This window comes from Geotrypetes seraphini, chromosome 12, assembly GCF_902459505.1.
Source record: "Geotrypetes seraphini chromosome 12, aGeoSer1.1, whole genome shotgun sequence".
In the NCBI taxonomy this organism is placed as follows: domain Eukaryota; kingdom Metazoa; phylum Chordata; class Amphibia; order Gymnophiona; family Dermophiidae; genus Geotrypetes; species Geotrypetes seraphini.
The window spans coordinates 99,665,782-99,737,870 of NC_047095.1; the positions used below are offsets into that span (position 1 = coordinate 99,665,782).

The window sequence follows — 72,089 nt, forward strand, 5'->3', positions numbered from 1 at the left end:
ACCTCCTCAGCTAAGACCTCTTTCTATTCAGATTTGATTGGCACATTTTGGGAGCAGGAGTCTCAAATGTTCTCCCTGCAACTGCAAAGGAAATAGCATTTTGACAGCTTGATACAGATGAATTCATTTGGAGGAGGAGTGATGATGTGTAGGGTGAGGTGTAGGGTATAAAGTAAGATTAAGAATATCTCTGACCCGTGGGTAGTGATATATCTGGAACATGCTGTAGAATCCATGTGAGTATTCATCTGTAAAGCTTTCAATTATGGCTGTCACTGTGCGAGATTATTTGCACTTGAAATTTACTACCATGTACTGCCCAGCCAAAATATTCAAGGTTGATTCAATTATATTCTTTATATACCCATAAGACTCCTCAATATGGAACCCCAGTGTGATGTTGGGCGAGAGATCTGAGCTGTTGTTAATTTCCTCCACCGCAAAAACAAAGGCCAAGAAATTATAGGCATTTTGTGGTAAATAACTGTAATTACATCAAGATCATAAATTCATAACAGGGTACCTTGAAAGATTTATAAAAATGCACATATTCATGCCTATTTTTTAATAGAATATGATGTTAGCATAAGAAACTATGGGCTATTTTACCATGCAACAGAAAAAAGAAACCTATAGTAGTCCCATGCAAAGTTTTCTGGTGTGCTGAGGTTAGTGGTCCATCTAGACTAGAATTTTGTTTCTAACAGTGCCAATCCAGGTCACAAATATGTTACGTAATGCTATGTTAATCAGGTTTTCAAGTTCACATTTACCTAACCAGTCCAGGGTCAGGAAGTTAAAATGGATAATTTGACATGGACATTCAATAGAGTTGGAAATACAGTTGTACAGTTGTACAGATAGATCAGTACAGTTGTACAGTTGGAAATACAGTTATAGAGTTGTACAGATAGATCAGTACAAATTTTAATACAGTTAAGTCATAGTTTCAAATGCATAGTTGGAAATTAAGGCCTAAATTCTGTAACCAGCGCCTATTGTTAGGCACCTATCTTGGAGGCGCCCAACTAGATAGGTGCCTATCTAAATTAAATAAGCTCAATTAAGCTTTTTAATCAGCAATAAAGGGCCATTACTCAGACTGGCAATGGGTCACGAGCGGAGTTCCGCAGGGGTCGGTGCTGGGACCGCTCCTGTTCAATATGTTTATTAATGACCTTGAGGCGGGAACAAACTGTGAGGTTATTAAATTTGCGGATGACACCAAACTCTACAGCAGAGTTGAAACCACGGAAGACTGTGAAGATCTGCACTAGAAGAATGGGCCAAAAAGTGGCAAATGAGCTTTAACGTAGGGAAATGCAAGGTCATGCATGTAGGGAAAAAGAACCCGATGTTCAGCTACAAAATGGGGGGATCACTGCTAGGGGTAAGTAACCTTGAAAGAGACCTGGGAGTGATGGTAGACACAACTTTGAAGGCGTCGGCACAGTGCGCCACAGCCTCAAGAAAAGCAAACAAAATGTTGGGTATCATTAAGAAGGGTATCATGACCAGGACGAAGGAAGTCATCCTGCCACTGTATCGTGCAATGGTGCGCCCGCATCTGGAATACTGTGTCCAGTACTGGTCTCCGTACCTCAAGAAGGACATGGCGGTACTTGAGGGAGTCCAGAGAAGAGCAACTAAACTGATAAAGGGTATGGAAAACCTCTCATATACTGACAGACTGAAAAAGCTGGGACTGTTCTCCCTGGAAAACCGGAGACTTAGAGGAGACATGATAGAAACCTTCAAGATCCTGAAGGGTATAGAAAAGGTAGACAGGGATAGATTTTTCAGATTATGGGGAACCACAAGTACAAGGGGGCACTTGGAGAAATTAAAAGGGGACAGGTTTAGAACAAACGCCAGAAAGTTCTTTTTCACCCAGAGGGTGGTGGATACATGGAACGCACTTCCAAAGGATGTGATAGGCCGGAGCACGTTACAAGGCTTCAAAGAAGGTTTGGATAGGTTCCTTGAGGATAAAGGAATTGAGGGGTACAGATAGGAGTAGAGGTAGGTCATAGGGATAGTCAGGGACCACTGCTCAGGAAATGGGCCTGATGGGCCGCCGCGGGAGCAGACCGCTGGGCGAGATGGACCTCTGGTCTGCCTCAGCGGAGGCAACTTCTTATGTTCTTATGTTCTTAATAATTGAAACTTAGGCACCTATCAAGAAAGAACAATTCTGTAACAAGACGCCTCTAAAAATTTAGGTGGCCTTAAAAAAAATAGGTGCTATGCATGTTAGGCATGGGCGTGGCTTCATGTTAGGTGCCTTGTTGCAGAATTGCTGCTCTTAAGCGTGTATAAGTCCTCACATGGCTGCCTAGCTTTTAGTTGTGCCTAAAGCTGGCCTATTTATTGGGCACCTCCAAAATAGGTGCCGCTCAGTGCGATTAACTAAGCAGCAGCCAATTGTTCTTGAATCTCACTGAACAGTGCCTATATCAGCACCTAACTTTTGGGCACTTCTTATAGAATTTGCCCCCTCTTTTTTCTTCTTTTCTCTTTTCTTAATGTTAATCTGATGTAATATGTTTATATGTTAAACTTCTTTCTGTACAAGTTAATATGCTTGATATAAGTTTGAAAATGATAAATAAATATAAAAAAAAAAAAAGAATTTGCCCCTAAAAGTCAAAAGGAGCCTAAGAAGTTAAACTACTCTAGATGTACATGAAGGCCCACATTCTGTAAACTGCATCCCATAGGAGGGGCCTTAGGCACCTGGGCCAATCAGGCCTTAGGCCCCTCCTTGGTGCATCCCATTCAGGGTGCGCTGGGGTCTTCTGGGTAGGAGGAATTGGACATCCCTCCTGCCACCTTCGTTCAGGAGGGACTGGCAGTCGCAGCCATGGCTGCTGTACTTATCGCGGCAAGTAGATCCCTTGCCACAATAAGTATAGCAGCCACATATACAATAACCCGATTGTCTAACCAGCATCTGTAACATGGATGTCAGTTACAAAATTGGATTTAGTTTAGGCTTCTGAGACCAGGCGTCATATACAGAATATGGGCTGAAGTGTATGTACTGTGGTGCCTTGTCCATTAATATAGGAAGGTAAAATATCAAAACCTTTAAAAATGAGGCTTATTGAGCATTGGATTTGCCTCCAACAACTGGTCAAGAACTCTCCTGTAGCTACACTTTGCCTTGATTTTTACCATTTTTTTAAAATTTTATGATTCACAGTTTTGGAGACAACTCAGAATTGTCCAAGGGGAAGTGTCTTTCATATGCAGCAGGCTGTATCAACCAAAACACTTGGTTGGTAAGCATCAGGAGTTACAATTTACCAGCACTGGAGTCTTTGCAGACAGAGAACTGGTCACCTTAAGTCATTTACCAATGTTTGAAGTTCAAAGAGGCATATCTTTTGGACAATTTTTTAATTTTTCTGCATTTAGAAGTTGATGGTGACTGTTAACAACATAAAGCAAATAGGGAAAGAGAGTCACTTAATTAAATGCTTACATCATTAGACTGGGACCCTAGATGGTAATGTTCTTTCATGGTTCAAAAGGTTCCTTAGATCCAGACTCTATCAGATTAAGTCTAACAATCAGCTTTCCAAAGCTTGGAAAAACCATTGCGAGGTCCCTCAGGGTTCTCCACTCTCCCTCACATTGTTTAATGTGTATCTATCTTCTTTGGGGTTTCATTTAAACAAACTGGGCTCTAGACTGTTTAGTTATGCCGATGACATTATGATCATCATTTCTTGTAATACAGCTATATCTCATATTACCCAAATAATTGAGTCTATACTGAAACTGATGGAATCATGGATGCAAGAATTTAAATTCAAATTAAATCATGATAAGACCAAATTCTTTGTTGCATCTCCACCTAGAATTTTACATGAACCATCAATTACTATAGACTCAACACTCTATAAGATCAATCCAACAATTAAAATATTGGGAGTTGTTACATATCAACACTTGACCATGAAAAAGGAAGAAGATGCTGTAGTGCAAAAGGGTTAGTACACATTGTGGAAGCTGCATACCATAAAATCATATTTTGAGTTTCCAGCCTTTAAACTTTTAGTTCAGTCATAAGAACATAAGAATTGCTGCTGCTGGGTCAGACCAGTGGTCCATCGTGTCCAGCAGTCCGCTCCCAAGGTAATCCCTGGAGGGTGTTTTCCCCTATAACAGCCTCCGGAAGAGCGTTCCAATTTTCCACCACAAGAAATTCCTTACGTTTGTACGGAATCTATCCCCTTTTAACCTCAGAGAGTGCCCACTCATTCTCCCTACCTTGGAGAGGATGAACAATCTGTCTTTATCTGCTAAGTCTATTCCCTTCAGTATTTTGAATGTTTCGATCATGTCCTCTCTCAGTTGTTATTTCTAAGTCTTCTCGACTATTGTAACAGTATCTATTTGACATGTACCAAGAAAGAGATGACTAGGCTTAGAATGATTCAAAATATGGGGGGGGGGGTAAAATTAATTTATGGTCTAAAGAAATATGATCATGTGACTCCTTTCTACCTTGGGTTGCATTGGCTTCCAGTGGAGGCACGTGTTTTGTTTAAGCTGGGTTGTCTTTGTTATAAAGTTGCATATGGAATTGCTCCAAGCTATTTGACCGATAGATTTCTCATAGCATTTCATAAACATAGGAGAGAATCACATGGATTGTTCAATTTTCTGTCTGCTCAAGGTTGTAAGAGCAAGAAATCCTTGGAAAATACACTAGCATTTCAGGCTGCTTTCTATGACAGGGAATTTAGGCCACTGTTGTGTAGTGCTTGTTCTTTTTTCAAAATATTTAGCAAACTAATTTAAATAATCCTTAGGTCATGTTATTTTTAATCTTTTGTTCACCGCATTGAACTTACAGTTATGCATTTTATAAGTACGATGTTATGTTATGAATAACTGTGTGTTATATGAGGCCGTATGATCCAGTTTTGATAAGCAACTCTGATGCCTCTCTTCTTATTTATAGAAAGTCTTTTTTTAAAACAATTTGTTTTAAAGTTCATTGTACTCTAGGGAGTAATAATAATTTATCTATTCACCTGTCCCCCTTTTTGTTTTGACTTGTTGAGGCAGTGTGGGAGAGTATATGATAAACTCAAAAAGAAGCAACATTTCATGTTACTGATCCCATGGCAAGCAGTGACTTTCCTCAATGTCCATCTCAAAAGCAGACTATGAACTTTTTCTCCAGGAACTTATCCAAAACTTTTTAAAACTCAGCTATGCTAACTGTTGTTACCTCATCCTCTGTCAATGAGATCCTGGGCTTAACTATTCTTTGGAGATAAAAAAAAACCCTTTCCTCCTATTGGATTCCTCCCTGTAACTTCATCAAGTGTCTCCTAGTTTTTGTTTTCAAAGTATTCCCATGTAATTTCATTGGATGTCCCCTGTTTTTTGTACTCTTTAAAAGAGTAAAAAATTGATTCCCTCATAGTCTAACTGGTATACTGTATATTTGTCTCTCACTAATAACTCTCTTACTCTATAATTTGGTGAGTTCACAAAAGTAAATATATTTTCACAAATTGTTCTCTATATCCAAGATAACATTTTATTCAGTAATCTGTGTTTCTTAGAAATCAAAGATCATAACACTTTGAAATTATAATAATGAAATAGTTTGACACGTGAGAAGATAGGGCTTAACAAAGATCTTGGCTTTCTTTCAAACTACAAAGGAATTTAGAACTGCTTTGCTATCTCTTCATTTTGTAAACATATGCTTTAAAAGTGCATTTGCTACTTTGAGTGGGTGCCTGAGAACTGCCCTTCAGATATGGAATAATTTACCCACTCAAATAAGAGAAGAAGCAACACTAGAAAGATCATCCCCACAAGATCAGTGTTAGATCCCTGTAATACTGGTGTTATGCATGTGGTAGTAGGAAAAATTGCTCCTTATGTAGCTAATGCTGTTAATAAATCTTTAAGTTTGGTAGTTTTTCCAGACAATTGTAAGTAGTCAACAGTAAGGCCAGTTTTGAAGAAAAAAGGTTTAGATGCAGACTTGATGGCTAGTTATCAACCAATTTCTGTGGTTCCATTTTTTGGCAAGATACTTGAGAAAATTGTTTTATTACAGCTAGAGGAATATATCCAATGAATAGGGGGTATTGGACCCACAACAATATGGGTTTAGGAGGTTTCATAGTGTGGAATTATTATTGGCATCAGTTGTAGAAATTTTGAGAGAGTGTCTTGATAGACATGTTTCATATTGTGCAGTATCGCTTGATGTTTCGGGAGCATTCAATACTATAAATTTAGATCTCCTGCTGTTGAAAATGTGTAAGCTGTGGTGAGGTTATGACATGGTTATGACATGGTTTTCATCTTATTTACTGAATAGGTCATTTGTAGTATGGAGTGAACAAATGATCTCTGTAATAAAAAATGTCAAAAAGGGGGTTCCTCAGGGGTCTGCTTTGTTGGCCCTGTTCAATCTATATGTGGCTACATTAGGGAAGAAATTCTGTGTGTTAGGGGTCCAGTATAAGTTATATGCTGACAATATTCTCTTCTTTTTCCCTATTGAGAAAGGAATGATGGAGGTTGGCAAAGAAATGAATGAGTAACCATGGATCACAATTGAATGTTGGAAATTCTGAAGTGATGATAGTGAATGATGAGCAGGATGAGACTCTCCCAAATTAAATTCAGGTGCAAGTAAAAAGGGAGATGGTGATATTGGGTGTATGTCTAGACCAGATAAGGGCAACTCTGGTCCTCGAGGGCTGGAATCCAAATGGGTTTTCAGGATTTCCCTAATGAATATGCATGAGATCTATTTGCATGTACTGCTTTCAAAGCATATTCATTGGGGAAATCCTGAAAACCCATTTGGATTCCAGCCCTTGAGGAATGGAGTTGCCCATGCCTGGTCTAGACTATAGTCTCTCAATGGGGAAACAGGTCCTCAGGGTGATTCAGGGGAGATATTCACAACTGAATATCCAATTGAAGCTGATGCTCCTTCCAAATGATTTTTGATAAGTGGTACAGGCTTTGATTCTGAAACAGTTGGATTACTGTAATGTGCTCTACCTGGGATTGGTGAAGATCAAATGTAAAGCCTTATAGCAATTGATGAACTCTGCAGCGAGACTGATCTTGGGAATCCTACATGGAGAGCACATTACTCTGATGCTAAAACAGTTGCACTGGCTCCCATAGGCCCAAAGGGTGTGCTTTAAGGTGCTATCAGTGGTGCATCAGAGTTTATAAGGACTTGTTCCATTGAATTTTCAATCTCTGTGGGAGGTATAATAACCATGGAGATGTTTGGGGTCTGAAGGTACAGCGAGATTGACCTCGAGGATGGAGGTATGCTAAATCAAGAATAGCAATGATGTCAATGGCAGGAGTAAAATTATGGAATCTCCTCCCTGGCATCCTGAGGACCTGTCTAGATCAGTCACAGTTTAAGAAAATGTTAAAAACACAATTATATGTAGAGGCTTTCCTTTGAAGTTATGCTGAAGGGATATACCTAAAGAGAAATCTAATTATGGCCTGTGACTTAGATTTATTGAGAATTGATGATATGGAATTTTATTGCAAGTTTTTGCCATTTTTAGTGAGCTAAATGTAGTATATTGAAAGTATTGTTTGTTTATTTATTTAAAAATTTATATACCGCATAAAAATTATGTGGTTTACAAAATTACATGCATACATTTAAAAAATACTAAAACTTGTTTTGACAGAACAAACACAATAAAACATTAATGGTATCATTATTAAAACCTTTTTACAAGATGGAAAGACAAAAATCCCATAAAAACATTTACAGGATGGTAAAGATTTAACTTAGTGTATTGAAAGTATTGTTGTTTGTTGTCTTCTGAATTATTGTACTGAAAGTATTGTTGTGTATGTCATCCTCTGAACCATTGTGAATGTTTAAAATTGTAAACTGCTTAGTTATAGGTGGCTAAGAAATTTTAGAAATAAAAAAAATAAATTTAAAAGCTCACTGAACAGCTTTCTTTTCAGAGATGCATTTGGGATTGGGCCTATTTAAGCACACACCTCCAATTTATGAAGTCGCACAAGTCATAACAATTACAAGGCTCAATTGGTCAGCTTTTTAACCCTATAACCTATTGTTATTAACCTTTTGTGTTCTTCTTTTTCTGTATAAATTTGTTGTTCTACCCCTACTTCCCTGAGACTCAAGTGAGTAATGGTTGATGTCTGTCTTTATATGTTCCTTTCCCCAAAATTTTTGTTATGTAATCGCTTAGAGATTTTAAACAGCATTGTATCGAATTCTTAATAAAATTGGGAAACTTGGAATGGAAAATACCCTGCTTTCTTGTCAAAACGTCATGCATATTCTCTGCTTTTCTCATCTTTTCATAGCACCCCTCTGGGAAAACCTTCTCACTGGCTGACTAAAGGTGGAAGAAGAAATATACTTTTCACTGGACAAAGGACATTTTCAAACAGGGCTATCAAGGCATGTTCATCTGTTTTAAAATTGATAGACTGCAAATAAAACAAAATAAAGATGAAATATTAGCAGTGTATTGCTTGGTTAGTAAAAATTCACTTGCTATAATTTATCATTAGTTTATCCCCCTGTTTTACTAAGGTGCGCTAAGCATTTTAGTGTGCGTTTAGCATGCGCTAACTGCTAACGCATCCATAGACTAACATGCATGCATTAGCGTTTAGCTTCTGGTTAGCATGCACTAAAATGCTTAGCACATCTTAGGAAAAGGAGCCCTATGTGTTCAGTGAAGAATAAAAATATTTGTAGACTAAATGAGTTCACCAAAACCTCAAATGTAATTATAAACACTGTAACTTTGGCAAATTGTAACCTGTAAACTGTATATTATGTAGGTTTAACCTGTAATCCTTTCTGACCTCTTTGGGGAAAATGGGATAGAAAACAAATTAAATAATAGAATACAATTGACTACCAAAGCTCCTTCATACAGGTACAAGTTACATCTGCAGCTCCAAATCAACAGCTAGTCACAGCAAAACTCATAAACACTTCTCAAATGGGAGGTAATACACAATGCTACTTACTAAGAGTTTTGAATAGATATTATGTTGCTAAAGGATTTAGTTAATTCAACACTGTACTGTTGAATAAATCCCCCAATTATAATGTCCCCATCCAAGTAGTAGCCATTTCTTGAAATGTTCATATCCAGCTTTGGACATCGGCATTCAATGGGCTTCCAGAGACAAGTATAAAATATTAATAAAATCAAAAGGGGATGAAATCTCATCTTTCAAGATGAGAAACGGCTTCTATTTCTGCTCTGTCACTTTGGAAGTTTCAAACTGACACTGAGAAGACCCTTTGATGGGCACATATGACATTACGGATGGACCAGAGAAGCCTCCTCCTGATGTGAACTCTGATCCGAGCAAATGTCCTGCAGCTGTGTGGGCACCATGTGATCTTTATAGGACTCTGCTCCTGAAAAGTTCAGCCTCAAGGGATATTGTCCAGTGACTTGTGCATTTAATATTAAATATAGATTGCTTGTATAAACTTGTTTTTCTGAATATGACCTTGCAAAATAAACATTAATTTTAAAGGAGTGATTTGTGAGGAGTGTAATAATACCAACAGAAGAACCGTGCACATGATTTATAATACACAAAAAATAAACAAAGTCGAAAATACATTGAAATGATTAGAACATAACATAGTAACATAGTAGATGATGGCAGATAAAGACCCAAATCCAGTCTGCCCATTCTGATTCAATTTAATTTTTTTTCTTCTTCTTAGCTACCAGATATTAAATCCCCTAATGGCTATGGCAGAGCTCACTGTATATACAATACTATTTTCAGTCTTAGAGTCAAATTTAACAGTTATTCTAATTATGACAATACATAATTGGGATAGCATTTCTTGTCATATTGAAAGGGAATTGTATTGTATTTTGTTTCATATAGTTTGGATTTTATTTAAAGGAAATAGTACTGAATCCAATAAAGTTGTGTCAGTACTAAAATCCTTCCTGATTATAATGATCTAACATCAGCAGCCCCTCCCTCCCCATCTGAGTCTCCTCCATAATCTCTCATACAATAACCACAGCGCTTAGGAGCTTTTCACTAAAGTGCATATTAATTCAGGCTACCCTGAAAACCCAATTGGCCTGGTGGTCCTCCAGAACAAGGTTGGCGACCACTGCTCTATATGGCTTTGGGAAAAAAATCAATAATACTCAAATTCTATTTTAATAATGCCTAATGTTAGGTTCTTAAATTAGCTTGCCTATTCGATGTAGGAGTCTAACTTAATTGTTTAAAAGGCTTAGTTGAATTGATGCAAATTGCATGTAATCAAATGGTACCATTTTGAGGTAATTGTCTAGTCCAAGGCCACTAGATTGCAAGCTCATTCAAGCAGGGACTGTTTTCTTCTTCTTTGTGACTCTGTACAGCACTATGTACATCTGGTAGTGCTGTAGAAATAATTAATAGTAGTAGTAGTCATAGTACCTCAAAGTCCAAGGTACCTACCTTCAGGTGAAACACAATCTTATATCAGGCTCATTGCTGTTGATTGTGGTAAAAAAAAAAAAAAAAAGAGTGAAAATGACCAAAGGATTGGTATCTCAAGGACTTAGTGCAATATATATATATATATATATATATATATATATATATATATATATATATATATATATATATATATATTTGACATTATCAACAAGCATGGACTGCATAAGCTATAATTGAAACATTTGTAAGAAAAAAAGAAGTGTGGACTTTGCACATGTGAATCAATTTGAATGTTCATTTTAAGTAGATGAAACAGGAATAGGCTCCTGATGTGATTTCTCATGATTATGTATATATTGACAAATGAGTAACAGTAAAAATTATGAAAAATAAATAAAAATTAAGATTTATTTTTAACAATAGCTTCTATTGGAAGAGTCTACAATGAATATGCATGAGATTATTTACATGTACTACCTCCATTGTATATTCATTGAGAGAAATCCTGAAAACCTGACCTGGTGAGGGTTGAGGTTGGTCACCTCTGGTTTAGGTTATCTGCTGTATCTCCTTCTGTAAATGTCAACGCATGCCACTAGAAGCTAGGGTTCTTCAGCTTGGAAGAGAGATGGCCGAGGGGATATTATAGATGTTTATAAAATAATGCATAATTCCCAAGGCAGTGAAGAGTCTGGCTTGGGGGGGAGGGCAAGTCTGAGATGTGGTGGAGGGATTGGAGAATCAGAACTGGGGGAAAGGGAAAGGGACTATGGTTGGAAGATAGGAAACAGGGAGGGATATGGGAGGAACAAACCAAAGGGGAGATTTGAGGAGGGAAAAAAATCCAGGGAGTGATTAAAGGTAGTCAAAAATCTGCATTGTCTATCCAGTCTGTGCAGATTGAACACTGGCATCACAATCAGGGTTATTGGGAATTTTTGACCCTGCCTATCACATATAGGCAGTTCTAGATGGTGCACAATACCATACCACCATATCAGCAGAGAAGTATAAAAGCCACTCTAGGGTTGGCCAGGAAAACCTAAAGTGTGAATTGAAGCCTGTGAAGCTGCTCAGCTCCTTGCAACAAGGCTTCACACTGCACTTGGTCTGCGGTAATGCCAATAGGAAAGGCAATTACCAGTTTAATACCTCACTCAGCTGTGTTGTTAACCACCTTCACTGTGTTGAGAAACCATTCAGCAGTATGGAACTTTGGATCTTCAGACCACCTGTCCACTGGCTTTGCCAAACATTCATTGGTAATACCAAGAACGTGAAACAGGAACTGTGATGCAGGTCCAAGTCTCCCAGTGATGTTTTCCAGTTTACTTGCTTGAAAACCGGCTTGCAACAGTAAATCTGTTGGTAGATGCCTAAACCAAAGTGTATGTGTTTAGCTATAGGTAAAGTATGTTAAATTGCTTTCAATTTCAGCAATAAAGTGCAGATATTGAAGATTTGTTTAATAAAATACTGCTAGATATTTGTATAAAATCTCTTTTTATATATGTATAATTGCTGAGTGTGAAAATATAAAAGTTATAGCTATAATATCAAATAATTTGTTCCATTAAGCAAAAATAATAGCAAATTATAAGAAAAATGGAGCTTTAAATATTCAGTGATTTTTCCAACTTTAGATTCTTCTGGACAATCCTACAGCCACATGCATTACAGATGATATAAATGTCATATAAAATATGCATTTTTAATCCTGTCCTGAATTTGTCAATTTTGGAACAGACTTCAGAAGGCTGCCTGGCACTCATCCTTACCTCACAAAATCAGTCCGTCCTAATCTGTTTTGCCCTTTTTAGGACACAGATTATATAAGATTGCCTTGCACTGACCTTGCATGCCAAATTATAGAGTAGATTTCTAAGCAACATTCCTGCCAGTCAGAACACATCTGCATTCCTGACTACTTGATTCACTTGTTTTCTGTAGTATCACTGATGTACTCTGCAACCCTTATAGCTCCACCATCCTACCTCTCTACCATACCTTAAGAACATAAGAATAGCCTTACTGGTTCAGAACACTGGTCCATCAAGCCCAGTAGCCCATTTTCATGATGGCTAATGCATATCCCCTAGTACCTGGTAAAAATCCAAAGAGTAGCAACATTCCATGCTTCATTTTAATTATGTATTCATTCATTCAATTTTCTATGAATTTCACCCTGAGGAGCTCAGAATGGTTTACATAAATGTATTTAGGTATTTAAGATTCAGGTATTTAAGCATTTTTTTCCTGTCTGTCCCTTCAGGCTCACAATTTATCTATAATACCTGGGACAATGGGAGACCAAGTGACTTGAAAATAATTTACTCAATGAAAATGCATGTCATCTAATTTACTTTACAATATTTGACTTGAAGGAAACAAAAATAAAGAGATTTTCTCATATTAACGTATACAATTTAAAAAACCATAAATAAACAAGATTTTAGGATCAATAATATTGAAATCTGTTGGTTATCAATTGACATGAAATAAGTCTATGGTTTGGATATCTGAGATTCTTTTTGCTTTAAGTCAAATATTATAAAGTAAATTAGATGAGTTAATCAAAAAGCAAAATACTGGGAAATAATTTTATCAAAGCACAGCTTCAAGCTTAAATTCAAATAATTCATAAACAATGAAGCTAAATATTCTTAATCTTTTTAAAAATTGTTTTACTTTTATATATATATATATATAAAAGTAAAACAATTGTATATATCTCATATATCAATTGTATATATCTCATACAATCATTATTACTAAAATACCTACATTTAAATACATTAACCATGTTACAAAATAAGAATAATGTGCATGAATGCCCATTCCCTTCCCATGACCCACCACCTTTGATTAGTGCATGCTGACAGGCAAATTACTACAAGAAAAGCTTTAATGCTTTTTCTGGTCAATCATTTTCAGCATATTAAGTGCATGATAGCATTTAATGCAGTTTGGTAAAAGGGCATCTACATTTTTCTTAGGTCCTTCTTGTTGTTCCTTTCAGGCCTCAGCAGAATAATGTAGCATTTAGGGAAAAAAATACAACCCAACAGTCCTGTGCTGGAGGCTAAAATAGCAAATATCTCCACTGCCACCATGTTCTTGCCCTTGCTGCTCAGATATGTTGGGATGAAGGAGATCCAGACACTGCAGAAGACCAGCATGCTGAAGGTGATGTACTTGGCCTCATTGAAACTGTCAGGTAGATTTCTTGCTAGGAAAGCTATGATGAAGCTGATACCAGCCAGAAAACCCAGGTAACCCAGAACACAGTAAAATGCAATTACTGACCCTTCATTACATTCAATTAGTATTGTTCCAATTTCTGATCTCATATTAAGATATGCAAATGGGGGAGCAGTGAACAACCAGGCAAGACACAGAACTATTTGAATAAGGGAACAGGAAAGGACTATAGAGTTAGAGACCCTGGAACCCATCCATTTATGGAGTTTGCTTCTAGGTTTGGTAGCTTGGAAGGCTGTGACCACAGTAATGGTTTTTGCCAGTATAGAGGAGAGAGCGATGGAGAAAGTGATCCCAAATGTAGTCTGTCTGAGAATGCAGGTGACATCCTCAGGATGCCCAATGAATAACAATGAGCAAAGGAAGCAGAGCATGAGGGAAATGAGGAGAATATAACTGAGTTGTCGGTTGTTGGCTCTCACTATAGGAGTGTCTCTGTAATAAATAAAGATTCCCAAGATGACAGAAGTGATGAGAAAGAGGAACATGCTGATGGAAGTTAAAGCAATCCCTAGAGGCTCTTCAAAAGACAGGAAAGTTATCACTTTTGGGATGCAGGCATCTCTTTTCTGATTTGGCCATTGATCATCTGGGCATGTTGTACAGGTATCCATATCTGAGAAAGAAGATTATCATCTCATTATCTCACATATATCATGAGGTCTATTTACGAAAGTGCACTTAAATATCATGAGTCCTATATTCTTCACAACTCAGCCAAGACAGAGCAGTCTAATTCACAGTAACAGCATGGAGAGTGAAGATCTGTGAACTGCAAGTTGGTTTAACTCTAATGTCTGCAAATAATGCAGCTGCATGTAAGAGCAGGTAGTATATGCACTCATGCTACCCACAATCAGATACCACAGATCGTTGTATAAAAATTCAACCATTCCCCCCAATCTGAATCCTGAACCCTCCCATTCCACTGGTGAAGACCTAACCCTCATACTTATCACCCAACTTTTAATGATAGTGTCTTTGGGGGGTTGGGCAGAGGACATGAGCAATCCTCAGACATTTTTGTTGCTTCTGGATACTCCTCACCTGAGAACTTCTCATCCCAGGAAAATTTCTGTTTGGGAGCCTTGTACCTGACTTTCCTTTTTCCTTCTGTTAGAGCTCTGCTGCAGAGCACAGGTTCAGGAACCTAGTCTCTCTCCTGAGCATCCTGCATGGCTGGGAGGTTTCTCAGCTCTACAGTTCTGTGCTGCACTTAGCAACTGAATGGTGTAACTGAGGCATGTCAGCTCTGCTAGTCTCCCACTTCTATCTTTAACCCTTCCCTTGTCAGGGAGCAAGGCAGATTCTGGCAATACTTCTGCCCATTCTCCTGTTTCCTGAACTACTAGTGGGACTTTATCCTTCTACCCAAGCTTACCAATTCTATTTCTTGCCCTAGGAAAGGGAACAGGTTGAACCAATGCTGGGCTGGCTGGAGGGGGTCTAGCCGGTGACAAGGGCATCTCTTTGAGCTCCAATGTAAACTTGGAGAAACCAGTCACAAGTGAAAGACTGGCTAAATTGTCCCAGTCTACAGACAAATGTAAACCAATAACACAGCCCAGAGTTGGAGGGTAGAAAGGGACCCACATAGGAAACAGCAATAAAACTCATATTCAAAGCAAAAAAAAATGACCATGTAACTTCTTTGAAATGCTGATTGTCTGACTATCCCTCATCAAATTATCTATAAAATCTTACTTACCACCTTTATAACCAGACTTGAGCATCTTTTATTGATAAAATCCTTATGCCATGCATACCATCAAGAACACTCAGATCTAACTCCCAAAATTTGCTGATAATCCCCTCCATCCACCAGATTATGATATTACTCGTAACTTGATTTTTTTTCAGTCATGGCTCCATCACTCAAATTTGCTAATAATTATCTTTTCCTAGGTCTGGGTTCAGTATGATAAAGTAAGCCCCGATAGGAAAATGAGGATACCAAGGTGTAGGTAGGACTGTTAAACAGGTCATACCACGATACAAGCAAGGAACCAGTTTAGATAAGTCCACAGCTCTCAGGAGGAGTCAACAGACTACACTAATTGCTAGTTTCCACAAGCCTAGGAGTGTAAGGCAAAGAGATAGAACAGAGAGCAGCAGCACTGAGAAGACAAAGGGAATGAAGCCAAAAGCCCAGCAACATTTGGAGAGGAGAAGCACAGTCCCCAAAGAAAGCAGGTCATATAGCTACAGAGTCTGTCATAGATGAAAACACCCTCCAGGGATTCAAGACAAAGTTAGACAAGTTCCTGCTAAATAAGGATGTACGCTAGTAGGGCTAGTCTCAGTTAGGGTGCTAGTCCTTGATCAGAGGGCCACCATGTGAGTTGTCTGCTGGGCATGATGGACCATTAGTCTGACCCAGCAATGGCAATTCTTATGTTCTTAAGACTGTGTATTTGGATATTCTGAAACTGAAATGCAGTAAAGGGTTCTCAGGGAAGACAAGACCATAGTCAAGAGATTAAATGAATGTTTTTCATTTGTCTTCAATGAGGATGATAAGGGGCAGATACCAGTACCAGAAATGGTAGACAATGCTGATAAACCATAGAAACTGAAACATATCTCTGAAACACTGGAAAATATAATGGGTCAGCTTGACAAACTTAAGATTAGCAAAGAGCCTGTACTGGATAGTATACAACCAGAGTGCAGATAGAATAGAAAAATGAATATACAGAGCTATTGTTAGTCATTTGTCTTTAAAACCCAGCATTGTACTGGAAGACAGGAGGGTGACCAATGTGACACCAATTTTTAAAAAGGGTTCCACAGGTGATCTGAAAATTTATAGACTGATTAGTCTGATATTGGTGCCAGGCAAATTGGTAGAAACTATTATAAAGAGCAAAATCTCAGAACTTGCACATAAGCATGGATTAATGGTAGAAAGCCTACATGGATTTAGTCAAGAGAAATCTTGCCTCACCAATCTAATACATTTCTTTGAAGGGGTGAATGAACATGTGGATAAAGGTGAGCTGGTTTATATAGTGCATCTAGCTTTTCAAAAGGCATGTTACTTTTTTAACCTAAGTTACCTCACTTTTTGTAAACAGGTCCCCATCAGTTTTAGAGCAATGGGAGAAAAACTTTAGATTATAAAACCTCTTGGGACAGGTCGTTTTATTTCATTTTTTTCCCCATTTTATTAAAAATGAATTAACCATTCTATTCCAAAGTGATATACAGTACCTACAATGTCTAAAAAATCTGAATGTAAGTCCTCCTTCAGCAACAAATACAGAAGTTGAGTGTTTAATGCATAATCTTAAAAATTCTGCTATATAATTTTTTAACATTTTGGTAATAGTGTGTCTCTAAATAATATTTATAAGGCAAGATTGATGAATCATTGCCATCCATAATATAATCGATAGATGCTTACTCATGTGTATCTGGGTATAAGCTCAACACCACAAAAACAGAGGTCATGCCTCTTGCTGAAATTCCATGTGGAGACATTATCACTAACCTACATCTTAAATATACTCCAATGAAAATGAAATACATGGGAGTATACTTTGGAATCTCGCATGAGGAGACTCAGGAATATAATGTTTTTAAATAACACAAATCATTTCTACTACTACCACCAGATTGACGCCTTTGAAATTATCCTGGTGGGGATGTTTAGACTCCATAAAGATGGTTCTGGTTCTGAAAATTATATATATTTTGTCCTTCATCCCATCTTTATTTCCAATGTTGGTCTACAAGAAATTTGAATCCACTATGGTCCAATTTTTGTGGAATAACAAGGTACCTCACATAGCTCAGAGGAGATATGATAGAGACCTTCAAGATCCTGAGGGGCATCGAAAAGGTTGACAAAGACAGATTTTTCAATTTGAAAGAAACCACAAGAACAAGGGGTCACTCGATGAAATTGAAGGGGGACAGGTTTAAAACAAACGCAAGGAAGTACTTTTTCACACAGAGGGTGGTGGACACATGGAACACCCTTCTGGAGGCCGTGATAGGAAATAGCACAGTACAGGGTTTCAAGGAAGACCTGGATAGGTTCCTGGAAGACAAAGGGATTGAGGGGTACAGATAAGAGCAGTGGAAGGTTTAGAGATAACTGTAGAGGTAGGCAATAAAATTAGTCAGGGACCGCTGACCAGGCAATATGCCTGATGGGCCGCCGCGTGAGCGGACGCTGGGCTGGATGGACCTCTGGTCTGCCCCGGCGGAGGCGACTACTTATGTACTTATGTACTTATGTACTCTGAAAAAGCTAAAATGTACCAAAGAGAACAGTGGGGTTAACATCCCAAGTCTCTATGATTATCACCTGGCTTTCTTATGCAGGCAAGGGTCCAAATGGCTTGTGGAACCTGATAACGCACAAGTGCCTGCTTGGTTAAAATTGAAACATAAGTTTTTCGACAAAGGCTATCTAAATCACGCCTCTTTTACTTCTGCTGACAATAACATTAGAAATAATTTTATATTAGCCTCTACTAAAACAGCCCTTCACAAAATTGATGACCTTGCTCCCTTGCAATGGAACGCCAATCCTCATCTGCAGATTCAAGGTCAATACATTGAATGGAAATCCTGGCACAAAAGAGGTATATGGTCAATTAGTCATTTAATGTCAGACCATACCATCATGGATTATATTACACTGTCTGCTACTTATGGTCTAGAACCAGCTCAACATTATAATTGGCTACAGTTATGCCACTGTTTCTCAATCTATCTTAAGCAAACTAGGCTATCACCTGAATCACCCACTATATTAAACTGGTCAATTATCTTAATTCTCAAACTGGTCAAGCCTCAGCTTGGTACAAATTACTACATAAAAAGAAATTTGAACCACCAACTGCACTGTATGCGGTATGGGCTCATGATACTATAGAGGAATTTGGCATACCAATTTGGGAAGGTAACTGGCTGTCTTCCTTCAAGGCCCTGAAATCTTCAATCATCATGCATACAGTCCTCTTCCTTTATCACAGGGCCTACTTGACACCACACAAAAATTCCAAATTTGATTCATCAGTTTCAAATAGATGCTGGTCCTGTCTGCAGAGCATTGGCATGTTAGACCATATGATTTATCACTGTCCCCAACTGCAACTCTTTTGGGGTGATACTTGGTTAACAAAATATCAGATACTACCCATCACTGAAGAGTTATCTTACCCGATTCTTATATATGGAGCTTATGCCCTCAAGACGCCTTTAGATAAACATGAGACTAAACTACTTAAATGCTTACTGCTCATAGCACTCAAAACAATACTATTGTGTTGGAAAGACTTTTCCTCCCTTAATCATATTATGTGGTGGAATACTGTTAGTCTATATTCTAAGTATGAAAAAGTTGTCACTGAAAAAAACTAATTCTTATCACTCATATTGTAGTGTGGTCTCCAGTTTTGACTTACTGTAGGAATAGATAGGTGTGACTTGATCGATGTATCCTCTTTAATTTATTTTGTCATATCCTTTGAAATTTGTAATGATGCACTTGTCCTAATATTATATACTTGATGTCAGTCTGTAAGTTGTGAATACACTTGCTTTCTAACTGTTAACTGCAAGACATGGTTCATTGTTTCTGTAATTTTTTATGTTCTTCTTAAATACAATTAAAAGATTGAACTGAAAAAAAAAAAAAAAGACAAGATTGATGCATTTTTTCTTTCAGGCTATCTCTATGCTTAGACTATGCTGAGGGCCTGAGTTTTCATAGAAATATAGAAACATGACAGCAGTTAAAAGCCTAATGGCTTATCCAGTCAGCCCTCCCCCACCATCCATTATCTTTTCTTCTCCATAAAAGATCCCCATGCTATCTTGAATTCAGCTAAATAATATTAGCATTCGCAACATTGTCACCTTAATACAACACAATAACGCAACTTACACCAAATTTGTGGTATACTATTTTGGACGCAGTTTTATTCAAACCAAAATTAACATAGTATAATAACACATTACAACATCAACAATTCCAACACATAGGGCCTGATTCTCTAAAAGTGCGTCCCGATTTTAGGCAGCTGTAGGCGGCCTACAGCTGTCTAATCAACCAATCGGGATGCACGTTTTTTTTAAAAAATGCTCTCCAGGCAGGCCGCCTATATTGAAGGCGAGGCCCGCAAGACACCTAGGCCCTGATTCTGAATAGGACGCCCGGGAGAGGCGTCCTATTCAGAATCGGCCTAAACTAAACCCCGATTCTGTAACCGGCGTCCATGTTACAGACGCGGGTTAGAGAAACGGGTTAGATTAGACACGGCCCACTACACTTATCACGGCAAGGGATCTCTCTGCCGCTATAAGTATAGTAGGCCGCGGCCCCCTGACCAGGAGGGTGCCCAAACCCTCTGCCCAAAGACGCACCCCCCCACACTACCGACCGCCCCCCCCCGACACTACCGACCACCCCCCCCCCAACATTACCGATCTCCCCCCCAACAATATCTTTTGCTGGCAGGAGGCTGTCCAATCCCTCCTGCCCGAAGGCGCACCCCTCCCGGCGCTAACAACCCCCAAATCTCCACTCCACCAAACCTGTTCTTAGATGGGTCTTGCACGTCTTGAGCCGGCAGGCACGCCTCGTCGAAATGAAGCGGGCCCGCCCCTTCCCGGCCCATCCCGCCGAAGCCTAAGGCCTGATTGGCCTGGACCAATCAGGCCTTAGGCATAGCAGGTCCGCCCATCCCCACTTAATCTAAGGCCTGATTGGGGTGCGTCTTCGGGCAAAGGGTTTGGGCACCCTCCTGGTCAGGGGGCCGCAGCCCGCTATACTTATAGCGGCAGAGAGATCCCTTGCCGCGATAAGTATAGTGGCCGTGTCTACTTACAATGTAGGCCAGCATTTTGCTGGCCTACATTTTAAGCTTCTCCTCTACTAGGGAGATACATAGGGCCGCCTAGGTTCAGCCTATGGCCCGCCTAAGGCCCTTAGACGATCTTAGGCATCTTGCGAGTCTCCCTAGGCTCCCGGAGGCGCCTTCAGGCTTGCCTGGGGAGCATTTTTTTTTAAAAAACGTGCATCCCGATTGGCTGATTAGACAGCTGTAGGACGCCTACAGCTGCCTAAAATCGGGATGCACTTTGGAGAATCAGGGCCATAATGTGGCTATTCCCCAATACCCCCCTTTTCCTGAGCTATTCGGTAATGAAAATAGCTCTTCTTTCTTCACAACCCCATGCCCCTTTTAACCATAGTATGACCCACGGTATCGTCAGGTCATACTCCTCCACAACTCATGGTGATAACGCCCATGAGTGATTCAACTTCCGTTCCCCCAACCTCATAGTTTTATCACCCATGAGTGATTAATTTCAAGTTCCCTTTTCATATAGATTAACTCTCCCCTCAGCCGCATATCACAATAATTTTTTCCCATACTTCGGCCACAAGCGATGACAGTCAACTGCTTGTCACCACTTCCCCCCCCCCTCAAGCTGCGGCCAAACCATCCCTCAAACACTCTTCTAACAAATCCTGAATACTACTTAAAAAAAATCTAAACCTATATCTGATAAATGAACATCATCCTGTCAATATAATCCCACACAATCGGCAATCAATAACTCATGGGCTAATACCAACCCTCCAATCACTGACATAAATTTAGACACTTCAGCATTCAAATTGCATCTCGGTTTTTCAATTGCCAAGACATTCCTAGCACCCTTCCACACTCTCCTAGGGATCACCTTAGACCATACAACTCAAGTATTCTGGAAAGAAAAAATAGTAGAACATAAATCTCTTTTCATACACTTTATCAACTCTGCCCCTTTAATTGAACATAAATCAGAACCCCCAAATAAATGACAATCAATACAGGAGAATAAAACCGACTAGCTTGATGTAAAGTCGGTAATAGTTGATCCCACAACATTCCTCGAATGCCCAGCCATCAAATTTGTATCCCTTTTTCAACTAGTCCCAGATTTGCTCCCCAGCGAGACTCCACTGCATGTTTATGTGCCCAGTATATAAACGAGTGACCGCAGAGCCACACACAAATGTCAGGAAGTTTTGGAGCTGGAATCCAATCGAGAAACCCAACTGCAAGGAAAAGAATTAACAATAAGAAGTGCGCACTGCAGCAATACCACGCACATAACTCCTAAAATGAGTAGATCTCCATATCCCTATTTTACAGATCAAAGCCTCTGATCCACCATGATGAGCAGCATATGTGGCAGCCCCAATATGAAATAAATGAGAACCATACTCCATGGGGTTAAACCCTGTCACCACCAAAACTTTTATGAATACTGCTGTAAATTGAAATCTGGTCAAAGGCATTCTATTAGCATGTACCAGCCAAAACAGACCACCCACGGGTCTAATTGATGCATACTCATGCGCCCAACACACAGGGCAAGCCTCAACCTGCAAACCCTGATGCAACTGAACACACACCCCTTTCCCTGCCTGATCAGTTTTTGACTGGCAGATACAGAAACAAAGCCTCTGCTAATCCAAAACAATATCAGTCCAAAGTAAACCAGTGGCACCCTGAGCTAAACATGAAGGTGCAACAAATCGCCAATTCTACATATAGCAAAAAAAATGCTACTGCAAAAGCTACTTTAAATAACACCACTTCATAAGGTGAAGCACAAACAACTATTAGTGCTGAAAACAATTTTAGCAACTGGTCATAATCAAATGGCAAATGTACTAAACGTGGTCGATGTAACACCCTAGTCCTTGAATATCCAATCAAGAGCTTATGCACATGAAACGTCAATGCAGGATCCTACCAGCCCCAAATCTTAGCTAGGAATCCAACACAAGCTATATTTAGATTTCCAAAAGGCCTTTGACAAGGTACCCCATGAACGCCTACTTTGGAAACTGAAGAACCATGGGGTGGAAGGAGACATACATAGATGGATCAGGCATTGGTTGGCTGGTAGGAAACAGAGGGTAGGAGTGAAGGGCCACTATTCAGACTGGAGGAGGGTCACGAGTGGTGTTTCGCAGGGCTCGGTGCTTGGACCGCTACTATTTAATATATTTATAAATGATCTAGAAACAGGGACGAAGTGCAAGATAATAAAATTCGCGGACGACACTAAACTATTTAGTAGAGCTCGGAGTAAAGAGGACTGCGAAGAATTACAAAGAGACTTGAACAAACTGGGGGAATGGGCAACGAGATGGCAGATGAAGTTCAACGTTGAGAAATGTAAAGTACTACATGTGGGAAGCAGAAACCTGAGGTACAGCTATACAATTGGAGAGATGTTATTGAATGAGAGTACCCAAGAAAGGGACTTGGGGGTAATGGTGGACATGACAATGAAGCCGATGGCACAGTGCGCAGTGGCCGCTAAGAGAGCGAATAGAATGCTAGGTATAATCAAGAAGGGTATTACAACCAGAATGAAAGAAGCTACCCTGCCGTTGTATCGGGTGATGGTGCGTCCACATATGGAGTACTGCATCTAATATTGGTCACCGTACCTTAAGAAGGATATGGTGTTACTCGAGAGGGTTCAGAGGAGAGCGACGCATCTGATATAGGGGATGGAAAACCTTTCATACGCTGAGAGATTGGAGAAACTGGGTCTCTTTTCCCTGGAGAAGCGTAGACTTAGAGGGGATATGATAGAGACTTACAAGATCAAGAAGGGCATAGAGAGAGTAGAGAGGGACAGATTCTTTAAACTTTTGGAAAATAAAAGAAGAAGAAGGCATTCAGAAAAGTTGAAAGGGGACAGATTCAAAACAAATGCTAGGAAGTTTTCTTCACCCAATGGGTGGTGGACACCTGGAATGCGCTTCCAGAGGGCGTAATAGGATAGAGTACGGTATTAGGGTTCAAGAAAGGATTGGACAATTTCCTGTTGGAAAAGGGGATAGAGGGGTATAGATAGAGGATTACTGTACAGATCCTGAACCTGTTGGGCCGCCGCATGAGCAGACTACTGGGCATGATGGACCTCAGGTCTGACCCAGCAGAGGCATTGCTTATGTTCTTAATGACTGGGCCACCATTCCATATGACCACCCCTGCTTCAAAGAAAATAACATAAATTAAATTATGCAATTTTCATAAATTAAATTATGCAATTTTCAGATACAGGTAAAATACACTACCACCCAAAGTGGTCAATAAAATTCCTGAAACACAGCCAACCTGTGCAATATGCCTTCCAAGTACTGACTGCTAACGCTTGCTGTATCAATGATCCACTGCCTCGTGGAAGGTGCTCCATAAAGTTATTGGCATGTCTGCTGGGATTTGATCTGCATCCGGATCCAGTGAATGAAAATGAGACCACTGGAAATGAGAAAGTACATCTGCTAACTCATTATTCACTCCAGGCACATGCTGCGCTGCCAAGAGCACATTTAACTGGAGACAACGCAATACTATCAAACGCAACAGAGAAAGCAACAACAAACACTTGGAAGACTGACTATTAATGGCATGCACCACAGCAGTATTATCTGAGAATATAATTACTCTACAATTCTGCAAAGGAGCCCCCCAAATCCATAATGTTACCCACACTGGGAATAATTCAAGTAACACAATATTCTGACACCATCTCTTTCTCCACCACCATTCCGGCCAAGCTTGTGCACACCATTGTCCCCCAAAATATACCCCAAAACCACAGCCACCAGATGCATTCGTATATAATTTAAGATCTACTGAGGACACCGCTGGCTGCTGCCATAAACACACTCCATTGAAATATTCTAAATATTTTAACCAGATTTCCAAATCATCTTTTACAGCACTGGTGAGACGGATTTTAAAATGAGGATGCCTTAAACCTGCAGATAAGGCTAATCTTTGAGAAAAAACTCTTCCCATGGGAATGACGCATGCAGCAAAATTAAAATGCCCAACCAGAGACTAAATCTCCTTCAGACATAATTTATTCCATTGACATGCACTATGAATAACCTCTTGAAGAGCTGAAATCTTTAGAACAGGTAATTGCGAGAATCCAACTCAATCCCCAAAGATACCAAGACTGTAGCTGGACCCTCAGTCTTTTCTTCATATAAAGGAATACCAAATTATTTGGCTAGATATCGAAAAGCCCGCATTAATGCACTACATTGATCTGACTGACCTACCCCCCAAAAAAAGAAATCATCTAAATAATGCACTATACAATCCACCCCACTAATCTCCTGGACAACCCAATGCACAAATGACATGAATGCCTCCAAATAGGCACATGAAATAGCGCAACCCATTGGCATGCATTTCTCAAAATAAAAATTTCCTTCAAACTCAAAACCTAGCAAATAAAAGCTGAACTGTGAACCGGTAGCAATCTGAAAGCAGCTTCAATATATGTCTTCCCCATCAGAGCTCCTACTCCTAATCGCTGTAACAGCACAACAGAATCATCTATGGAAGCATATTGAACTGAACAAAATGTAGGATCAATGAATGAATTAACACTACAACCCTCAGGGTAAGATAAATTATGAATCAAATGAAAAGAACTGGGCACTTTCTTTGGAATAACTCCCAAAGGTGACATTACTAAATTATGTAAAGGTGGGGAATGAAACGGCCCAGCAATACGACCCAGCCTTAACTCTTTCTCCAGTTTCTCACACACTATTTTTGGGTACCGAGAAACTGAAGATGCATCCCCTTTATGCACCAATGATGGATCCTCATAAGGAATTGGGAAATCCTCTGTAAATCCTACCCACAATAAATATGCATCACTTTGATTAGGATAATGACCTAACCAATTATGCAAAGCTTCCAGCCTATAAGGAGAAGGGACTTTATCTAACAAATCCCCTCCCAGAACTACCTGCCCCATGGAAGGGGATACCCCTACCTCCTGAACTGACTCCTGTGCAATGAAATGCTGGGTGACTGCCTGCACACTGACTACAGGAATGTCTAAAGCAGCAGGCTTGCGGCATACAATGCCCGGCATTGAATTGAAAACAGAAGCTATTATCGGACTGTGGAAACTCCTGCAGCAGGGGTGCCATAGCAAAAGGACCAGCCATGAGAAGGTGTCATTTCCGCCAGTCATAAATCAATATCCCTCACACCCCATAATGTTGACTTATCACAGGCTATACCCTTCGTAAACTGCTCATCATAATTGAGCCAGGACCACCCCCATAAGTCCTATAAGCTCTTAGAATTAAATCTGAGTATCGCATCAAACCCAGTATAAAGACGGATTTGCTTCACCCAAAACACTAACAAAAACTTTAAAACCAAGCAACCAATTGAAAATAGTCTTGGGTACTCTATTGAACTTCTTTTTTCCCTGATCTAACCCTTCCTCTTTCTTTTTTCAACCCCAACCACGTCATGAGCCTATAACGCAAAAAAGTCCACATACCAGCCTTTCAATATTCTCTGTCTCCATTTTTGCAAAATAATACAATCTAATGGAGCAATAGCACATAAAGTATGCCCCTGCCGAGAAACTGTAGGAATAGCCTCAGACAACGTAACCGATGTACTAACAGATGCCAAGTGACCTGGTCCCGCCTCTACCAGCAATTCAGACGACGATGAAGAGGATGAATCTGAAGAATCCCAAGAATCTGAGGATGCCCATACACCCAAAGGATCCCCAGCCGACCAGCTAAGCTGTTGTTTCTCAGTCCATAAACACTTCACCACATGCCTCAACCGATTTAAAAACTTCCGATCACACAAACTTGCTGATAACACCAGACCCACATTTTGACCCCTTCTGAGCCCCTTGATTTCCTTCACCCAACACCTCCCCAAAAGCATTCACCAAATCAGATAATAACTCACCAGCTGAAGCCTGTGTTCCTCCACTCTGAGAACCACTAACCAGGACCTCTAGAACATTCTGATCTTCATCTACTACTGGAGGATAAGGGGAATCATCCTGCAAGACAGGTTGTCGAGACTGCCTCTCAACAGCATGGGAAGTATCTCTTGCTATAGCCCGAGCTCCTCTTACCACTCTCCCAAATACCTGATGGGCAGCCACTTTTGCCAGAGCACCCACTGGCACATGACCAACCCTGACTCCCTGACCTCTCCCAACTCCCCTAACTGAAGTTCTACCACGACCCTTTCCCTTGCTTCCTCCCCACAAGGTTGTCTTCCTGGCAGCCATTACCAGACCCCTTGAATAAAACTCAACCACCCCACCAAACCCTTCCAAATATAGTAAAATTGTTATGTGTTGTGTTGTTTTTTTTGTGGTTGTTTTTTTTAAAAAAAATTTTATAACCAATGCAATCTCCAGAAACCCAAAACCACCAGCCACCACCCTACTAACATCCCACCTCCATAATTGACAACACACCACTCAGAAATCCAAACTCTCACACACACACCTCTAATTCCCTGAATAAACCCACCCAAAGACTCCCCGATATATAACCCCTAGAAAGCTATATTAACACTTGTACATTTCAGACAATCCCATAAATAGGAACAACCCCCTTGTAGCAATGATATAGCTGCATTGTATTCAGCAACTAGCTCACTAACTCTAATTGTCTTCCAATCAACCAAGTATAAGTGCCTAATCCCCCCATTAATACAGCAACCCCCCCCCCCCCCCGATTACCTGGGCTGAAGTACACCGTCAAAAAGTGCCGTCCTAACGCTAACAACAGCTTTGCCAGCAGCCCATACTTTCAAGTCACCGCACTGCCTCCAACACCTCCAAAACTTTATTTCCTCCAATGTTCACACAGACCTCCTGCATCCACCAATGCACCCAAGTCACCATATGAGGCTCCACCTGCTGATTTTCAGATACCCGACACTACTCCTAATACGAGTTTCAAGTTTCAAGTTTCAAGTTTATTGTAAATTTGATTAATCGCTTACTCAAATTTCTAAGCGATGAACATATCGTTAAAGTTATGTAATGTAATTTATTTCTTATATACCGCTACATCCGTTAGCTCATGCAAACAGGACAGCTACTCACCGAAACCCAGCAGGAAATTCAAAAACGCTCCTAAATGGCACATGCTTACACACCAAAATTGGGGCTGCACTACTGGCAATGGAAAACCCGACACTGCAGAGCTTTCCGCACAGGTAAATCTATACTCTGCCTCTTCTTCCGAGTGAACTAGTCCCAAATCAGCAAATATATATCCAAAACTACCGCTGATAAAAACATGTTCACACACCACCTTCCTGACCTACCACCCACTTCCCTCAAATCCAAGATAAACAAAAACCCACCAAAATCACCACACACTCTCCTCCAATCCTTAGACTCCACATCCAACCTATCACATCACTCCTCTCCATTCCTAGTACTTTCCTCTAACTATAAAACTTTAACCCCAATCAATCTTTAACACTTCAAAATTCCTACCACTCTCTTCCCCCTCACCCCATCAATTTCCCCAAATCCCACTACCTGGTGACTGGCTCAGCTAATATTATGATCCCACCAGTCAAGACCAGTGGGACCCTCATCTTCATCTCCACCACTTCCACTGCACGGCCATTTCACATATCTGCCATCTTTTCTATAAAGAAGCATTTTCTTAAATTACTCCTGAGACTATCACCACTTAGCTTCATCCTATGCCCTATGGTGTTTTGTTTTTAAATAAACAAAGACAGTTCCTGAATTATCACCATGACTTTTTGGCCAACTAGTGGGAAGGGAGGAATCTTATCAAGTATTTTCCCCATTTGTAGAGAAAAAATAGTATCACCCATCCTGTGTTCTCCTTTTTTGTATCTCTATCCTATCAATCATTGAATTCCCCACACCTTATCATATGCATGAAATTGTATGTCTTTGTCTGTGAGTTTGTACTTGACACCACATATTTATTTAAATTTGTATTATTATGTACATAGCTTAGATATCTGTTAAGTGGTATATAAAATTTTAATTAAACTTGAAACTGAATTATACTTTTTGGAGATCTACATCCTTCCCTAATTTAAAGAATAGGGACCATAATAGATACCCTGTATTTATTTGTATACCATGTTTTCCATGATATCACCCACCAGTTTGGTTGGAGATCTCTCCCTCTGCACATGGAATACAATCATAGCAGCAGATGGGTTTTCCTTCCTTGGTTAATTTCCTGTAACCAGGATTGCAACTTGGATTGCACCTGTACTGTGGAGGTTTCTGAAGATTGAGAAAGCATGTTATGTAATGTCATTCAATAATGGATGGTTGATTCTGAAATGGAATGTTCCTTTTATTTATATTTAAATTATCATCATGTGTAAAAATATATTCATGCTTAGGAAGGTAATTGTAAAAATACCCAAAATGTGTTGATTCTTGTCAGTACATAGACAGATTAGACCAGCCTCAGATCAGATGGGACCACTTTCATGGAGATAAATTTATAAATACTAATTAAGTTATATAATAATATTTAGATCTCATTAATCTACAGATAGGTTACAGTAATCAATAATTGAATATTCATAATACATCACATTAAAAAGCAAACACTGTGTAAGGAAACCACTATTAAAAAAGGAAGAACAGTCAACAAATTAAAAAAAACAGCATCATGCCCCCTCACATCCCACTTGCTTCCTGAAAATAATGCCTTTTCATTTCTGTGTGGGGAGTAGCCAAGTGGTTCAAGCAGCTGCCTCAGCACCTTGAGGTTGTGAGTTCAATTCCCATAGCAGCTCCGTGTGACTCTGGGAAAGTTGTTTAATATTTTATGTTTTGGAACTTTGCTTGCTCTAGCTATTTTTAAAGACTCGTTATTAAACTTTGATACAAACTGTAAATAAAGGATTTGTGACCACAGGTTGGACTTGACATATCCAGTGCTTCTATTTGTTGATTTTGCTTTGCCTCGAGGCTTGGTTGCTTCTTTCCCTTTCCCTATAATACTTTATTGCATCAGGTCTAAATTAAGTACCTGTCTAAAACATGTAAAACACTTTGAGGCTCATAATAAAAAAACATCTACTAAGTAGCCTAAATGGGTACTTAGATGATCAGAAAGCCTGATTGTCCAAGTACCCATAATCAAAGCTGGTTTTAGACGTATCTAAAACCAGATTAGGCCTTTCCCCTGCCTCTAAATGCAGAGTGAAAAGAGCCAATTTTAGAGGAGGGAGAAGGTTGGGAGGTAGACGGGAGGTGAGCTGACCTAGATATAGTCGTACAGCAGGTATAACCAAAACATTTGATAGGTTGCCTAGTCAGCACTTATATGTTTTGACTTAAACCAAGTCAAAACAGGTATAAGTGCCAAAAAAGGGGCCGCTGAGCTGATTGTGGCTGCCATGATGAGTAGCTCTGGCAATCTGTCCACCCTCCACTGCAACCATCATGGAAGGAGAGATGGCTAATCTTCCCTGCCACAATAGCAATCCAGAAGTGCCGCTAACCGCGGCACTTGAGATCGCTATCAGGCAGGAGAGATAGCCAATCTCTCCTGCTGTGATCCACCACCCCCCTAGATCAGATTTGGCAGGAAGGAGCCCAAGCCCTCCTGCCCCGGCAAGCTGTGACCTCCCGACAACATTGGGTCAGGAGAGAGCCCACAGGAGGGGCCTAAGGCAACTGGGCCTATTCTGGTTGGCCCAGGTGCCTCAACACACCTGTGGGTGGGGCTTGAGGTGTGTGGGCCAGTCAGGCCCTAAAGCCCACCATTCTTATGATCACAGGCCTGCCAGACAAATGGGCTTGGGACCTGTACATCTAGCCAACTTTCTTAAGTACCGGTGGTATCGGGGGTGGGGGTCACCAGGTAGGGGTCCTTGGGGTTTGGGGGGTGGATCGTGACAGAGGAGATAAGCCATCTCTCCTGCAGTGATCATTGGGTGGGGGTGTGGGGTGTGGATTCTGTAACTGGTGTTCTTGACACACACCGGTTACAGAATCCGGCTTTTAGATGAAGGACTGGCTCCTCCTTCACCTAAAAGCTCTTGTGTTGGGCATTAGGAACTTAGGCTTTTTTTGGTTGATTATATGTTGTTAGTGTAGATGTAGTGGTGGTCTGGGCATTTAAACAGCTGAATGTAGAGGCAGGCCATTATTAAAAAAAAACCTCCTTTTGGATGGTTTTTTTTTTGAGAATAGACATTTTCTCTGCTTCTACTTTCAGTGTTTAGGGCCTAGGCCAAAAGGGGACTTAGATGTTTTTTATTATGCCTCTCCACTAATCACAGAGAAAACCAATATATCAAGCCCCTTCCACTTCATTTCTATTTCAAATGAATCAGAAGTTTGTTCCAAATAAGAAGGAAGATGTGCCTGTAACAGCTAATGAGTGTCAATTAAACCCTATAACTGATAGTACCTTATTAAAATATATGTACATATCTGGGATCAGCGCCCCAATTTAAGTGACCTTTACAGAAGCTGGAAGCTGTTTTGCCCATAAAGCCAAAATACACCATTCTTTTGAACATTTTATGACAAGTTTCATGATATCTGTTTGGATCAGCACCTCTGTTCATTTAAATCTGACCTGAGTGAAAGAACTGTCCCAAATGATCGCCTTCTCATCAATGGTGAAATCCTGCCCTGGGGGAGCATGGGGGTTATAATGTCCAACAACTTCATATTTCAATGTCCCATCAGGAAGAACAATCAAACTCAAAATATCATATCCAGTGGCGAGGTCTCCATTTTCATCCATGTACATCTCTTCCCCCAGACCATTCTTAAAGTGGAGGTTCCTCAGATAATGATGGAGCTAAGAAGTGAGGGGTACATTTTAAGTAGTGCTAGGTTAAACAGGTAATTTCAAACATACATAAATATTTGTTTATAATGATAAGGAGAACTAATTTTAAAGCCATTTCTGGAGGTAAAGCACTCTATCTCCTCCCACTGACAGATGGACATAACCTTAAAATACAGACCAACTCTCTGAAGAGCTTAGGAAAATTATTTTATAACAGCCATATAAACTTATCTGATTCCATTCTAGAAGTGCAGTATACAGTACAGTATAAAAACCCAGTAAATAATGTAATTAGCCAGTGAATGGGGAGAAAGAAGGCACAAAGAAAGGAAATATACATTATCTTTTCAATTCATTCTTCCGTCTTCAATGACAGAATTACAGGAATTTGGGATTGTAAGAGCAAAGACCACCCAAAAACAAAAACTCTGTAGAGAAGAGTCCAAGATGCAGGCTTTATTGAAGATACAGTCATAAAATCCACATAATAAAATGTCTAGGACCCATAAGATGGGAACTATGGACCCAACACGGTCCGTGTTTCGACAACCCTGTCTTTCTCAGGGGTCCTATGGATAATGAAATAATAATGATTGGAATATGTCTTAAAATGATATGTGATTTATTTATGAATAACATGTGATGAGTAGTGATTAAAAAGTCAAAAAAGTGACTGGTGTCAAAAATTATATTCTATGAGTGTATAAGTGTTGAAAATCTCTCTTAAAGGTGACCGAGTCAAAATTGTGATAAAAAGTGCCTCTGAGTGACCAAATCGTAACTATAAACTAAACATTAAGGGATAGTGAGATAGAGAGATTTCATTTAATGATATAAAAGTGACGTTTAAAATGGTGTGAGTGGATTTAAAAAAATGTAAAATAATACCCTTCCAGTGAGAAACGTAATAAATGCCTACAACATGCCTAAAGGTGGGGAAGGGGAAATTTGAATAGACAGAAAGAAAGATCATTGTGAAATATGAATACATACCCTAAGAGTTCTAAGTAGAGAATGACACGGTGAAAAAATTGGTCCCCGTCACCGCCCCGTCCCCGTCTCACCATCCCCGTCACCGCCCCGTCCCCGTCTCACCATCCTCTTCACCGCCCCGTCACCGCCACTGCCACCCCATTCACCGCCCCGTCACCGCCACTGCAATCCCATTCACTTTTCTTTATTTACGTATAAAGGAAACATTCTTTAAAACTTTAAAACTTAGTTAAATATTAGTTAATAACTATACAAAAACAAAACACGCAGAGAAAAAATTAATTAATATAAATTCTCAAAACTGACACATTTTGATCACTAAATTTAAAATAGTTATTTTTCATACAGTTTTTCAATCACTAATCTTCCACCACCCCTGGGGCTAGCAATGCAAAAACAAACACGACATGTACTTTAAATGCTTACAATGTTAGCCTATATGGTAATTAGACGCGGCCGCTGTACCTAATCGCGGCAAAGATCTCCCTGCCGTGATTAGCATAGTGACCGCGGCTACGGCTGCAAGTCTCCCCTCCCCCCAGCGATCACGGCAGGAGGGCACCCAACCCCTCCTGTAGACCCCCCCCCAACGGCCCTCCCGACAATCGCAGCAGAAGGGTACCCAACCCCTCCTGCCGGTCCTCCCAATGGCCTCCCCTAAGATCGCCGGCAGGAGGGTACCCAACCCCTCCTGCTGGACCCCCCCCCAACGAACCCTCCCACCCCGGAACCCCCTTAGTCTTACTTTCCAAGTTGGACCGGACGGCTCCTCACACGTATGGCCAGCAGGCTTGCCTCCGTCCAAATGAGGCAGGCCCGCCCCTACCCTGCCCAACCCACAGGATCCTAGGGCCTGATTGGTCTAGGCACCTAAAGCCACTCCCGCTATAGGAGGGGCCTTAGGTGCTTGGGCCAATCAGGCCCTAGGATCCTGTGGGTTAGGCAGGGGAGGGGAGGGGCGGGCCTGCCTCATTTGGACGGAGGCAGGCCTGCTGGCCAGACGAGCGAGGAGCTGTCCGGTCCAACTTGGAAAGTAAGACTAAGGGGGTTCCGGGGTGGGAGGGTTCGTTGGGGGGGGTCCAGCAGGAGGGGTTGGGTACCCTCCTGCCGGCGATCTTAGGGGAGGCCATTGGGAGGACCGGCAGGAGGGGTTGGGTACCCTTCTGCTGCGATTGGCAGGAAGGGTTGATCTGACAAATGAGGAGCACGGTGAAACACAGGTAAATAGCGGTTCCTAGAAGGGGGTACATTGGCCCGCGGGGACAAACCTGTTCACCGTTTCCGCGGTCGGTGAATGGCCTTGTCCCCGTCACCGCAGCGACTGCTAGTTTTCTTCCCCGTTTTCGGCGGTGACCCGCGGCTTAAATGCGGTGGCCGCGGGTAAACCGTCACCGTGTCATTCTCTAGTTCTAAGTCAAAGAACGTGGATCAAAGGCTGAGAACTAAAAATGGACACATATGAAAGTAAGTCTATGTATATGGCAGGACAAGAGTCTAAGACGACTAAAAACCAAATTTAATATAAAACGTGTACTTATTACAATAGTCCAATTTATATGTATGAGGCTAATTTGATCATTAGAAAAAAAATTTACATTTAAGGACAAAGGAAATTAAAAACAAAATCTAAAATCTAAAAACAATGTAAGCCAAAAGAATGATAAAAAGCCACCTGTGGGGAACAAGATAAGATAGATATCCCATATCGAGTGCACTCATGCCAATAATGCAAGTGATGCAATTAATAAAAATTAACCAGTGTATAAAAGCAAGGCTAAAAAAGCTAAAGAAAAGGGGGGGTCTACCCGGTTTATGCATACAATACTGAAGATAGAAGTGGTGAAAATATAAAAGCAGTGCTGAAAAAAACAAAAAGAGACTACCCATTATATGCATGTAGTGCTAAGATGGAAATGGTGAAAATATAAAAGAGTATAGTGCACGGTAGAGTAATGCTCTAATGCTGTAGAAAAACACGCGTTTGTGCAGGAAGCTATTTAACCAAGATAGAAAGAGATATGTAGTATGTGGAGTCCTTGGATAGGTCAAAGAAAATCAGAGAAGTGAGGTCAGAAAGGGGAGAGTCTGGAGAAAAAAGAGGATGAGCTTAGGGTATATCATAAAGGGGAGTGGCTCAGGGTATGATGTCAAAAAAGGAGTGGAAAAAAGAGGGTCAGAGAAAACTCATGGACAACTGATGTAAAAGAGGGATGAAGATAGAACTTAGGTGTCAAGGCGAAAAGTAAAAAGAAGTGGTGTAATGTGAAAAAAGTAGATAAAAATAGTTAGATAAAAAAACTGAGAAAGCCCATGCTAGGTGACATGAATAGGGGTGGGAAAAAAACACTAAGTATGAACTAAAAGGGAAAGGGTAGTATGCCAGACTAACATAAACTAATACAACCCAACAAAGACTAGTGTACAAGAGAAATAATACTAGATATATGCCCAAATAGTAACACCAAAAAAGTGTTCTGTGTGTGTGTAAAAGATGAATGAATGAATCACCCAAATGACAAACCCAAAATCAAAATACTTATGCTGTAATGTATAAATAATATACATAAAGTAGATGAATGGGTCCAGGTTTATGGTGCAAGTGATAAATTGATAAGTGAATGTGTTAGCTCTGTGAAAGGCACTCTGTGGACATGTGATAGTGAAGTGTCTGGGAATGTGCTTTATGAACATATAGTGGTAAAAATGTTGTTCCCCAGTTGGTAAAATGCATATTGTAAAACACATTGATATAATGAATACAAAATAGGTTGAGTTGACATAAAAAACATAATGAATTATATAAAATACAGGGCGGATATAAAAAAATATATAAATGTGAATATAAATATAATACATAATTATAAAAAATATATAATAGTATTGAATATGATCAAGTACATAACAAATTGATGAATGGTGATAAATAAACCAGCATGATTATACTTAGATAAGTGAAAAAAATGGCATAAAAATGACATGGAGAACATAATGGGTTATACATTATGGTAAAATCCAGTACTAAAATATAATGAATAAAATGTAATAAAAAATAATTGACAGATAAGCATAACCAAACTAAAAAGTAGTGCATGCTTAAATAGAGTGATTCATTAAAAAGGATCCTCAAAAGATTATGAAACGGCACAAAGGAACCATACAACCTGTAACAAACTTTAGTATGCCTTATGTATGATTTGAATGGGTTTCAAGTACATCCTAAAAGTTATATATATAATGTGCACATCTTGCAAGGGTGCTTAGCATTAAGTAGCCAAAGTGATGTGACCAATTTTACTCTAAAAGAATGATATACAGTTGAAGTATATGTAATAAACATAAGTAGAATACCTGCATAATTATCATATAGGTCACATTATAAGAAATGTACGTATTCCAAATCCTGATTAAAACCTGCAGGATATACTGTGTTTAACTCAAAGATCACTCTTTGTTCTGATTGCAATATCAATAGTTTTAAATCTCCGCCTCTCCAATTACATTAAAAGTCTTGAACACAAAGAAATTTAAATTGTTAATACAATGTTCCAGTTCTATCCAGTGATTGACTAATGGAGCTGATGTGACCTCTCAGAGGATACAGCTCCTGTGTCCAATGATCTGAGTCTTGATTTTCCTCTTGCTTTCACAATATATAAAAGATCATAAGGGCATTTGATGATGTATAAGACATTTTCAGAATTACTGTTACTGTCAAAATTAAGTTTATATTTCTTCCCTGTTTGAGGGTGTATAAATTCATGAATAGCCTTAGTGTGCTTGCATACAGAACAAGATCCGCAGGGTTTATGCCCCTGATGTGTTATTTTTGTCTTTTTTTAGCATGAGGTAATGCTGAAGGCTCTAACTTATCTCTTAAGTTCCTGTTTCTTGATAGTGCAAAGGTGGGTAACACAGGGTTGTCAAAACACAGACCGTGTTGGGTCCATAGTAGAGGTCTGCACGGGAATGGGGATCACGGGAATCCCGCGGGTCCCGCAGGAATCCCGTGGGGATCCCCCCTAGGTCAGTGGGACTCCCATGGGGACCCCTCCCAGGTCCACAGGACTCCCACGGGGACCCCTCTCAGGTCCACGGGACTCCCATGGGGACCCCTCCAAGGCCGACGGGACACCCACGGGGATGGAACTGGGATTCCTTCCTATCCCAACTTGAGGCCTACCTTATTTCTGGTCCGGCACTGGTCTTTTTCCCGACAAATCAGCAGCATGTCACATAGGCATGGAGATCATCATGTAGGCAGTAAGCTCAACACAGGCACACATTGGTTCAGCTGTAGCACAATGGGCCAATCACAAACAACCTCAGAGTTCTAAGGTCATTTATGATTGGCTCATTGTGCTGCAGCTGAACCAATGTGTGCCTGTGTTGAGCTTACTGCCTACGTGATGAGCTCCAGAAGAGGGAGAGCCGACGGCCGAGTTGCTGTTTCTGGGAAGCTGCGGTGTTTCACTTTTCGTTGCCTTTGTGCAGCTGCCCAAACGATGAGCAGGATGGCTCTCTGGCTCCCAGCTGCGTTCTGTCCTGCCCACACCTGAGCTAGCCAAAGTTGCACGGGGTAAGTGGGGGCACTGGGTCTGGAGAAGGGAAGGACCTCTGGGGGTGGGGCGGGTCAGACAAGAATCTTGCACCTCCCCCTCCAATGGCTCCCCGCTGCCGTAGTGAAGATAGCTACAGCTCCTGGGCACTGGGGTGGGCTGGCTTGGAGAGGGCCTATTCCCCTTGCCAAACCACTTGGCAGGAGCTGGCTGGTGCTACTGAGGTCAGGTTGGTGGGGGTAGGGGAGGGGGAAAGGCATGGTGAGTGCTGGGACTTGGCCTGCATGTGACAGGTGGGGGAGAAAAGAGAGGAGAGTCAATTTGGTCCACAGGTTAGGCAGGGGTGGGCTTGGGATTGTGGGGAGACAGTTAGGGGGAAGGGAGAGGGAAGTGACAGGCAGGTCAGGGTAAGGAGAAGAAAGAGTGAGAGCTAGCATGAAGGGAGAGAGTGAGGTGACAGAGAGAGAGGGGGGGCACAAGATAGCAAAACAAGTAAGCAGACAGTATAGCTAATATGAGAACTAGCAAAAGGGACAGATGACGACCATCATGAGAGGTAGAGCGAATGAAGCAATGGTGACATGGAGCATGGGATGACAGGTTGCTAGATAATAAGGTGGCAGACAGGCCAGCCAAGGTGATAGCCTTCCACCTTGGGCAGAGAGAGATGTAGGGAGAGTAAAGTGGCAGGCTGGATGGGGTGAAGGGGAAGGGAGAGAATCTGGTGACAGGAACAAGCAAAAGGGAGTACAGAAATGATGGTGACCGAGATCAGGGGTAGGGAGAGTGTGGTGATGGTGACAAGGAAGCAAGTGGGCCAGTATGAGGGGTAGGGAGGTTGTGTTCTGTATGTATGAGAAGGACTGTTTTATTTTAGCGTTGACTGTTCAGGATCGATCTGTATTAATCTGGCTTCAGTTTAACAATGGGTATATTAATGTTCTAATGCTCACTGCAGTGTTTATGATGCTCCCTTTTCCTATGTGCACCCTTGCTTTGTGACTCATGGATTATTATTAAAAATATATTTTTATAGAGAGGAGGGGGTATTAAAAAAGGAGGGGGGTGTTAAAAAAAAGATTGTATTTTATTGTTGGTTTAAATAAACTAAGACTTTAAAAAAATCAAAACTTTCTGAAGTAATTGCTGCTTTTTATGGGGACAGGTAACTTTTATGGGGCGATAGGCGAACACGGGTGGGGACAGAGGGGATTCCTTGTGGGGACGGGTGGGACGGAAGGATTCCTCGCGGGGATGGGCGGGGACGGAAGGATTCCTCATGGGGATGGGTGGGATTTTTGTGGGGATGGGTGGGATTTCTGTCCCCGCGCAACTCTCTAGTCCATAGTTCCCATTTTATGAGTCCTAGACATTTTATTATGAGGATTTTATGACTGTATCTTCAATAAAGCCTGCATCTTGGACATCTTCTCCACAGCGCTTTTGTTTTTGGTTGCTCTTTGATTCTATGGAGTACCAGGGTCAATTTTTGTTTGTTTAGAGCAAAGACCATACCATTGCACAGAAAAATGACTTGAAAATGGCATCAAATGTCAGATATTATTCTTACATAAACATCAAAGTCTTGATTTTTTAACTTCAGAATTGGGTTGTTTTATGATATAGATTATAAAAATGGGCTGAAGATGGCTTTGATTTTAGCTCCAGTGGTTGGAATGTAAAGACAGTCCTTGCAAATTTCTATGGTATTTGTCCCAGAAATAGCAAAGAAAGATGAGGGTCAAACATTTTATATCACATTCATTGTTGGTTTAATCATGAATTAATATGAATTTGACTGTTGGGCAGACTGGATAGACCATTTTTTTCTGCAGTCATCCACTATGTTACTATCAGGGACATAATCAAAAACCTTAGACATCCAAAAACTGGTAAAAACTGACATTTGGACATAAGAACATAAGAAGTGCCTCTGCTGGGTCAGACCAGAGGTCCATCGTGCCCAGCTGTCTGCTCACCTGTGTAGTAGTCCTTTATCTATACCCCTCTATCCCCTTTTCCTTCAGAAAATTGTCCAATTCCTTCTTGAACCCTAATACTGTACTCTGTCCTATTAAAACCTCTGGAAGCGCATTCCAGGTGTCCACCACCTGTTGGGTGAAGAAAAACTTCCTAGCATTGGTTTTGAATCTGTCCCCTTTCAGCTTTTCTGAATGCCCTCTCATTCTTGTAGTTTTTGAAAGTTTGAAGAATCTGTCCCTCTCCACTTTCTCTATGTCTGCCATGATCTTGTAAGTATCTATCATATCCCCTCTAATTCTCCTCTTCTCCAGGGAAAAGAGCCCCAGTTTCTCCAGTCTCTCAGTATATGAAAAGTTTTCCATACCTTTTATCAAACGTGTCGCTCTCCTCTGAACCTTCTCGCGTATCGCCATATCCTTCTTAAGGTATGGCGACCAATATTGGATGCAGTACTCCAGATGTGGACGCACCATCGCCCGATACAATGACAGGATAACTTCTTTCATTCTGGTTGTAATACACTTCTTGATTATACTTAGCATTCTATTCGCTCTCTTAGCGGCAGCTGTGTACTGTGCCGACAGCTTCATTGTCTTGTCCACTATTACCCCAAAGTCACTTTCTTGGGTACTCTCAGTCAATAACATCCCTCCCATCATATCGCTGTACCTCGGGTTTCTGCTTCCCACATGCAATACTTTACATTTCTCTACAATGAACTTCCTAATTGACATCCTTCATTGACATCCTACTAATGAAAACATCCAAGTGGTCATTGTGCATTCAGAGTAGAAATGGGCATGTTGGGAGGCATGCTATGTGTAGGAAATAGGTGGGCTTAGAGCTGGATACCCTGCATCTTTAATCAAATCTTTTCCAGGGTGTCCTAGACGGCAATTAGATGTTTTCAACTAGACCAATTTGAGAATCATCTAAGCACCTAAAAGCACTCCTCCAGTGATCACTAAATTCTTCTTAACAAACAAATATGTGAAAATATATTAGTACATACCTATGTCTAGAACAGCAGAACCTGGTATTGGAAAGCCTAGTAAAGCATCACACAGAGGTCTTAAGTAGTCAAGTGAGTGGGATAGTGAACCATAGAGAGAAAGAGCCAGGACCATAAATCATTTTAACCAGTACATTTTTGGTGGAAACTGTGAGGCCATCAAAACCCAACTATACTACCGCCATATATGTACCACCTGTAGCCATAAAGGCTTATGGACAGGTGAGTATAATTGATTTGAGGAGAGTTTAGGGGGCTCACCATAAATTATAAGTGGGTTATGACCCTTTATGTGAAGTTCACAGTAGTTCCTTCTAAGAAGCCTCACCTCTGTTGCAATGTATGAGTGGACAGTCCATTACAATGGTAGCCCCTCCCATGTGTAAATTTGGAAGTTTCCAACTTGGATGCTTTTGTGGTAAGAAATGAGGTATAAATTTGTTCATCCTGATGACTTAGATGTCCAAATGCATGAATTAAAAAAAATTTGGATGTCTAGCAATCCAGCTTTCAAAAATGGCTGTTCTTATACTTCCAAATTTTGATGTTTTACAGGAAATGTCCAAAGTTGGACTTAGAGGGCTATTTTTGATGGGATGTTACATATAAAATACTAGATTCAATAACTGGTGCTTTAAAAAAAATTGCTGAGGGCTATTCTATAAATGGTTCCTAGAGTCAGGGTGAACACAAAACAGAAACACCCCCCACAAAAAAAAAAACCTCCACAGAAACTACAAATAAAGACACAGAATACTTTTGAGACTCCATTTTATATTAATTGAATTGGGAGCCACAGCTATCATTAGGTGTGGCCATTTATACCATTTAAATTAAGCGGGGATCCCACCCACCTGTCACCTTGAGGAATTCCCATGATCTACCCATAACTCACCCCTTTCAAAGCCCTCTATTTGGACTCATATGTAAAATTTAAGCACAAATTCCACATCTAAATGTATACATGAAGATTTTAATTAATGCCAATTAGCACCAAGATTTGCTTGCTTGAGGGGGATACATTCCATTATTTTCTCAGTTGAACAGGGGGATCTCAGATCATATGGCCATATTTGAATGCTACATATCAACCCTCCCACCCCAACATGGAGTTTAAAATTAATCAATGCACTGAATTTCCTTGGATAGCACCACAGAAGTAATTTAAATGAATATGAATGTTTCTTGGTCATTTAAATTGGTTGAATATTTATGTTTGGTTGATCATGATTGTTGAGTGTATTTATCAAAATCAAGGAGGGAAGAGGGTGTTTAAGAATGAAGGGTCACCTTCACTACACCTGTGAACACTTCCCTCTCACTCTATTGCAAAGTGTAACACTCTTTTTCTTTTGAAGAAAGAATTCAAGTAACAAATACTAAAATTACCTTCCATGGCAAAGAGTACAAAATTTCCCTATTTTCTTTAGTCCAGGTGGTGCCATTTCTTGAGCCAGACATGATCATGTCATGCAGTGCATGTGCCACAGCATACACCGCATTGTACACATTGTAGCTGCTCCTAAAGGATGTACTGAAACAGTGAGGGAAAACAATGATCTTACTGGTAGAGTTGCAGTCTCTTCTGATCATCTTTGGGCATCTGCTATTACACAGGTCTTTCCACCAATGTTTAGCCTCAAAATCACTTGCCTGCCAGACAGGTTTCATCTCACGGATAAATTTTAAAAAATTTGGCATAACTTTCCTAAATGGTTTGAATATAAAGAACTTGTTGCTTATTTGAAAGTGATATTGATATTGATTTGGAGTTTTTATTTCTGCCTCACCTATGCTGATAAAAACCTGGCCACTTTTCACATATGTTTTCAGCTTCTGTACATATTGTAGTGAAAATTCAGAGTGTTTATTATTGTAGAAAATGTTCACAATAGATGATTGTTTAATTGCTCTTTCAACTTTCTGGTGTTCCAAACTTGTGATTCTTCTCTGGTGAGGAAAGATTTCATGAAATGCGATGCAGCCACCATTCCGTTCAATCTCTTCTTTCAGGATCTGGACAGCTCTCACAGTGCTTTTGTCATCGCTTGAAAAGATATTGACCCATTTCCAACCAAAATACTTCAGTAGCTTGCTTATCCCAGCAGAGAGATGCAACTCACTGGGGACAGTCCGGTAAAAATAAGGATACTGAACAGGGTCACTCATATAAATATTCTGTGAGATATAACTGACCTGTCAGGAAAATATAAAATAATTCATATATAATCCTTTTTCATCACTCTGAGATAACAAGTTTCAAGTTTCAAGTTTATTAGTTTTTCATATCCCGATCATAAAGTAAATATCTGACCGGTTAACAATAAAAATTTAAAATAGAAGAATAGGAACGAGTTAATAGTGTATTAAAGAGTATAGGGGAAACATATTAAACATATACAGACATACACGATCGTGAGGATAGATGGGGAGGAGGGGAAAAGTTACATGATATTAGAAGAAATGATATAGTGGGAAGGGAAAGAACATGAAGGGTAATTGTGCGTGATGTTATGAGATGCCCTAATGAAGAAAATAAGAATCGAGAGAGTATTGAAAGATTAATAGATAAAGTAAGGATTAGGATTTGGTAAAGGCATCTTGGAATAGGAAAGTTTTAAGATTGGTTTTGAATTTTTGTAGATGATTTTCGTCACGGAGAAATTGAGGGAGAGAATTCCATAAGGTTGGAGCAGTAATAGAAAAGTTAGTTTTCCTGGTATAGTAGGACTCTTTTAGGGACGGAACAAAAAGAAGTTTTTGATCGGTGGATCGTAAGGATCGGGGAGAACTTTTGGGAATTAATAATTTATCGAGAAATAAAGGTAAGTGAGATTGTTTGATTTTGAAGATAAGCAGTAAGATTTTGTAGGTTATGCGATGTGTGACTGGGAGCCAATGTGATTCTTTGAGAAGAGGGGTGACATGTTCAAATTTACCTATTTTGTAGACTAGTTTTATTGCAGTATTTTGAATAAGTTGCAACCGTCGAAGTTCTTTTTGAGGTAATCCATTTAACAAAGAGTTACAGTAATCCAAATGTGAAATGACTAGGGAATGAATGAGGATGTTAATTGAATCATTATTTAGAATAGAACTAAGTGAACGGATAATGCGTAATTTAAAGAAACAGGTTTTTACTATTGAGCTTATGTGGTCATGAAAGGAAAGATCTTGGTCGATAATTACTCCTAATAGTTTTACTTTAGTATCCATTGCTAAAGGTGTGGATTTGATATAAACAGTTCCAGGTAAAGTTTCAGATTTTTTGATAGGGAGCAGAATACCACAAGATTTATCAATGTTTAGTGAAAGTTTGTTAGAAAAAAGCCAATCACTTACAATATCTAGTTTAGTATTTAGATCTTTTATTTCTAATGGGTTTGAAGTGTTTATCGGGAAGAGTAACTGTATATCGTCGGCATAGGCGAAAATTGAAAATCCCAGTGATTGGGCGAGAGAAAGAAGAGAGGAAAGAAAGATATTGAACAGTAGTGGTGACAAAATAGAGCCTTGAGGAACTCCAAAAGTTTGAGTTATCGGAGAAGAAGTTTGATTTTTAGCGTGAACTGTAAAGCTACGTTGATGAAAATAGGATGTGAACCATTTGAGAGCGTGACCTGTAATGTTGCATTCAGCTAATCTGGATAAGAGGAGAGAATGATCGATAGTGTCAAAGGCTGCTGATAAATCTAGGGAAATTAATATTACAGATTTTAAGTGATCGTGAGAGTATTGTATAGTTGTAATTAAACCAAGTAATGATAATTCTGTGGAATGTGAAGTTCGAAAACCAGTCTGATAAGGATGTAATGCATGTGTATGATCAAAAAATTCTGATAATTGAGAATGGATAATTTTTTCAGCAATTTTGGAGATAAATGGCAAATTCGCTATGGGGCGGTAGTTATTTGGTATAGAGGGATCGGAGTTGTGTTGTTTAAGTTTAGGGAAAACTAGAGCTGATTTCCATGTAGAAGGGACGCAGCAGTCAGTAAAAGATTTGGAAATCATTTCCCTTATATAGGGACCAAAGAAGGAAAAGAATTTTTTGAGAAGAGATGGGGGAAAACTTTCAATAGAGTTATTGGAGGAATTTATAGATTGTAAAATAGAAGATAGTTGAGTTAAGGACGGTAGTTTGAAAGTAGAGAAGGAACTGAGAGGTAAGAAAGTTAAATCATTATTAGTAGGAGGCGAAAAAGCTGGAAGAGAAGGTCCAAGGTGAGTTCGGATAGTAGTGACTTTGTTGTCAAAGAAGAGGGATAGTTCCTTAGCAGATGGTAGAGAAGAATCTGGAGGGGGGAGTTTTTTTTTTGAGTATTTAGAAAGAGATTGTGCAATACTAAAAAGAGTGGATGAGTTACTAGTGGTGGAGATAAGGTTTGAATAATAGTCTTTTTTTGTTTGTTGAATGATTTTTTTGTAATGTGTAGCTTTATCTTTGTATGACAAAAGGTCACTATTATAATGATGTTTTCTCCATTTGTTTTCAGCTGACCGTACCTGTCGACGGAGGAGAATCAGGTTTTCGTTAAACCAGGGTTGGTGTTTCTTGGATGTAGAGTTGAGAGTTGGTTTATTTTTTTGTTTGACAGATTTAGGAGCTAGTGAGTCTAGTAGGGATTTTGTAGCAGTTTCCCAATTAGAGAATTGTTCTGTGATAGATAGTGAAGAAAAATTATGGAGATTTAAGTCAAAGGAGGATTGAATGGCAGGAAGAGTTATAGTATTTAAATTACGGTTGATAAAAGAATTGTTTATCGGTTTGATGATATTTGAATGGGTTGTTATGTTAGATTGCCAGGTGATTAAGGTGTGATCTGACCATGGTACTAGAATGAAATCAAAATTATAGAGAGAATCAGTCATTGTGGTTGGGCATAAGATCATGTCTAGAATATTTCCTGCGGTATGTGTGGGCGTATGAATGAGAGGAGACAGTGATAAATCAGAAATTAGAGTTAAGAGTTCGGAAGTGTTATAGTGATTATATCACATAGGTCATAGGATTTAATAACACATACTTTTCAGGAAGTGTTTGTGTCTAGGCTCCTGTTAGGCTCTACTTTATAAAATTGGGTGTCATGTTATAAAGGGACGTATTCTGTACCTGGTATTACATACTCCCCCTTTGGGGAGATTTAGCCATTTATATGTAAACAGCCTCACGTTAGGCCAAATTTCTTCCTCCCACCCTCCCCACAAATCCAGGAACTCCTAAGAGGGTATGGTATGATATGGAGTTATTAGGTATGAAACAAATAATACGCCGCTTTGAGAAAAAATGGCTAAAATCAAGACTATTGAGAGGAAACTAAAAGGGCTAATGAATTAGCTGTGACCAGTAGATATTGATTGAGGTACTTTTCATTGTTTCCTATCGCAAAGAACTGTCAGCATCAAAGCTCCATCAATACAGCACAAGCTAAGTATCATGTGTTTTATCCAATTAACCATATCATATTAACTGTACTTAAGTAGTTGAGCTTTGAAGAACTGACTGCTTTATCACTACAAATATTAGAAAAAATAATTTATAAAAGATAAAAATACTAAAAATAGAGAAATTAAAAAATATAAAGAGAATGATTAAATAGGCAATTAAATATCAGTGACAGTTCACTTTTCGTTATCTGGGCAAGATCATTCTAAAACCCAATTAGCTATGAACACTTAAGGTCTTTCTGCCTTAAGAAAACACAAACCTGCAAATCATTCTATATAATAAAACCCTAACCGCGCATGTGCACCTACCTGCGTGCTTCCGTGATCTTTGGCCAGCAGGAGTGCATATGCGGTGGCCAGACAAAGTGGAGAAACACAGCACAGTCGGCGACTCCCCCCTTCTGCCCTCACTCACCGCCAAAACCACCACCGCCAAAGCCTCCTCCTTCTCGCCACTTCACCCGCATTTAAAATCAGAGAAAAGCGCTGCACTGCACTAACGCTGGCCTCGCTGTCTTCTGTCCACTGCTGCCCGCCCTCTATGACTACTTCCTGTTTCCGCTAGGGTTGGCTGCAGTGGATAGAAGATGCCGAAGCCAGCGGTAGCACGGTGCAGTGCTTTTCATTTAATTTAAACATGGTGGCTGGAAATGCTGCTGCTGCACAGGGAAGGCCGTGAAATGCTGCTGCTGCACAGGGAAGTGGAGGGGAAGGAGAGGGAAAGGGGGCCTGGGAGCAATCTTGGTTTGCTTTTTGGGAGAGGAGACAGAAGGGGGCCATGGAGAGACAGAAAGACAGGCAGGCAGCGCATTAAAACGAAAGACAGACACACAGAAAGACAGCAGGCAGGGAGAGAGACAGAAAGAAAGAAAGACAGACAGACAGACAGGGTTCCAGAGAGAGAACCAGAAAGAAAGAAGGACAGACAGCGGGAGGGAGAGAGACAGGGGCAGGGAAAGACACAGAAAGTAAGAAAGAAAGACAGACAGACATATATTCTAGCACCCATTAATGTAACGGGCTTAAACACTAGTATTTATATAATTGGTGGGTTTTATGTTAAACAACTATATATTCATCACTTTTTAGGGATATTTGTCTTAGACTGTGTATACAAAAAGGATTAGTGTGTAAAATCAAAATTAGCCATAGATAAAGAAAATTGGAGGAAGGAAGTTAGAAATTATAAATCATTATTAAGGGAGAAATGAAAAGCTTATTATTCAGATAAAGTAGGGAATACTAGTACCAACGTAAAAAAAATTATTCCATTTAGTCAATAATGTGTTTAACGTGACTAAAAAAATACAATCTTCATGCTTGCCTCTATCATCTGCAAATGACCTAGTGAATTCCTTTAGCTCCAAGGTTTTAAGTTTAAGATCTTATTTGCCATGTTTAGAAATCATCAATTATCATTTTAGTACAATGGAAGAAGTTCGCGCAGATCTATATTGGTCTACATTTGCTAATCCAGAATGGGATGATTTTTCCAAATTATTTTGTAGATATGCTAAATCACTGTCTACTGATCCCTACTCTCCTAATCTTATACAGCCGCCCCTTTAAGTTTCAAGCTGAAATTATTTGAATGGCTATCTGACTCTCTACAGTAGAAGCAGGAATATTTCCACAAGAGGAAGGAAATATAATTATTACACCAATAATTAAAAACATCAAAGAATCTATTTCATTACCATCTAACTATAGACCTATTGCATCTATTCCCTTTTTTACAAAAATCATGGAGGGTCTAGTTCAAATCCAGCTAACAAAATATCTTGAGCAACACTCCTTATTGCATGACTCTCAATCAGGATTTAGAACCTATTTTTATCACTGAAACAGTGTTGGCTACACTATTATACCATATAAATAGTCTACTGAGCAAGGGTAACAATGCATTGGTGCTTCAATTTGACTTAAGCAGTGCCTTCGATTTTGTAGACCATACCAAATTATTAGCTTGTTTGGATGCTATTGGTCTACAGGGCAATGTTCTCTTATGATTTAAAGCAGTGGTCTCAAATTTGCAGCACCAGGGCCACATGTGGCCTGCCAGGTACTATTTTGAGGCCCTTGGTATGTTTATAGTAATCAAAAAAGTAAAATAAAACAGTTTCTTGATCATATGTCTCTTTAGCTATAAATTACAATATTATTATTATTAAGATTTAGACAAAAGTAAAGATTTATAAATTATAAAGAGTTTTATCTCATGAAAAATTATCATTTCTTTTATAAGACATTAACCATTTTTTTTCTGTGACCCTCCAAGTGCCTACAAATCCAAAATATGGCCCTGCAAAGGTATAAAGAGTTCTTGGAATCCAGACTCTATCAGGTTAAGTTTAATAATCAGTTCTCCTTTAATAGGAAAAACCCAAGTGGTGTACCTCAGGGTTCCCCACTTTCTCCCACATTATTTAATGTATAACTCTCTTCCATGGGTTATATCTTGAGTAACCTGGGTATAGAACTGTTCAGCTACGCTGATGATATTACAATAGTTATACCTTGTGGCACAGTTCTATCCCATATTTCTCATAAAATTGAGTTTGTGTTGAAATTGATGCAGGATTTTAAACTTAAGCTCAACCCTGATAAGACAAAGTTTTTGTTGCATCACCATATAAGATCATTCACAAGCCATTGGTCAATATAAATTCAACATGTCCGACGTGAGAGCACCTCCCCCATGCCCTCAGTCTACCAGTTCGCCGCGAGCGGAGGTACTCCCGGAAGTTGGAGTTCACCTCCTCCCGGAGGCTCAGGAGATCAACGAGGGAACTGTGTTGCCGGGGCCCCTGCTGCTGCAGGGAAGCCCGAATGCGGAGACTGAGGAGGAAGCAGAGGGGGAAGCAGGAACCAAACGTTGGAAGAGACAGTTTGCCAGTGGGTGAGCTAAATAAACCTAAGTTACACTTTCTTCAAATAGAGAAGCCCCAGGAGGTAACATTGGACTTTCTCTGGGATTTAGTGGCTAACTTGGCAAAGTCTATAAGTCTACAATTACAACTATTTGAAAATATAATTAACAAACATGAGACTGACATTAAAGACTTAAAAAGTGAAATTGAGGACTCTAAGACCTCAATACAGAATGCATATCAAGATATAAAGGTTTCTAAACAAACTATTGAGACACTAATTAAAGATAATACTGATTTAAGAAGGAAAATGGAGGTAATGGAAAATTTTTCCCGGAATAACAATCTTAGGCTGATTAATTTTCCTAAGGTGCCTATGATAGCCCCTAGAGAAATGCTTAAGCGTTATATGATTGAAATATTGGAGCTTTCTGAAGAAACATTACCACTATTTACAAAAGTTTATTACCTTCCAAATAAGAAATTGCAACAGCAACAACAACAACAGAATATGGGACAGGACTCTATGAATTTATCTAATATTCTGGAAACATCGGATAAAGAATTGGCTGACATCCATGTAAATGTGTAATTAACTATCGTTCACATAAATTTGTCTTCTTTGAGCCATCTCAACTGACAACCTTTCTAGCAACTTCATGTTTGGAGAAAGATGGAACATGAGTGCTTAGATTAAGGAAAGGTGTATTTCCAGTCTACTAGTAATCATTTACTTAATTTAAATTTTCTTTGTATTACTTGCCCATCATCCACCTTGGATCTTAATTGTGGACTTGAGTAGAGATTTAGCTTATATTAGATGTTTGATTGAAGTATATGTTTAATTATTAATTCTTTTGCTGAATTTCCTTTCTGTACAAGTTATGCTTGATTATATTGAAAAAATTCAATAAATATATATTTAAAAAAAAAATAAATTCAACATTATATACAATTCAACCAACAATTAAAATATTGGGAGTCATCCTGGATCAACATCTGACCATGAAAAAGCAGATAGATGCTGTGGTACATAAGGGTTATTACACGTTGTGGAAATTGCATACCATTAGACCCTATTTTGACTTTTCTGCTTTTAAAAACTTCTGGTACAATCTTTATTACTGAGTCTTTTGGACTATTGTAACATTGTTGACTTAACAATCCCCAAGAAAGATATGGCCAGACTTATATTGATTCAGAATACAGTGGTTAGAATGATCTACAGTCTTAAAAATATGACCATGTATCTCCATTTTATCATGAGTTATATTGGCTTGCAATGGAGGCTTGTGTCTTGTTCAAACTGGGTTGTTTTTTCTAACAGATTTTCCTTAGCATCGTATAAATATAGCAGAAAATCTCATGCCCTGTTTACTTTTCCACCAGTACAGGGCTGCAAAAGCAAGAAATTTCTTGACCACACTCTTGCATTCCAAGTGGCTTCCCATGATAGAGAGTTTCAGTTGTTATTGCTTGGAGCTTGTTCTTATAAACATTTTAGAACCCAATTGAAAATTATAACTTTATTCTTTTATACTGTCATAACCAAAAGTTCTAACTAAAACTAATCTTTTCTCAAAACTCATCTTTTCTCAAAATATTTGGTCAAATAATTTTCCTGCCATCATCAAATTGTCTCTAGTTTATAATCTTTTTAAACCGCTTAGAACTTATGGTTAAACGGTCAAGAAGTACAACTCAGGGGGGCGCTAGCGTGCAGCATAGGGAATGGCAGCATAGTTGCTGAGCTCCTGCAGTTTATCTTACTATATCAAATATTCATCCATACAACTAATATTTAATTTCTATGGAAATCACCTCTGCACAGATATTTTAATAATGGCTACATCGAAGGTGGGCAAACGCCACAAGCCGGATCCACCATCACCATAAAAACCGACTGAAGAGGGAAAAGAGGATGATAACATCATGGCAGAGTTTAAGGCCCTGCGTTTGCTCCTCACTGATTTGAAAGAAGATTTCACTGAAATCAAATCGGATATAACGGATATGAAAGAGGATTTGGCTCAATTTCAATCACGAATTGAGTCTGTGGAAGCTAAGCAGGTATCCCAGCAAGAAAACATTAAATTGCTCCAGGCACAGGTCGAAAAGATCAGCCAACTGGAAAGAGACCTTGAGGAGGCCAATTTGCAGTCCCGTAGGAATAATGTTTGAATTTTGGGGGTATCGGAAGGGCGGGAGGGGTCTGATATGATCCGCTTCATGAAGACATTTATACCACAAATATTGGACATCAAATTCAACAAGGATCTTGAAATAGATAGAGCACACAGGGTGCCATCACACATGCTTACTAACTTCCGCTACCCGAGACCTATTGTGCTGCGCTTACTTCGGTACAGTCAGGTACCTGAAATTATGATGAAAGCAAAAGCCAAGGCACCGCTGAAATATGAAGGCTTCAATATACTATTTGTGCTGGATCTTAGCAAACGCACTGTACAACTAAGAAAGCAACTCCTGGCTTATCAACCCAAGATGAAAGCCCTGAATGCAAGATATGGGCTCCTGTATCCGGCGGGAATGCGGGTCACGATCAACAATTCTACAAAAGATTTCACCGATCCTACTGCCTTGGCTGAATACCTTGAGGAACTCCAGCCATCTAATATAGATGAAGTCTGAGTAAACCACCGCTGAACGGAACAAAATATATCCTGCACTGACTTGTATTTTCATGTCTCTCCACTCTCCTCTATGATATCTTCCTGCTGTTGCCAGCTTCCCTATTAATCTGCACTCCTCAGAGACTGGTTTGTTAATGTCAGCGATTGCTGAGAGCTCTTTGAGTTTTCGTCCATTCTTGAGCTCTGCAAGAAGTACAACTCAATAACTGGTTAACTGAACATAATTATCTAGACCAGGATGTCAATCTGGCTCCAGACCTGGGTACAGAACAGAGATAGTTCTTGTGTCCCTTCTTGATAATCTGCCCAAGGACCATTACATGAGATTAGCCTTCAACACTTTGGATCATAATATCATGCTTACAAGACTGGCATAAAAAGGTATTTGTGGCACAGTGCTTACATGGCTCAAAATCTATTTGTTCAACAACTGTACATTATTACCTTGGGCAGTAAACTGTGGGGTAGCACAGGGGTCCATAACCTCTCCTATCTCATTTAATATCCATCTTAAACCTCTGGCTGAACTGCTTCAGTCAATAGACTAAAAATTCTATATCCATGCCAATGACGTGCAACTTTGCATACCCATTAAATGTGATCTACCTACAGCTTTCAATAAAATGACTCTGATCCTGCAAATTCAAACAACCTTTAAAAATTGTCAATATCATCTTTGGAAACTATGAAATATATTTTCATATATTGAAACTACAAGTCTAAACAGACTACTGCAATGCTCCATGAACTGGTCTAAACAAAAAGAGTTTGAATCAGCTGCAACAAATTCATAATTCAGTATGAAAGCAGCATGACTGCATTGCAACCTTCCTGAAAAAGCTAAGTAGCTACCAGTACCTTACAGGGCTAAATTTAAAACTATTTTGATCTTCACTAGGACTAGTGGACATACAATGGAGCTACTAAGTAGTAGATTTAAACCTAAGTGGATAAAACATTTCTTCACCCACATGTAGAAATGAGGTGAAAGCATTATTAAGATGGACTTGGGGAATTCCACTGGTTATTCCTAGGATTAGCAACATTAAATCTATTTTACTCTTTTGGGATCTCTCAAAATATTTGTGACCTGGGTTGCCCACCACTGGAAACAGGATACTAGACTTGGTGGACCTCCAGTTTCTCCAAGTGTTTGTTGATAACTGTTTATATCTAAAAGCAACAGCAGTGTTTCTGAAAGTGTTTTCTACTGATTGACTATTTTTCATCATATTTAACTCAGTGAGCAGCGCTACAGCAGATGTTCTGTTTTATATTGGGTAAGACCATTACAGAAACATGACATTTTGAAAGTGGATTATGGGGAACATTCATGAGATGCAAAAGATGTTTTAAATGATATTAAAGCTTCAAAAGTGGTTGTGAACCAGTGAAAGATGATTAGCAAACTGGAAGACCATCAACGTCAACTGATGATGATCACGTTGATCAAGTAAGGGTTCTTATGCACAGTAATTGGTTATTAAATGTTAGAGATTAGGCAAATGAATGTGTTGTCATTGGTTCATGCCACAACATTCTAATAGACAAGTTGGTGATGTATTGCTTTACGGCAAAGTTTGTTCCACGATTGATAACTGATGACCAGAAGACTGATGACCAAAATTTTGTACAAAAATCAAAATGAAAGTTCCCCAGTCACCTTACTTTTCTGACTTGACCCTTTCTGACTTCTTGTTTGTAAAATTAAATCCATTCTGAAAGGATAGTGATTCAACACCATTGAAGATATAAAGCAAAATTTGATGCAGCAATTTGATTCCTAAAAATGTGGAAATGACATTGGGAAAACTGTATATGTAGGGAAGGGGAATACTTTGAAGTGGACCCAATGGAAAAAGTTGTAAGATTGTAGGTTTTTTAATTCAATAAATTTTTATTGAAAAGATTTTGCAGTAGAACAAAAACAGAAAAGAAAACATTGACACATCTCATGTACATAATAAGAGAACCTGGTAATTAGAAGGCAAATAGGACTTTCATGAATCATATCACACATGTGCATCAGCAAAAGAAGACAGTAGTAACATTCTATAAAAGAACAGAATGAAATGAGTAAGGGAGAATTGAGTATCAGTAAAGGTAAAATATAGAGGCGGAGCCCAAAAGTGCTTATATTTACTCATTCTGTGATTGTGATCTGATAGATAAAATTTATATATAGCAACAAGACATACATAGTTCCACCAATGGGCATATGTGGTAGAATAAGAATCTTTCCAACGCTGCAAGGCTACTTTCAACGCTATAGCAATCAGTATATCAATCAACTTATTTTGAGAGTTCAACATAGCATGTGGTAACACTACAGATCTCTGAATTATTCAAGCAAAGGTGCAAGAAGATGGACAGGAAGTATTATGAGCAACTGTCTCTCACACAGTAGACAAGAAACAAGATAAACAAGAACAATGAAACAGCATATGTTGCAAAGTACCTACACTATGGAAACAATTCTAGCATTGTGCTGAGACATTAGCATTCTTACACACTTTATAAGCCTTTAAAAACAGTCCATGTTATCTTATGACTCATATAATACAATGTTTGTAGGATGGGTGCCAAGTGCACAGGTTTATTATTATGATTCCAAAAATTCAGCCATTGAGCAGGTGATAGAGTAACTTGGAGCTCAGATAGTAAGTCATATGTGTACTAAGTTTGGTTGAAATTTCTCAGTGCATTTCAGAGTTATACTAGGTATTCATCTCAGCAAGCCCAAAAACTATAGGGTAGATACAAAAATCTGTCATTTTCAATAATTTTTACATCATCCCCTTCCCACTCCCATAGTATTTTCCCCAGATAGTATTATGTATGCAAAGTTTGATTGAAAACTCTCTATGCGTTTATGGATTAGACACTAATATCTTTCATTTTCATTGTCACCCCCATCCCCCCCTCCCCCCCACCCATATGTCACTCCAACAGTATTTCTTCTGAGATAGTAAGTCATATGTGTACCAAGTTTCGTTGAAATCTTTCCATGCATTTCAGAGTTATAGTGAGTATTCATCTCAGCGAGCCCAAAAACACTATGAGGTAGACACTAAAATCTTTCATTTTTGATAATTTTTATACATCACCCCCTTCCCACCCCACAGTATTTTCCCCAGATAGTAAGTCATATGTGTACCAAGTTTGGTTGAAATCTCTCCATACCTTTATGGATTAGACACTAATATCTGTTGTTTTCGAGGTCACCCCTTCCCACCCTTTTCCTCCACCCACATATTACCCCCTTCCCCCACCCCACAGTATTTGTGACAAGGTAGTAAGTCTTATCTATACCAAGTTTGGTTGAAATCTGTCCATGTGTTTTTGGATTTGACACTAATATTTGTCATTTTAGATTGTTACCTCTTTCCAGCCCCTTCCCCCACCCACAATATAGCTGGAAAGCGATGACCACAAATGCTCAGTCTAAGCAACAAAGTTCATGATCTGCAAGCCCTGATGTTATAGGCAGATCTAGATATTGTCGCTATCACAGAGACATGGTTCAGTGAATCACATGGATGGGATGCAAACATACCGGGATATAATCTTTTTAGGAAGGACAGAGATGGTCAAAAAGGTGGAGGAGTAGCTCTCTATGTAAAGATCAATATCCAAGCGACCGAAATGCAAGGGACCTGGGGAGAGGAAGAAGTGATATGGATCACTTTGAAAAGAGAGGATGGAGTTTCTATCTACGTGGGTGTAGTCTACAGACCTTCGACTCAATTGCAGCAAATTGATAAGGATCTGATTGTGGATATCCAAAAGTTTGGAAGGAAAGATGAGGTTCTGCTGGATGCAGATGCGGACTGGAATGTTCCATCTGCAGAATTGGAAAGAAGTAGGGAGATTGTGGATGCTTTTCAAGAGGCTCTGCTCAGACAAATGGTGATGGAAACCAAAAGGGAAAAAGTGATATTGGATCTGGTCCTCACAAATGGAGAGAGTATCTCTAATGTTTGAGTGGGTGCTCAACTGGGAAGCAGCGATCATCAAACGGTTTGGTTTGATATAATGGTGTTATGCCTATGGCCAGGGGGTAACTGAAACTCAGCATACTACGTGACATGTATCCTCAAGTCTGCTTATCTGATATCCTAACCTCCTTGACCTGGGTGTTGCCAAAACAACATCAAAAGGAGAGTAAAACCAGATGGAAAGCTGGTTTCTGCAACAAGTTTGCTGATCTGCTATCCTGACCTCCTTGACCTGGGTGTTGCCAAAACAACATCAAAAGGACAGTAAAACCAGATGGAAAGCTGGTTTCTGCAACAAGTTTGCTGACCTGCTATCCTGACCTCCTTGACCTGGGTGTTGCCAAAACAACATCAAAAGGACAGTAAAACCAGATGGAAAGCTGGTTTCTGCAACAAGTCTGCTTATCTGCTATCCTGACCTCCTTGACCTGGATGTTGCCAAAACAACAAAGAACAAAAGACCAGGACCGGGAGTGCCTGAATCGTAATGAAGGACGCTGGTTACTGCAGGACCAGTTGTTTAGCTATGAACTCAGCAGCTTTCACCCTTTATAAGGACGGGACTCTTCCCCTAACATTAGAATCCAAGATGTCTAAAGGGACAGTCTCCCGTGTCTACCCACCTATCAATTGCAGGGATTCCCAATTGTGAAGGATGGTCGTTGCCTGGGATTACGGTGAAGCTATTTAATTCTTATATTCATATATATATATATAATAAAGGGTTATTGTTTATGCTTTTATATTGTCTGTGTGCTTTTCTGAGTGTCACTGATCATCCCATCTGACAGAAATAAGTGGCGGAACATATTGGTACCAGAAGTAGGGTGATCAATGTGGTCAGAAAAGCTACCCAGAAAACAAGGAGTTGAGAAGCAGGCTCCCAATCCCTCCATTCCGGATTGGAATGACAGTATAGGTAAATTAATGGCCACTGAGTGGTCTGTAGAAGCAGGATTATGTGAATCCTGTACTTTTGGAAGTGGGGATCCACATGAACTATGTGCCTCCTTACAAAAGGTGAAAATCTCAAAAGGAAAAGAGCAAGAAGGAATTTCTATACAAGGAAGGATGATTTTGTCAGCCTGGAGGAATTTGCATGAAGCTAAACATGAATTACAATTGAAATTAGGAGAGCTGGAAAAGAAAATGTGTAATCAACAGCATGCCATTAAAATGCTACAATGTCAGAATAAGTTGTTAATGGATAAGGTAGACACCTATCAAAATGTAACAGAAAAGGCAGCTGTGCGATGTGCACGATATAAATACAAGAAACGGAAGTGGAAAGTGAGTTACAGAAAAGTTAAAATCTTAATTTATCATCTGCCGGATGATTGGAATCCAAACAAATGGGATGGGGATATTTGGGATTCAAATTCTAATAACAGTGAGGAGGATATATGTGTTGAAGGAGAACAGGCAGAAAGTTTAGAAGCAAAGCCTGTGAGGAGACAAAGATTACAGGGAAATCTGCAGACAGGAGAAAATCTGACTAGAAATAATGTTATGGAGGATGTTACTCCACAGGAAGTCATGGATACAATGGCACGCTTCACACAGCAGCCTGGGGAACCACTAATACAATGGGTAATTCGGGTGCAGGAGCTGGGCACAGCAGGGATTATGTTGGATGCCACAGATGCCCCTAAATTTGTTCAAATTAGTCAAGAAATAGCAGTACAAAATGCGTTACGGGAGGATCCTTATCCTACAAAAAATGCCTAATGGTCTTTATTAGGGATAATTAGTAGGGGTGTCACGAAGCGATATCCACTTGAATCTGATTGGCCCTCAAATGATAAAATTTGGTATACATTAAAAGATGCTCAAATGAGAATTAAGGAGGAGGCTATGAAGGTAGCCTTAGTAATAGGTCACGCTGACACATATATGTCATTACCTTTTACAGTGTCCATGAGAAATAAAATTATCAAGTATGCTGCACCGGCATACAAACAGGTAATGATAACTTTGTTGATCAATCAAATAGACAGGACAATCAAATAGACAGGACTATTTTGGAAGCCTTAGAAGCGGTCCGACAGTTAAGAGATCGGGGGGACTGGGGACCTCAAAATACTTTTGATAAAAAGAGAAAAGGACAATCCAATTCAAACAGGGCTAATCGGGTGTCTCGGAGGAATATGTTTTTGGCATTAATAAAAGATGGTGTAAAGAGGGAAGAAATAGATGGGAAAGATACAGGGACGTTATGGGAAATGTACAAAAGTAGAGGACTGGGAAAGAAATCTATATCTCAAGCACAAGTGAACAAAGGAGAGAGGAAGGATATTTCCTCCTCCTGAGGAAACTGCTTCCATTCTTTATCCTGATTTAAAAGGGTGGAAGTGTTGGGAGGATCAATGATGTGAATGCCAAGCCTCAGTGTTTGCCTGGACCAAATTAGAACAGCGTCCGCATGTAGAGATAAATATTTAGTGGAAATCTGGGGAGCAAAAGGTACAAGCTGTAGTGGACACTGGGGTGGAGGAATATAAATATCAGGATGGGGGGAAATGATACAAGCAGGAAGAAAAAAAAAATTTACAGATTTTAAAATTGGACAATCAATGAGATTCCTTAAAATATAATAGGGCTAGATATCCTAAAAGGGTTAACATTACAGCTTTCCGATGGAATCTATAGTTTTGGTAAATTGCCAGACATTCCTATGAGATCAGTAGTGGTGGGGAAATTATCCAAACCAATAGTAGTACCGATCTCCACTAAAATTGTAAACATGAACCAATGCATTTTTTACTATTCCTATAGTAGAGCAATGTCCAGAACAATTTGCATTCACTTGGCAAGGGAGGCAATATACATCTACCAGACTACCACAAAAATACTTACATAGTCCCACCTTCTATCACAAGATTATATCAGAACATTTAGATAATTATACCTTACATGCAGGAGTAGAACTATCACACTATATTGACTAAGTGGGCAAAAGGATGCCGAGAGGTGATAGAGAAAGTTAAACAGAAGATTGTAAACTTCCCTTCTCCCCAAAGAAAAAAAAAAAACCAAACTTGGGCCTTTTCGGATTCTGGAGGCAACATATTTCACATCTGGGGTGACATATGGGGTAGGTTGGACAGTAAAAGAGTAGAAATATTGCTAAGTGACCTTTATAATGTATAAAGTTTTGTTAGATAGTATAAGGAAGTTGCACTCCAAGTGATTTTGCAAATGTGTCTTTTACCTCAAACACTAACATTGTGAACCACTGTACCTGCACGTAAACCTCTCTTGTATGTTTTATAGATTAAAACGTCCCTGCTTGCATTCTCTTATGATTGTGTGACAGAGCTTTGAAATGGAAGAAGATAGAAAGGAGACCAGCAAAACTATAGAGCAATTAACTTAAGTTTCTATCTCTCTTTCTTTTAGAAGCTTAGCATCCAGACATGGTCATTAGAACCAATTTCACTGTGCCATATTTAAAATACTTCCAGCACTGTGACCTGATAGTGGGAATCCAATGGATACCAAATTTGTTTATGACTCTTTTGATTAATAGTGTGCTTATTTACAGATTAAATTCAACCCTGAATCATTGCCGATGGAAGAAAGCATGCCGGAGCTCTGTGTTTGTCTGTTTCTGTTATGTGTTGTCTGTTTTAGCTTATGGGGTATCCCAATAAACATCGCACATTGGCCATTTCCAGAGTTTTTCCACCCCTTCTATTAGTCCAAATGGTACCATATCCCTTTCCAAAAAAGATTTCCCCACATACAAGAAAGTTTCTTATGAAAACCATGCTCACAATGATTTTATGCTATGGCTCATACAGCCCAATTATAATTTAGTTAGGGGTTATATTATAAGAGGATATCTGAAGAGAAAAAATTAGAAAGCTTTATACTTGGTAAAATAGTGCTCATTGGTATTTGATATTTGCTAAATAAAATTAAAAATGGTCTCTCTTTATTTAACTTACCAGGTATAAACAGTGCAGTGCACATCTCTGACATAAGTTATTTTGGTATTACCATCAGTACGTGTTTATGGTCTCTCTTAAGTGACATAATAATTATGTCCAGAACATAAAAAGGTGTATTTTCTGAATGTCCTACAGAATACCTTTAAGTGCATCAGTGTTGTTTCTCTTATCTCAAACAAATACTACCTTACACACAAGTATTGTGTCACATGTTATCACATTCTGTACATAAAGTGGTTTCTCTCCTTTTTCTTTTTCTTATCTTCTCTTTTATCACTAGGGGTGTTTATTGTAACTAAAGCATTGAAGCTAAACAGTCATGAAATATTTTCCTTGGAAAATCACGTACTGGGAAATGTTATTCCATATAGACTTTCATCCCTTTGTGATAGAATTGGTCAGCTCTGCTCTCTTATTCTTATGATTTGGCTAACATGCTGGGTTAAGAGAAAATTTCACCAGATCGAGAAGATGATGACATGCAACCAGACATACAGTGCCGTGCCATGACACTATTATGTGGCACCGACTTGGGAATAGAAGTGAGCCTATATCCTGCCGCTTCACATTAGGGCTGGTCTCTGGGGGTGGTGCACTTGACTCTTACATGAGTGAAGGCATGTGAGTGGCATAGCAAGCCTATTGAAACTGGAGCATAGCCAGACCCTAACCAAAGCTGCTAAGAAAAACGGGATACCAGATAACTGCAGTGATCGATGGTGAATATGAAGCTACCCTAAATGTATGTAAGCCATGAGTAAGAGCACAAATATAATATTAATAAGATTATTAATTTCCATGATTCCCTATATGTGATACTTTCAAGTAAAATGCCTAATTAGCAAGAAATATTAGGGATGCAAGAATACCAGGTTTAGAACATAAGGAAATAATTTATGAATGGAAAATTAATTTTCCCATTTTACCTTTACCTAAATGTAGAACCTGAGGTATAGTAAATACTATTGTTTCTGAAATACTGGCTGGCAAACAAGCATATTTTGGCTCCAGAGTAGCAGATGTATTTAGATGGGAAGGTGAATGGGTGCCAAATACTGTACATAATCATGAACTAACACTACGATATGATCAGTTAATGTTACATGTCGTCAATGATAACTGTGTTTTGTTTTGTTTTACCACAAAGAATTAACTTTATCTCATTGATTTAAAACCACATCACATTCTGTACCCTTAGATAGAAAATGGTGTAATTTTGAAATGAAACAATGTGTCCTTTTACGGTGATGCCTTTGACATTGGGACCCCAATTAGGGTTTCCCACTTATCATGGGCAACAAATAGATGAACAAAATAAAACAAACATGTCATCTATGAACCATGTTCTTTACAACATACCTACTATTTGTGCCAATGGACCATTCCACCGCAAGGTTATACCTTTATACAAGAAATATAACATAAAAATGTTTGTGTTGCTAGCAATACTGTTGAACTTGTGATTCATGCTATTCAAGCTCCCTTTTCAGTATGTTTATATCAAATGTAAATATTAATTTTTCTTTTGCCGATGTACTTACTCCAATTATTTTATTGCCATCTATAAAGAAAGCCATGCAAAATATAGCAATCCTATAGATACTGAATTTTGCAATACTAACTTGCATTCTGTGGCAGATCACATTGAAGCTACCACTGCACACCATTGGTGGGAGGCTTTTACTCTTCATCCCTTACTCTATATTTTTGTTTAACTATCCTTATGTTAACATTTCTTAATTGTGGGTTTCCCTATTGTGTATACAAATGGACACTCTCTCCCTTTATTCGGATGATTTCTTATTGGGAGGTGCAGACTTGAGGATCCAGGGGTGGACTGTTATGCCTATGGCCAGGGGGTAACTGAAACTCAGCATACTACGTGACATGTATCCTCAAGTCTGATTATCTGATATCCTAACCTCCTTGACCTGGGTGTTGCCAAAACAACATCAAAAGGACAGTAAAACCAGATGGAAAGCTGGTTTCTGCAACAAGTTTGCTGATCTGCTATCCTGACCTCCTTGACCTGGGTGTTGCCAAAACAACATCAAAAGGACAGTAAAACCAGATGGAAAGCTGGTTTCTGCAACAAGTCTGCTTATCTGCTATCCTGACCTCCTTGACCTGGATGTTGCCAAAACAACAAAGAACAAAAGACCAGGACCGGGTGTGCCTGAATCGTAATGAAGGATGCTGGTTACTGCAGGACCAGCTGTTTAGCTATGAACTCAGCAGCTTTCACCCTTTATAAGGACGGGATTCTGCCCCTAACATTAGAATCCAAGACGTCTAAAGGGACAGTCTCCCGTGTCTACCCACCTATCAATTGCAGGGATTCCCAATTGCGAAGGATGGTCGTTGCCTGGAATTACGGTGAAGCTATTTAATTCCTATTTAGTTCCTATGAGGAACTGTATCAAAGGCTTTGCTGAAATCTAAGTAAATTACATCTAGCATATGTCCTCAATCCAGCTCTCTGGTCACCCAATCAAAAAATTCAATCAGGTTCATTTGGCATGATTTACCTTTTGGAAAGCCATATTGCCTCGGATCCTGTAACCCATTAGATTCAAGGAAGTACACTATCATTTCTTTCAGCAGCACTTCCATTATTTTTTGAACAACTGAAGTGAGGCTCACCAGCCTGTAGTTTCCTGATTCATCCCTGTGACCACTTTTATGAATAGGGACCACATTCGCTCTCCTCCAATGCCCAGGAATCACTCCCGTCTCCAGAGATTTGTTGAACAAGTCTTTAATAGGACTCACCAGAACCTCTCTGAGCTCCCTTAGTATCCTGGGATGGATCCCGTCTGGTCCCATCACTTTGTCCACCTTCAGTTTTTCAAGTTGCTCATAAACACTCTCCTCCATGAACGGCGCAGAGGAGGAGAGTGTTTATGAGCAACTTGAAAAACTGAAGGTGGACAAAGTGATGGGACCAGACGGGATCCATCCCAGGATACTAAGGGAGCTCAGAGAGGTTCTGGTGAGTCCTATTAAAGACTTGTTCAACAAATCTCTGGAGACGGGAGTGATTCCTGGGCATTGGAGGAGAGCGAATGTGGTCCCTATTCATAAAAGTGGTCACAGGGATGAATCAGGAAACTACAGGCTGGTGAGCCTCACTTCAGTTGTTCAAAAAATAATGGAAGTGCTGCTGAAAGAAATGATAATGTACTTCCTTGAATCTAATGGGTTACAGGATCCGAGGCAATATGGCTTTCCAAAAGGTAAATCATGCCAAACGAACCTGATTGAATTTTTTGATTGGGTGACCAGAGAGCTGGATTGAGGACATATGCTAGATGCAATTTACTTAGATTTCAGCAAAGCCTTTGATACAGTTCCTCATAGGAGGCTGTTGAACAAACTTAAAGGGCTGAAGTTAGGACCCAAAGTGGTGAAATGGGTTAAAAACTGGCTGTCGGACAGACGCCAGAGGGTGGTGGTTAATGGAAGTCACTCGGAGGAAGGAAAGGTGAGTAGTGGAGTCCCTCAGGGTTTGGTGCTGGGGCAAATCCTGTTCAATATGTTTGTGAGTGACATTGCTGAAAGGTTAGAAGGAAAAGTGTGCCTTTTTGCAGATGATACCAAGATTTGTAACAGATTAGGCACCGAAGAGGGAGTGGAAAATCTTAAAAAGGATCTGCAAAAGTTAGAGGAATGGTCTAATGCCTGGCATCTAAAATTCAATGCAAAGAAATGCAGAGTAATGCATTTGGGGATTAATAATCATAAGGAACCGTATATGCTGGGAGGAGAGAAGCTGATACGCACGGACGGGGAGAGAGACCTTGGGGTGATAGTGTCTGAATATCTAAAGGTGAAAAAACAGTGTGACAAGGCAGTGGCTGATTCCAGAAGGATGCTGGGCTGTATAAAGAGAGGCGTAGCCAGTAGAAGGAAGAAGGTGTTGATTTTCCTGTACAGGTCATTGGTAAGGCCCCACTTGGAGTATTGTGTTCAGTTTTGGAGACCGTATCTGGCGAAGGACATAAGAAGACTTGAAGCGGACCAGAGGAGGGCAACAAAAATGATAGGAGGCTTGCGCCAGAAGACGTATGAGGAGAGACTGGAAGCCCTGAATATGTATACCCTAGAGGAAAGGATAGACAGGGGAGATATGATTAAGATGTTCAAATACTTGAAGGGTATTAACATAGAACAAAATCTTTTCCAGAAAAAGTAAAGTGGTAAAACCAGAGGACATAATTTGAGGTTGAGGGGTGGTAGATTCAAGGGCAATGTTAGGAAGTTCTACTTTATGGAGAGGTTGGTGGATGCCTGGAATGCACTCCTGAGAGAGGTGGTGGAGAGTAAAACTGTGACTGAGTTCAAAGAAGCGTGGGATGAACACAGAGGATCTAGAATCAGAAAATAATATTAAAAATTGAACTAAGGCCAGTACTGGGCAGACTTGCACGGTTTGTGTCTGTATATGGCCATTTGGTAGAGGATGGAATGGGGAGGGTTTCAATGGCTGGGAGACTGTAGATGGGCTGGAGTAGGTTTTAATGGAGATTTTTGCAGTTGGAACCCAAGCACAGTACTGGGTAGAGCTTTGGATTCTTGCCCAGAAATAGCTAAGAAGGAAAAAAAAAATTAAATTGAATCAGGTTGAGCAGACTAGATGGACCATTTGTGTCTTTATCTTCCGTCATCTACTATGTTACTTTGTTACATGTCACCCCCTCCCTCCCTCCCCACAGTATTTGTCCCCAGATAGTAAGTCATATATGTACCAAGTTTGGTTGAAATCCCTCCATGCATTTCAGAGTTATGCTGAGTATTCATCTCAGTGAGCCCGAAAACAATAAAAGGTAGACACTAAAATCTGTCATTTTTGATAATTTTTACATCACCCCTTCCCACCCCCACAATATTTGTTTCCAGATAGTGATATGTATACCAAGTTTGGTTGAAATCTGTCCATGTGTTTCAGAGTTATGCTGGAACATACATACATCTGATTTTTATATAAAGATTATTTCCAATATTAACTTTCATCACATTCTTGTAAATGGAACAATACCTCCAAATTTTAACTATTTTGAAACTAGCTCCCTTATCCCCAAAACTTTCTCTTAAAACTCCCTGTGACTTACGGTATCATCAAGTCACCTGAACTTGTGGCAGTGCCACCCACGAGTACATCTTTAAAACTCAAATATCATAGGTATTCTACTTCAATCCACCTCTGATAAATGCTCTGCACTTAAACCCACCACCACCAAGCTGTGACCAAAACCCCCAATCCCATACCGATCCCCCATCACCACTCTCCCAACCCTAACCACCACCTAGGGTGGGAGGGAGGGAAAAACTCAAATCCCTCCCAACTCTCCTTGCCTGTTCTCTCACTATGCCACTTCTGTTTGCTTGATAAGTTTCTCAACTTCCTTCACATCTTCAACTTCTCTCCCTTTCTTTTTCCCCAATCCCTTATTTCCAACCACCACCAATCAGTCTTTTCCTATTCCCCTAACTACCTAATCTCACCCCTTCCCATTCCCATCTTTTTAACCTCTAATGCCTGGCTTTGATGTCACCCAATGTTATTAGCCACCCAGTTTAAACTGCGGGGCCTTTTATATGTGTGATAGAAAGTGCAGGAGTACTGTACCTACCAATTGAACTAAGGGTAAAAGCTAAACTTGAGATCACTCAATGTTAAACCAAACAAGATCATAGGAATGGGATCAGTTTGAAATCTCCAACATGTGGTCCGTAGAATGGCAGTGAAAGAAAATCTCTGAAAATTAGGAAATCCCATACCCCAAAACATCGAGGTCATTGAAGTGTACATAATGCAAATTAAGGTGGTTTAGATTTCCACAAAAAGGTGCCAAATAAAGCATCATGTGTTTTAAACACATATAGAATTTAGGGTGCAATAATCATGCCGCCAAAGATCCCCACAATGAGAGCCATAATGGAGACCAAGTATTACTTAACTCATCAACTTTATATTGAAGGAATGTCTCATTAAAGGTCACCATAGCTTCAATAGTAGGCCTAAAATGAATACCTAAATATTTAACTTCTTGAGGACACTATACGAGTGAAAAATATCAACCATGCCTCTAGTACAGAGCAAGTTAAACATCATGACCTCCATTTTGTCCCAATTGGTAGAATATCCTGATAGAGCCATAATGATGTAGGAAATGGAGAAACTCTGGAATGGAAGTAAAACAAATCTAGAAAGACATCATCAGCAAAGGCAGCTAATTTTACAGTAGTAGTATTTCCAATAAAGATTCCTTTAACAACTGCAGTATTTTGAATTGTAAATAGTAGAGATTCTAACACCAAATCATAAAATAAAGGGGAAAGTGGGTACCCTTGCCTCATCCCTCCAGTCAATGGAAAGGCAGGGGAATAGTGGCCTTCAACAAGAACTTTGCAAGAGATCAGTAATACAGTATATTAACCATGGTTATAAAATTATTTTCCAAGCTAAACCAAAATAATGGTTCAAAACAATTTCCATTCTACTAAATCAAATGCTTATTTCTCAATCAAGTGTCATGACATAAAGGATTGCTTTTTTTGCATCAATTGTTGTACATAGCAAAATACATGTTTATTATCCGAGGCAATATTTGAGAAGTACTAATCAAAAGTGAGCATCACATCAGCTAATCTATCTGCTAGGACTTTGGAATAGATTTTACAATAATAATTTATTAAGGATATGGGTCTGTAATTCTTGATGTAAAGGGGATCCTTCCCTGATTTTAGAAACACAATCATTATGGCATCTGTAAAAGAACTTGCACTATAGTTGCCATTGAGATATATGAGAGGAGCCTATGGGAGACTTTTACAGGTTATGAGACCTATTTCTACATTTTGCTGAAGTTGCTAAAGTCACGGGCTTGTGCAACCTAGTTTCAGTTCAGATGCTGAGATGCTAATGTGTGGCATATGAGTGTATGGATTTCTTGCTGTGAAGTTTCGCAAGGACACCAACCAGAGCTGGGAAGACAATGAGCTTTTTAACAGCACTTAAAGAAAAATGCCAGTCAGCAGAACACTCCATCTGGGAACCTAAGAACTGATAAAGTGATGCCAGGCTAATGCATTCAGGCACTGATGTACCCATGTGAAGAATAGAAACTTCAAGAAGAAGAAAGTTCTAGAAGCTATGCCTGTCCAGGCCCCCCCCCCAAGAGAAGAATGGAGGCATGGACTAGGAGAGGGATACATAGGCATTTGATCTCTCCAATAGGGTGATACATATTCCCAGCCAAGGGAGGGGTCTATGACACAGACAACTTCTGTATAAAACTCCCATGCTGTGGCAGAGTTTCCTTAGAGAGACTGCGCCATGCTTACTAAAAAAATGCTGGCACTGTTCGAATGAGTTTTTTTCTCTCCATTGTATATGTCCAAACTGATTTATTTCTGATTTGACAAATGCTGCTATAATACTTATTACTAGAATAAAAAGTTATTTGCTTTGGAATATACAATGTAATCTTGTGGAGTTTTATTTTTATTTTGGTTTTTTTTTTAGCACATCGGACCTCCAATGAGGAAAAGTAAGCAGCCTTTTACTTCACCATCTAAAAAGGTTTGGTACAAAGTGGCCAATTTAGGTACTAGGATATCAGGAAAGGCTTTATAAAAGTCTCCAGAGAAGCCAGTATTTCCAGGAATCTTCCTAGGTTTTAAATGTTTGATAGTTGATATAATTTCTGAATGCAAGAGGACTATTAAGTGCTCTTGCATTCATAATGCTGACTAAAGGGTCAAACAGTTATATAAATCCTCCATTTATCTTGAAACAACATTTTTCAATCTTTGGCCCTTTTATCCTAAAACTAGCTGATGCCCCGGCGTTGCACGGGTATTTAATTATAGCAATAACACTGTAAATGATTTCAAATAAAGATACTTTATAGTGGTGAATGAAATTATTTTTTACAGCTTAATAAAAAGTACAATATTCAAATTATAATGTGAAATATTTGACAAAATGAATACAATACAACTAACGCAAAACGTGATTATAAACAACAATTTTAGTTTCACCTCCTGGAGCAAGAACATATAAATTCTTGGGTGAACCCACCCTTGAGCAAGCAACATAGAGTTGTGGGCCGCGAGACCCCCAGAACATATCACCCCAGGTAGTGAGGGATCTGCATACCAAGTTTCGTTCAAATCGGTCAAGCCGTTTTTGAATTACTGTGAGAATGGCAGCTTTTTACATATTTTCCATTGACATGAATGGGTGAAATCTGATTTTCTGTTTGTAGCTCCGCCCACGTGTGCAGGTGGGCCATGAGACCCCCAGAACATATCACCCCAGGTAGTGAGGGATCTGCATACCAAGTTTTGTTCAAATCGGTCAAGCCGTTTTTGAATTACTGTGAGAATGGCAGCTTTTTACATTTTTTCCATTGACATGAATGGGTGAAATCTGATTTTATGTTTGTAGCTCCGCCCATGTGTGCAGGTGGGCCACGAGACCCCCAGAACATATCATCCCAGGTAGTGAGGGATCTGCATACCAAGTTTCGTTCAAATCGGTCAAGCCGTTTTTGCGTGATCGCGGCACATACACACACACATACATACACACATACATACCTCCGATTTTATATATATAGATTAATCCACAAAAGTTTGAATACCGCAACTATGCCCACTGTTTGGAAACATTCTATAATATACCCCACAATAAAAAATAACAAAGAAAGTAAGCAAGACTATTCTAATTACAGACCAATCTCAATCCTTCCATTTCTTGCTAAATTAACAGAAAAAATCATATTTAATCAAATTTCTGATTACTTTAATAAAGCTCAAGCTCTTCATCCTAACCAAACTGGTTTCTGGAAAAACCATTCTACAGAACATGCACTTATAGGCCTAACCACATCAATAGAATATTTCCTGGACTAGCATAAATCAGTTATTCTCATCTCTTTAGATTTATCAGCTGTGTTTGATACAGTCAATCATCAACTCCTGCTACGATGGCTAGCAGTAACAGGTATCTCCAAACAAGTCCTTCAATGGTTTACCTCTTACTTCACAAATCATACTGTTGTTGTCTCTTTTAATAATACCACTTCTTCCATTCAAAATAGTTTTGGTATCCCACAAGGATCTATTCTGTCTCCCCTATTCTTTAATATCTACTTGGCTCCCTTATTAACACTCTGTCAATCTATTGGACTTATTGCTTATGTTTACGCAGATGACATTAAGATAATTTATACTATCGATGCCTCTAGTCCAGATGACATCAATCTTTTCAAAGCCAAATTAGACAAACACATGCTCCACAAAAACATGCTGTCACTCAGTATATCTAAATCCAAATGTCTTCTTTTTCCATGGAAAGATAATATACAGCTCAGTTTTCCCATTACAATAAATGATATCCCTATTATTTCTGTCTCTGCAAGTCAAATTTTGGGTGTAATAATAGATAACAAATTAACTTATCGCCCACAAATTAGCAATGTAGTAAAAAATTGTTTCATTAGACTAAGGATGATCCGTTCTCTTGCAAACATTCTAGACCTTCAATCTCTCAATATTCTAATACATTCTCTTGTCATATCTAAGCTCAATTACTGTAATGCATTGTATAAGGGTATTTAGCAAAAAAATATCAGACGACTACAATTGATACAAAACATGGCCTTACCAATGAAAAGAAATTTGACCATGTCACTCCACTACTAAAAACAGCTCACTGGTTGCCAATATCACACCATATCATATATAAAATAGCTATCCTTTCTTTCAAGGCTCAAACCACCAAAGAACCAGCCTTTATCCATAAACTTCTTATTCCACATGAACCTATAAGAACATAAGAACATAAGAACATAAGAACTGCCATCTCCGGATCAGACCCATGGTCCATCAAGTCCGGCGATCCGCACACGCGGAGGCCCAGTCAGGTATACACCTGATGTAGTTTTAGTCACCCATATCCCTCTATGCCTCTCATAAGGAGATGTGCATCTAATTTGCCTTTGAATCCCAGCACAGTGGATTCCTTGATAACCTCCTTTGGGAGAGCATTCCAGGCGTCTACCACTCGCTGCGTAAAACAGAACTTCCTGACATTTGTCCTGGACTTGTCCCCCCTTAGCTTCAAACCATGTCCTCTTGTCCGTGTCGTGTTGGACAATGTAAATAATTTATTTTCCTGCTCTATAAAAGCTTTAAAATCCTCTTCTCAGTATCTACTTCATATACCATCTTTGAAAATTATTAGCACACATTGGGCTACCTCATTCGCAATTATGGCTCCTACAATGAACCTTACCTCTTCATATTAGGGCAGAAAACAATTTAGATAAATTCAAGTGAAATCTAAAGACCTACCTTCTCCAAGATGCATTTGACTGTTAAATAGATTTGGTTTATAGCCAGAGTCATTCTTTATCTTTGTTCCCTAGCTTCCCCATTGTGGTTAACCTTCTTTGAATTCTTTACTTTTAATTTGTAGTTCTCTCCATTTTCCTACTGTTTCTAGTTGGTTATGTATTATTTTGTGCATATTCATTTATTGTCCTTCTCTTTTTAATATAAATTGTAAAATGCTTAGAAGTTTTGATTCAAAATAATAATAATAATAACAGCTTATATACCGCAATACCGTGAAGTTCTATGCGGTTTACAAAGATTAAGCAAAGGTACAAATTGATTGACTTTAAGAGGGGAGGAAGAAAGAGGGTTAATAGGACAGGAAATCCATTTTTGAGGAAATATTTTGATTGTTTTTTATAATTATAATTTATCACACTTAAATAAATATGCACTAAGTGTGCCAAATTATAATTATCAAAAACAATCAAAATATTTATTGAACTGGATCCAATGATGAGTGGGAGCATAAAGCCCAGCACAATGAGAGTAGTTTGAGTGCTTGGTGGCCCGCTGAGGACCAGCAAGATTAGTCAAAACTTAGAGAATGAAGCACGGCATGAATGTGAGATAAAGTCTTGCATTTGACTATTTTGGATATTGGAGTGTTTTTAATTCAAACTCATTTAATTAGTGCCTATGGTTACATTGTATAGAAGCTTTGATTTGCATTTCATCAAAAATATTAATAAACTTGGAAACTTGGACTCTACATAAAAGTAGGGAGAAACAGTATGAAGAAAGGTCAAAATAGCCTCACTAGAAGGCAATACTCCAGAGGTGTAGAGGGTAGTATAAAAGTTTTGAAATTGCTGGACTATATCCTTAGATGATACTAACACCTGATCACCTTTCTTAACTGCTTGGATATTAACCTTGGGTCCGACCCTTCCTGTTTTCCCCTTAATAATAAAAAGTGCTATCTGTATAGAAAAGTTGTAGGAGTACCATTCTATCAGAGCTGAGCATTTCTGAAAAGATTGAAATAACCAGTCATGACATGCCTATAAACACAACAACCTCACATATACATATAAAAAAGAAAAACCCAAACCCTTCCCCACACTCATACCCTCACCCTCGTGACTCCTTGCCAGAATAAACCCTCCTATGAATGCCAGATTTGAGGGTGAGAAAACCCATGGGCAATCAAATCAGGCTTTCCACAAGCCAGCAAATACAGACAAGCAAACTGAGATATGATAACATTAACTAAGTCTACCCTTTTAGTTTCATGCACAAATGAGAGTGGTAAGGTACTGATAATGAAACTATATTTAAAAAATAAACAGGCAATGTTTTGTGGGGTTAGAATCCAAATATTTCCAGATGTGCAAGAGTAACCCAACTTAGATGAAAAGCTTTTTTAGCTTTGAAATCTAAGGTAGTGGAATCCGGTGCCACATTTTTTCTGAAATTTCCGTGTAAGTGTTTGGTAACTTTTCATGATAAAAATTACTTATTTTTTGATCCTATTCAATTAGAGCATTTTCTTGAACATTCCTAGTAACCTCCTTTTTGTAAGTTGGGGTAGAATTTTCATTTCTTGGTTATGATAATGTCAATGAAAATAGGAGTTTAAATAGTTAAATGCCTCTATAAAATTAAGGGTATGGTTATCCCTTATTGATTGCCAAATTTAATGTTGTTATGTAATGCAATTTTTTCTCCTCAATGATGTGTGCTTGATGGGATTTCTGATTTTATAAGACTGATATAAGTTGTATTAAGAAATAATATTTCTATATATTTTTGTATAAATTCCCATAACCTGTATACTTGTTTGGATACGTTAAAAATTTCAATTAAAAAACATTAACCAGTAACTCCATTGTATGGATTTAGAACTGTAATGCAAAATGAAACAGTAATACACATATACCCCAAGTTATCAAAGAAGACCTTCAGTACAGTTGTAAACATCCAAATGGGGACACATTCCAAATCAATTAGGATGTCATGTGAACCTAACTTTCTTGTTCTACAGATTTAAGAAGCAAGTCAGGATCCATGTACATCTTTGTACAATTTTGGTAGGTAATTTTCATGCAAGCAGGTGTTAGTAGCCCATATTGTATCTTCAGTGCCTCCAAACTGTTGTTTCAAGGCAAGAAAGTTCTCATTGTTTGTTTAGCTATTTCCTTGGTATGATCAGGTGAAGTATAGATAGAATGCATTTGCCACAGAATTTTTTGCTGTGTTCTCATCTTCGCTAGAATGGTTACTACTTTTGGAAAACATAGAATATTCATAGCAACAAGAGGTGGTCATTGCAGAGTAATAGATATAGAAGCCAGCACCTAAAGGGCCTGTTCATTCTCAAATGGCTTTTCAAAAGTCATAAGAACTTTGGGGATCTAGTTTTCAAAAACTTGATGGGATCTGATGCTTAGTTCACCTCTGGTAAGCCAGTAATCCTTATATTGTTTCACTGGCTTCTGTTACTGAGATCTTCCAAAGCTGCCTCAAAATGCTTCCAAGACTTTCTGGTATTAATTTTGCTGTGAAGAAATGCCATCTAAAGTTTGATGTTTACTTTCAAGCACTTTGAGCTTTGAATCAACTGCTGAAAGTTTTGTCATAAGAGGTGTAAGTTCTGTTTTATTTTCATTAATGTATCCAATACTTTATGAAAGCATAGATGTTATTTGCTTTAGTTCTTCATTTATTTCAGTCATATTGTCAATCTGAGCTTTTCTGCCATCGTCCTTGACAGAAGATGGAGGGTCCTGTTTGGGCATTTCACCCCTGAATTTAGGCCAAAAGCAACTTCAATTTTGCCTGGTTCAATTGAA

At 39.3% G+C, this 72,089-nt stretch overlaps 1 protein-coding gene across 1 annotated transcript; it reads right to left on the reverse strand.

The window, feature by feature from the left end:
* Positions 1 to 9,772: 9,772 nt before the first annotated feature.
* On the reverse strand, positions 9,773 to 42,133 carry LOC117346166 (vomeronasal type-2 receptor 26-like). The gene is made up of 5 exons (XM_033915570.1): positions 41,354 to 42,133; positions 31,202 to 31,429; positions 28,755 to 28,881; positions 13,486 to 14,374; positions 9,773 to 9,854 (listed from the first exon to the last, which is right to left on the reverse strand). Exons 1-5 carry the CDS (start codon positions 42,131 to 42,133, stop codon positions 9,773 to 9,775), a joined length of 2,106 nt encoding a protein of 701 aa, XP_033771461.1.
* Between the last annotated feature and the right edge of the window lie 29,956 nt (positions 42,134 to 72,089).

Coding starts and splice junctions, on each gene's coding strand:
- LOC117346166 (XM_033915570.1), bottom strand. CDS start 42,133: ATGAGTGACCCTGTTCAGTATCCTTATTTTTACCGGACTGTCCCCAGT. Junction 28,882..31,201: donor GGGACAGTTCTTTCACTCAG/GTCAGATTTAAA, acceptor CTCAATCTTCAG/AAACCTCCACAGTACAGGTG. Junction 14,375..28,754: donor AGAGATCTCCAACCAAACTG/GTGGGTGATATC, acceptor CTTCTTTCTCAG/ATATGGATACCTGTACAACA.